Source organism: Harpia harpyja, chromosome 2 (assembly GCF_026419915.1).
Source record: "Harpia harpyja isolate bHarHar1 chromosome 2, bHarHar1 primary haplotype, whole genome shotgun sequence".
Classification (NCBI taxonomy): Eukaryota; Metazoa; Chordata; class Aves; order Accipitriformes; family Accipitridae; genus Harpia; species Harpia harpyja.
Genome location: NC_068941.1, coordinates 90073052 through 90133999, shown reverse-complemented (window position 1 = coordinate 90133999; position 60948 = coordinate 90073052). Strand labels below are relative to the sequence as shown.

General features: G+C 62.7%; 2 protein-coding genes across 2 annotated transcripts; both read left to right on the top strand.

Moving 5' to 3' along the window:
• Positions 1-1908: 1908 nt before the first annotated feature.
• Positions 1909-22507, top strand: SIGLEC1 (sialic acid binding Ig like lectin 1). Its single transcript, XM_052780907.1, is given in 24 exon segments — positions 1909-2001; positions 5071-5230; positions 5825-6181; positions 6266-6559; positions 7011-7274; positions 8071-8325; positions 8887-9186; positions 10002-10256; positions 11033-11335; positions 12033-12287; positions 13341-13640; positions 14389-14564; positions 14566-14644; positions 15304-15606; positions 16239-16387; positions 16389-16494; positions 17711-18016; positions 18328-18579; positions 18969-19268; positions 19440-19694; positions 20128-20424; positions 21318-21417; positions 21521-21593; positions 22005-22507. Coding segments are annotated over 23 exon segments (5175 nt in total). The 5' UTR covers positions 1909-1953; the 3' UTR covers positions 21582-21593; positions 22005-22507.
• Positions 22508-32153: 9646 nt separating this feature from the next.
• Positions 32154-59188, top strand: VAX2 (ventral anterior homeobox 2). The gene is given in 6 exon segments (XM_052780906.1): positions 32154-32436; positions 32646-32936; positions 38377-38564; positions 55416-55478; positions 55480-55578; positions 55580-59188. Coding segments are annotated over 6 exon segments (1053 nt in total). The 5' UTR covers positions 32154-32351; the 3' UTR covers positions 55907-59188.
• Positions 59189-60948: the final 1760 nt, after the last annotated feature.

Here is a 60948-nt window from a genome sequence, read left to right as displayed (position 1 = left end):
GACCCATCGTCTCGGGCACTGGCAAGCCTCGGCGGGGTCCGTCCACCGTGCTTGAGGAGAGATCCCCAGCTCTGCTCGCAAACCCGACCTGACTCCATCTTTCCCGAGACCCCAGGGGAGAAGCCCTCTCCATCCTGGCAGGAGCAGGCTCCGCTCGGGCAGAGCTTGACGTGTTGTGGTGCTGGGCCGGCTTCTCTAGCCCGGACTTTGCACCTTCTGGATCACACTGCTGCCCACCGCAGGGATGCATTTGCACCAGGGCTGCAAAGAGAGTCCCTGGAGAGCAAAGGGTGACATCCAGACCTGGCAGCACCCAAATCTCGAGTGGGGACGGCAGCACCCAGCACCGTGCCATGCAGGAGCGCAACGGAGACGGCGTCTGCTGCCGCAAAAGAGGTGCAGAGGGACCGAAAGGGAAGCGGAGGGTCAGGAAGCTGATGCAGAACAAGGGCTGGAGCTGGGTCAAGCTGCCTCAGGCTTTCCTGCCTCGGAGCCAGATGGCCGCTCTGGGTCTTTGCAGAAGCCCTGGCACCAGCCAGCCTGAGCCCAGATGCCATATGGCCGCGTTTGCCTAAGTCAGGGTTTCTTCACTCGGTGCTGCGTCAGGAAACGCAGCTCAGCTCCTTCCCAAACCGAGCTGGCAACGCGCGGTGCCCCCGCCGCAGGGGGGGGTACGGACTTGGCACACCCTCCCCTTACCGGCGACCCAGCTCCCTGCTCACCGATGGGACCGGTTTTCCGTCGGTGCCTCTTGGCGGCGGCCGGCACAGCCCGAGGGTCTCGCCGGGGCTGCAGGCGGCTGCTGCTCCTGCCCTGCTGGCTCAGCACCCGACCTAGCTGAATCAAGGCTGGCACGGGTACGGAGCGGCTGGGGAGGGGACGGTGGGGTGCTGCGCAGCGGCACGAGGTCCCCGAGGGCAGTTTCCCACGCTCCCCGTCCACTTACACAAGGTCGAGCATTGACCCCGAGCCATCAAATTTGAGTGCCAGCGTTACCCAGGGGACAGACGGGCTCGTGCCGCAGCACCGAGTCCCTTTAGATACAGGCACCTGCGGCAGAGGCTGGATCTGGATCCTGCCCCAAACCAGCCAAAGATCAGCTCAGCCCCTGCCTGAAGGTCACGCTGCAGGGCCAGGCTTGGGGCAGCCACACTGCTGGGATGATTTGCTCCTGGTTGAGTCTCGTGTAGATTCCCCCCAGATTTCCTCCCAAAAACCCAAGCAGATGGTACCCCGGGATCAGCGCAAACCCCTTGGGCTTGACCAGGCGGCCCCAGCAGCCTCTACATCACCCCGTGTCTTGGCACAGCCTTGATGCCAAGCTGGGAACCCCCTTCGGGAGGGCTGGCAGAGTCCTCTCCTCGCTTTGGGCATGCTGCGGTGAAAACCCACAAATTAACAGCGAGAATAAAGTCTCTGGGTGATGGGTTGCCCCAGGGAGGACTTGGGCAGGTGGCACGGCATCGCCGTCACCGCAGGCTTTCCCCGCTGAGGGCTCAGCAGCCCTGGGCAGGGGGATCCCAGCAGGGCCCTAAACCTGGAGACCCTCTGGGCATGCTTGGTGGGTGGGTGGGTGCCCCCGGGGCTGGGGTATCGCCCTGCTCTGGCTCTGACACAGCACAGGGCCAAGGGTGCTCCGAGGGGCTCTGGGGTGCCAGGAGAATGATGCTGCTTGGGCTGCAGCGGGGCAAAGAAAATGCAGCCTCCCAACGTCCTTTATAGCCTGGAGCGCTGGGATGCTGCAAAAACCTCCCGTGGGGACCACCACGGCCCCTGCCCCAAAACAGCCCCGAACCAGTACAAGGCCAGAAATAGCTGACGATGTCAGCCACTTCCCAAAAGCGGAGGCAAGGACAAACCCCTGAATGGGGAAGTGATGCGGTTTTGGGCTCTTCACCCCCTGCACCAGATAAATAGCAGTCCCTGAGCGGCGAGGGGCAAGCACCATCCCCGATGCCACGGCGTGGGAGCCCACACCACCGGTGGCACAGGCACTCCCAGGTAACGCCACTGCTCGCCAGGCAGGTGCCGGGATGGGGACAGCCGGGGCAGAGACTGGCCCTGGGGTTCACCCCGTGGGGCTGGGACGAGGCACCCCGTGGGATGCTGTGCAGGGCTGGTGAGGTGGCACGGCACCTCGCCGTGGGGTGGCTGGCTGCGGCGGCGAAGGCAGCCGGAGGTGAGAGCATCTCTGCCGGGTTAAGCCTTGTGTGTCTTCTGCTGGGGCCGGGAAAGTTGCCCAGATACCTTCAGGTCTCGGGTCCAGGCTTGGGGCTGGGTTTGGAGCCAGGGACCCGCACCCCTCGGAGAGGGCTTGGTGCAAGTCCCCGAGCGGCGGAGATTGGCAAAGCCGCGACGACGGCGGCGGCGAGAGGGTGGTACGGGACTGAGCAGCCTCCCACCCCGTGCAGAGGGTGCCGTGCTGTCCCCGCCTTTGGGACCGGGGCAGGATCAGTGCCGGGCGGCTGCGGAGCAGGTAGCGATGGAGCAGGGCTGGGGTACGGACCTGCCCCCCGCTTCCCTCCCTGCTGCCAGAGCTGCCCTCGCTGGGTCTCGCAGGCAGAGGGATGGGGCAGGCAGCGGGGAGGTGGGCTCCCCCAGCCCCCAGGAGGGGTGTGTTGGGTGGGAGCACTGTGGGGACAGGCGCGGGGATTTCACATCCACCCCTCATCCCGGGGGAATGCTGCCCGACCGCTCCGTGGTCCCCATCTCTGTTGCTCTCTCTGCATTGGGACATGGTGGAGGCTGATGGGACCACAACTAGAAGTTTCCCCTCTTTGTGCTCAGCCCCGGTTGCCGCATTTCTACGCCAACAGGTGATTTTTACTAAAGCTTGAAGAAGTTAGAGATCTCCCTTGCACGTGCTGGCGCGCATGGGAGCCCTCGTGGGGATTTTGCTGGCTGTCTCATGGGCTGGTGGCAGCTCAGGCTGAGAGTGACTGTGGGTGCAGAGGAGACCGTTACAGGGTTCTTCACTGGGAAATCGCCTCTTTCTCCCTATTTTCCAGTGCATGACATCTAAATATTCTTGCCTAGTTGGTATTAGGTGATAATGCAAAACATGTTCTGCTCTGGCGTGTGCAATGTCTCTGGCCCAGACCGCCACTGCGTTGTGCACGTGCACACGCACGCAGAGGCTGTTACAAATTTTTTTATTGAGAAATCTTTACAAATGTTTTAATTTTGTTGAGCTAACGAGCAGCAGGGCCCCACCACAGGCTGCCGTGTTCTCCGGCCGCAGCGCGGGGCGGGTGGGCGGATGGGAGCTGGGGGTCCCCATCCTGCACCAAAGGTCCTCTCGAGGCCGCGCCACCCAGAAACCGAAACTGGGAGAAGCACGGCAGAAGAAACGAAACTTGGCGTCAGCGCAAGCGGGGAGCTGGGGAGTGGACCCCGGCATTGAACCGGCGCTTCCTTCCTCCTTTGCCCCGAGCCCGGCGGCCGCCGCCGATCCCACGGCTATTTCTGGCCCCCGCATGGTCCCCGGCTCCCCCCGGCCCTTGGGCAACCCTCCAGCCCCGTGGTGCCGGGGGGGCCGGGGCGGTGGTACCGGTGCATGGTCACCCAGGGTCCATTTCGTTTGGTCTTGGTGCTTCAGTTTGGCCAGGAAAAATCCCAGGCAAAGCTAAAGCTCTCACGAGTGCTTTGGATTCTAAAATGCCTCCCTAAACCAAATTAGGGGCAAGCAAATTCAAAGCATGTGTTGGAAGAAAAGGTGTTAGCAAAGCAGCAAATCATTGATGGAGGAAAAGGTTGGCTCAGGGAGTAAAACGGTGCCTCGTTCAATATGGAAAGATTGCTAAGTTGTTTGATAAAGATCTAAATTGAAATCAATCAGTTAATTTATTTCCATGACAATGAAAAGAAATTCAGAAAAAAAAATTCTGGTTTATCACAGAATAATTTCTTTAAATTTAAAAACAATTTCATCAGTTTGCTTAGGTCTAGAGCTTCAAAAAGCCATCAAACCTACTAAAAATTGATAAATCCTTAGTTAAAACCGTCCCACCTGAATGTACAACACCAAAAAGCAGAGGCAGACCCTGGGGAGGGCAGCGGCTGCGCCAGGCTCGGAGCCGCGGCCGTGCTCCTCCTCACCGCAGATGGTCTTATTGAAATCAAAACTTCAGAGTCTAAAAATCCGTGTCCTTCGGTCCCACTTCCAGGACCTGATCCTCAGCCCTCTGCAGCCCGCGGTTCGGTTGCGAGCCAGGGAAGCCCCAAACCCGCCAGCAGCTCCCGTGGGACACAGGCACCTTTGTGTCTCTGGTGTTTTGGCAACCGGGATGCTGTGTGCCCAGCGGAGCTGCGATATCGGGATAGCTTTAACATGAGCCCGACTGTGTCCCTCTGTCCTCCGTCCCCACGTTTGTGCCCCCCCCAGATGCTCAGACCCTCCAGAGCTCGCCTGGTGTCTGTGAGCAGGTTGCGGGGATTTCTGCCTTCCCAGGGATTTCCCTGAGAGTGCTTCTTTAGAAGTATCTCACCTCTTAGTTTCAGGTATCTGCTTGCTTTCCTTTGCCCTCATTTTTATTTTCAACCCAGAATCCCATAACTGGCATTTGCATGACCCCATCCCATGCCGTACACACATTTTCCATGTCAGTATTAGTCTTCATTTGCTCCCCGTGTCGCACGGATGCACCGAGCACATGAATAAGCTCGAATGAAGTAAATCCTGTCACCCCACTGCAAAACCCGGACTAGCTCCTTAAACTCCCATGAGAGTTCAGTGGGGCCGGGGCTCCCCCCCACCCCGCACCATCCCTCTCCCACCCCGGCCCGTCGGAGACCGTGCCGCTGCTGCTGGCAGCACCGTGCATCCAGAGCGATGTCGGTGTTGCTGCAAGCAGGATTTATCCTGCGTGGATCAATAACGTGTTTTGCTGGTGGTTAACTGACACGAAGGAGCTGGGATTGAGGTTTTGCCATTCAGTGCAGAAGGAATTGTCTTTGCCCGGCGCCGGGTGGGCTCTGCCAGCCCAGCGTGAGAGCACACGGTGGGAAAATCTGGGCTGCGCTGATGTACAATGCGTTTCAGAGCTTTTGGCCACCTCTTCTTGTTGTCAGGGTCCCCTCTGCCGAACGCAGACCCCGAAGACCGGCCACCTCCCACCCTCGCAGCGTGAACCTGCCCTGCCTCTGCCCCCAGGGACCCCCAGCAGTGCCCGGGGTGCTGCCATGCCCCTGCCCCGGTGGCTCGTCCTCCTGGCCAGCCTCATCCCACCAGGTAAGGTACCACAGAAAGACCTGCTGCCTTCTGCCCCGCCGGCACAGTCCGGTCCCCTGCAGGGGCTGGTTGCCTGGATTTGCACCAGGATGGGTGGGAGTGGGAGCGCTGATGCCCTGGTCCTGCCAGGAACCGTGCGTGATGCCCGAGGGATGGGCAGGACAGGCTCTGGGGACACTGAGGCTGGTCCTGGCTCTCCTGCAGGCCACGGCACAGCAGATGCTCTGGGGAGATTTGCCGGCATGTGCCGCATCGCGCCGTCCTCCCACATGGCAGCTCTGCCCGTGCTCCCGACGGGCAGGCGCGTGGTGCCCGTGGGCAGGGATGCGGCTGGGCGCCGGGATGGGGTGGGCATGGGGTGGCAGGGGGACAGCCAGGGCATGACAGAACGGACAAGGAGCCAGAGAGGGGGTGAGGAAACAAGCCACGACCTCCTGCCTGTTCAGGCAGCTCAGGAGATGTGACGCAGCCCCGGTGGGTCCTAGGAAGGGAGCAGGGGTCTGCGGACCATACGGCTGGGACAGCTCGCAGCAGCCCCCCCGCACGGCTGGCACCCTGACCCCCCCCTTCCCTCTGCCCCCAACTCCGACACAGCCCTCGGCTCGTGGGGGGTCACCTACCCCGAATCCCTGCGGGGCGTCAGGGGGTCCTGCGTGGTGGTTCCCTGCACCCTGAGCTACCCCACCGACGTGGCGGCCAGCGACGGCATCGTGGCCATCTGGTACAAGGATTACGACAACCAGAAGACGGTGGTGTACCACTCGGCAGCGCAGGAGGTGGATGCACGCTTTAAGGGCCGTGCCCAGCTCCTGGGGGACCCCGCCGCTCGCAACTGCACGCTGCTGCTGCGGGGGGTGACGCCGGAGGACGGCGGGCCCTACAGGTTCCGCTTCGAGATCATCAACGGCGACCGGTGGTCGGCGGCGCAGGATGTGATGCTGAGCATTTCGGGTGGGTACGGGGGGGGAGACCCGCCCCCAGCCCCCTGCCCGCCTGCCCCACGCGGACATCCCACCCTCTGCTCTCCATCCCCAGAGCTCGAGCGCCCGAGCACTGCCACCAGCGAAGAGCAAACCGAGGGGCAAACGTCCACCTTGGAGTGTTCCACACCCTACGTCTGCCCGCTGGGCGACGTCGCCCTGCGCTGGGAGGGCTACGACCCCCAGGTCTCGACCGTCTCCAGCCGGGTCCAGCTGGACACCAGTGGGGTCGGCCACCACCTGACCCTCACCACCTCCTTCTCCTGGAAGGACCACTCCAAAAAGCTGCTCTGCGAAGTTTCTTACGGCTCGAGGAAGGCGACCGGGGAGGTCGTCCTCCGGGTGAGACGTACGTGGGGCAGCTCTGCACAGGGGCTGGCTGAGTGGGGTGGGGGGACGGGGGCATCTCTGCCACGGTCAGACCACCCAGGTCCCCCTCCTGCCGTCCATCGTGCCTCCTCCCTTCCCTCCTTCCCAGGGCTCCTTGCAAAAAGCCAGAGCAGAGTTTCCTCCTGCTTCTCCCCCCCTCTCCTGTTCCCCCACTGCTCTCCATGGCCAGAGCCAGCGTTGGTCCCATAAACACTGCTGAAGTGCCAGCTCCAGCTCCCTGGCACGTCGTGGCACCCACCGCTGCGCCCACCCCTCTCCGCTGCTGGTGTGGGAGCTTTGCCCCCCTTCCCAGCTCCCCTTTTCCCCGCACCAGACCCTCACATATAAACAGCAGGATGGGCTACGACAGCATCCCGCGGGTCCTGCCCAGCCTCACCGCTGCCTGCCGTGTCTGTCTGTCCTCCCTGCAGACGCCCCTAAGGACACCCACGTGTCGGTCAGCCCCTCCACGCAGAACATCCGCGTGGGTGACACTGTCTCCCTCACCTGCGAGATGAGCAGCAGCTACCCCCCCATCTCGGCGTACGGCTGGTACAAGGATGGGGTGGCCGTGGGCAGCGAGCAGATGCTGACCCTCCGGGGGGTTCGCCGTGAGGACTACGGGCAGTACCGCTGCGAAGCCAAGAACGCCGTCGGGGCTGGCGTGGCGCCTGCCATTACGCTCTACATCTTCTGTAAGTGCCAGGGGAGCTTGCCCGAGGCTGGGTCATTGCTGGAGGAGGAGCGGGGCCATGGGAGCGGGACGGAGTTTACCCAGTCCAGACTGGGGTGGGCAGGGGCTGGCACTGAGATGGCCAGTACCGGCTGGAGGTCCAGGAGCTGGGAAGCCCGTGGTGGAGGACTGTGATGCCTCCATCGCACCATGCCTGCATCCTTCATCCTTCACGGCGCAGGGCTGTGGCGAACCCCAAAGACAGGGCGGGGAGGCATTTCCAGCCAAGTCCGGGGAGCAGAGCCGGCTGCAAGGCTTCGCTGCCGCTGCGGGGAAGGAGGTTGTCAGAGCTCTCGGGGATTTGGAGCCAGGGTGGTTTGTAGGGAGGGGAAGCCAAGGTCCTCCATCGGATCCTGCGGTAGAGACAAGCCCAAGACCGCCACATCACCCAGGAGCCTGCCCGTGTCAGAATCCCACAGGGAGCATCACTCCCCCCAGCCTGGAGCAGGTGGGGCCGGTCGGGTCCCGCCAGAGCCCCCCGTGCAGACCACGAGAGGCAAAGGACGCTGCTGCACCCGCCATGAATTTTGCCTCTGGGGTTTTGCATTAAAGCCTGGACTTGAACCCAAGCTGGGAAAGTGCCGGTGGCAGGGAGCAAACCCAAACACCTCCCGCCTCCACCGCCATCCCTGGGGGGTAGAGGGGCTCCTGCCTCTCCCTGGACTCTGTTCTGTGCCGCGGGGTCGGGGGGCTCGGCGAGGAGGGGGGCTGCTCTCCTGCCGCCGAGGCCATCCTGAACTTGCTTCCATCTCCATCAGCTGCAGAGATCTCGGTGAGCCCCGCGGCCGAGGTGCAGGAGGGGACGGCCACCACCTTGTCCTGCGACGTCCCCGGCAGGGAGGGCCAGGACCTCAACTACACCTGGTACAAGAATAGTGCCTGGCTCAAGGAGGGCACGGCGCACACCCTGCTCTTCCACCACGTGGCCGCCAGCGACGCCGGCTATTACTCCTGCAAGGTGACCAACGACCGGGGCAGCGACACGTCCCAGGCCATCACCCTGAGCGTGACATGTGAGTACCCACGGCTCCTGCCAGGGGATGGGATGGGGGGGGGGCCCCACCAGACAAGGGTCCCTTTGTGCCAGGGGCTGTGCAAACCCCCTCGAGTCAAAACAAAGTCTCTGCCCCAAATGCCTTGGGTCCAGTTGACAGGTGGGTTTCAGCCCTCCTAGGTAGAAGTTGCTATAAATGCAACAATTTCTGGTCATGAGCCGCATTTGAAGGTACCATTAAGTGGTATTTGCTGCAGCAGGGACCCGTCCGTTCATTGCAGCATCTCCTGCTTCTCCACTAATCTGTTACACACCATAAACCGCTGGGAGGTTACTAACCGAGGAGCCAGCTACGATAATAACAGCTCAGGAGCTTTTGCAAGTCAGGGGAAAAATAAAATAGCCCTGGGTTTGGCTTTGACATTTCTGTGAGTAAATATAACCCACTTACTTAAGGGGGAAAGCAGCTCGGAGGAGCAGCTGTGCGGATCGGGGCTGGACGTGCCCCACGCGCAGCCGTTCAGGTAGCGGCCGCACTGCTGGGACCTCCCGAGCTGCATCATCCTCTCCCCTCCCGCAGACCCCCCCCGGACCCCCACCATCACGCTCTTCCAGGAGACGCAGGGCGGCAGGCTGGCCATCGTCCGCTGCGCCGTGGACAGCCACCCGCCGGCCACCGTGGCCCTTTACCGCGACGGCACCTTGCTGGCGGCCAGCGGGTCGCAGGCGGCCCCGCGCCAGCGGTTCGGCGTCACCGCATCCCGCAACGCCCTGCGGCTGGAGATCCGTGGCGTGGGGCCCCAGGACAGCGGGGAGTACCGCTGCACGGCCAGCAACGCCTACGGCAAAGCCAGCACCGCCAAGGTCTTTGTCGCCCGCGGTGAGTCCCGCCGGTCCTGGTGCGAGGGGGCTGCCAGGCTCCTGGCTCCGGGTCTTGGGTGCCAACAAACTCCCGGGACTGATTCTGGGGGGCTGGTGCTGCAAAATCCGTAGCAAAGTTTGTCCAAAGTGTTTCTTCCCTGTGCCTGCGAGCCCCCAGCGGTGCGTGGCATCTGGGCACACAGCGGGGACCAGCTCCTCCTGCCCCATCCCCTAACCCTCTGCACCCTGAGGGTCCCCCAGCCTTGACGGTTTGGGGTGACAGAGGCAGCAGCCATGGGAAAGGAGGAGAGGAAAGCCCCCCAAAACCATGTCCAAGAGGAGCCTCCCTTAGGATGTCCAAAGAAACCAAAATGGACCTTAAGGTCCAACACCGGAGAAAATAAACTGGAGCAGGGATGCCACAGTGGTTAGCTGGGTCCGTTTCAAGTTGGCCAAGATGCGTCCAGCCCATCCTATCACCCACCAGCGGGCAGAGGGGACCGAACCTGTCCTGGCACCAGTTCACGTGGCTGAACGCGGGTGCTCCGAGAGAGCAGGTGAAGGCTCAGGAAAGGCTCCGTTTGTCTCCGCTGGTGGAAGAGATCCAGGGTGAACGGCTCAGGTGGAGACATCCCTGCATCCCCAGGGATCATCACCCACCAGAGACGCAGCCACCGATGCCACGGGTTCTTGCGAGGGAGGGGGCTGTTTGGGTCCTGCCTTAGAGGGAAACCGAGTGCGGGGCTTTGGCCGGACAGGGCCAGGGGAAGGGTGAAGGTTTGCGGCAGAGGTTTCCCTTCCCTCCTTGACATCCCTCTCCCATCCCTCCTCCAGCTACAGAGGTCCTGATCCAGCCCTCGGCGGAGGTGCGGGAAGGGGCAGACGTAACCCTGACCTGCCTGGGGGCTCGGGGCACGGCGGAGGAGACCCTCTACACCTGGTATAGGAACAGCAAGCGGCTGCGGGAGAGCTCGACCCCGACGCTGCGCTTCCCCTCCGTCCGCGGCGAGGATGCAGGCGCTTTCCAGTGCAGGATCCGCAGCAGCAACGGCAGCGACACGTCGGCGGCTGTCCCGCTCCGTGTGCTCTGTGAGTGCTGCCGGGGGGTGTCCCCCAGCTAATGCCCGGGAAAGCAAGGGGGGTCCTGGGTCTGGGCTGGGTGGTCCTGCTGGGAAGCCCCTCTGCTGTTCCCACCCCGAGGTTTCACTCATCACCGCCGAGCATGGCCAAGGAGCTTGTGAGCAGAAATGGGGGAAAGGCAGAAATTTCCCTTTTGCAGGTAAATCTGTGAATTTAGGGGAGGAGAAATTTGGAGAATCCCAGAATTCCCAAAGAGTTTTAAAATGTCCCATGAAATTAAATTAGATTTCTTAGAACAAGAAATGATCCCTGTGAAAAATATATTCCGGTTGGATTTTGCCTTCCAAATATTTTCTGTGCTGTAAAATAAAAATCTTCCCTGATACCAAACCAGAAAAAAAACAGTTAGGAAGTTTCAGTCCTGACAAAATGGCATTTTTCTGTAGCTGTGGTAGGAAATGTGGATCACAACCAGCCCCCAGATGCCTGAAACACTGGGATCTCTGCAGATCTGCCCCAGGGTGTGGGATAGGGCTGGGCACCTGCACTTGGACCCTGAGCTCAAGGCAGGTGACAACAGAGGTGCCACCAGAGGTGCCTGGGGCATGCAGGTCCCTTGCAGAGAGCCGGTAGATGTGGGACCCTGGGGTCTGGCAGCTGGAGGGTCTTGGGATGCCCAAGAACTGCTCAGGTGGCACTGGAATGCAGCAATCCCTCGGGTTCTTGGGGTTCTGCCAACCTCAGGAATCCATAATATTCTCACCAGAGGTGTTTTAACCCTGCAGTCCCACCAAGGCAACCGGTGATGAGCTCCTTCGTGGACACCCAGGACGGGCACCTGGGCATCATCCAGTGCACCGTTGAGAGTGACCCAGAGGCCAACCTGACCCTATGGAGAGGAGAAGAAGCGATAGCCTGCACGTGGGGCTGCCCCACGACCCCCAACCCCAGGGTCCACGCCACCTTGTCCTACAACAGCCTGAAGGTGGAGATCCAGGAGGTGGTGATGGAGGATGAGGGGACCTACGTGTGCTGGGCTGGGAACCCGCAGGGCAACGCCAGCGCGGCCGTGGACTTCAGGGCTGAGAGTGAGTGTGATGGAGGGGCGATGGGCAGGATAGAGCCGGGTGCCACACGTCCCCGCAGCCTCTGGGAAAATGCTGGGAGAGGGGAGGGTGGGAAGGGAATGCCAGGGAAGGAGACAAGCTCAGGAGATCAAGGGTGATGGTGGCAGAAGGACAGAACGAGCAGAAATAGGCCACATGCCCATGAAATCCGGGGTATCAAACAGCATCTGTCTTGAAAGAGCTGCCGTGCACAAGTCATCTGGTGCTAGGGTGGAGCGTGAGCGGGGTTAAAGTGGGGTCTGCTACAGGAGGGGGCTGTGCCAGCCCCTCCAGCCTCTCCTGGTGGGTTTGGAGGGCTCCCCTATGGCCACAGCGAGGGCTCCAGCTCCTGGCAGGGATTCACTGCTGACCTCTGACTACGTGTGACCAGGGATGCTGAGCAAAACGCTGCTGAGGGAGTTCCCACGAACCCCCTCCTGCCAGTACATCCTCCCTGGGCTGGTAAGGCAGGGTGCTGCTCCAGCTCAGAGCCGTCCCCATCACAGCGTTGCAGGATTAGCCGGCATTTGCCTTCTCCTGGAATAGCCGCAAAGTCACTTGCTAGCTGGCCGGCCTCGGAGGGGGTTGTTCCCCCTAACGCTGCCGAGGTGGGTGCTTGCTGTCCTGGCTGAGTTCACGCTGGAGCCTATTTGCCTCCTGCCTCTGCCCCTGCCCGCAGCTGCCAGCATCGCCGTGGCTCCGTCCTCCCACGTGCTGGAAGGCCACGCCGCCAACCTGACCTGCCGGCTGAGCAGCGACTCCCCGGCTCTGCCCAACTTCACCTGGTACCGAAACGGGCAGTGGCTCGCCGAGGGCTCGGCCGCCTCCCTGGTGTTTCGGCAAGTGGCCAGCACGGACGCGGGTCTCTACCGCTGCAGAGCCACCACCGACGGCAGCAGCCGGAGCTCCCCCGCCGTCTCCCTGGATGTGCTGTGTATGTACGGGCTGCTGGGGATGCTCCGTTTATTGGGATATTGGATTTGTAGCTTATGTCTATGCAAGCGTGCCCAGCTCTGCTCACACACGCGTGGCTGTGCCCGGGGCCTGGGCAGAGCTGATGTGGGTGCACGTGTGGATCTTTGAGTACATATGTATAGAATCGTAGAATCATAGAATCATTTCGGTTGGAAAAGACCTTCAAGATCATCGAGTCCAACCATTAACCATGCCCCCTAAACCATGTCTTGGAGTACCCCATCCACTCGCTTTTTGAATACCTCCAGGGATGGTGACTCAACCACTTCCCTGGGCAGCCCATTCCAATGTTTGACAACCCTCTCAGTAAAAAAATTTTTCCTGGGGCTTCCTCCCATGGGCGTCCGTCCCTCCGTGCCACCGTCTGCAGCGTCTTTGCTTTCCTACTGAGCAAGCATGCACTTAATGTGTGCACGGGCATGTGATCCTGCGGGTGTAAAGCTCGTATACATTTGAGGGCCACTGCGTGGTATAGCACACCCCAAAAAGGGTGGCTGCTGTGGGTGGGGATGGTGTGGTCACCCTGGGGATGGTGTGGTCCCCACGGGTCCAGCAGAGACCTTCCCTTCCCTTCCCTTCCCTTCCCTTCCCTTCCCTTCCCTTCCCTTCCCTTCCCTTCCCTTCCCTTCCCTTCCCTTCCCTTCCCTTCCCTTCCCTTCCCTTCCCTTCCCTTCCCTTCCCTTCCCTTCCCTTCCCTTCCCTTCCCTTCCCTTCCCTTCCCTTCCCTTCCCTTCCCTTCCCTTCCCTTCCCTTCCCTTCCCTTCCCTTCCCTTCCCTTCCCTTCCCTTCCCTTCCCTTCCCTTCCCTTCCCTTCCCTTCCCTTCCCTTCCCTTCCCTTCCCTTCCCTTCCCTTCCCTTCCCTTCCCTTCCCTTCCCTTCCCTTCCCTTCCCTTCCCTTCCCTGATGCAGCTTTTCCCTCTCTTTCTGGGAGACCCCGGGAAGCTGCCACTTTCCAGGAGATCTCATGTCGGGGAGCGATAGCTGCTCAACCGCCCTTCTCTGCCCCGCACAGACCCCCCACGGGACCCCCACCTGACGGCATTCCTGGAGACGGAGAGAGGCCGCCTGGCCATCTTCCAGTGCTCGGTGGCGAGCAACCCTCCCGCCCGGCTGGCCCTCCACCGGGGCGAGGAGCTGGTGGCCACCAGCGACGCGGGGACCGGCCCCAGCCCGCGGGTCAGCGCCACGGCAGCCCCCAACTCCCTCAGGGTGGAGGTCCGGGAGGTGACGCCGGCGGACGAAGGCGGCTACCGCTGCACCGCCACCAACGCGCACGGCACCGCGGCCCGCCGCCTGTATTTCCGCGTGCAGAGTGAGTACCGCGCGCCGGCCGGCTGACGCCGCGCGGCATCGTGCTTAGACCCGCACCAGCGGGTGGGATGGTCCATACAGGGGTCCCTGTGCAGGGGCTTGGGTGTGATGAGCTGGGACCCGGTGGTCTGCACCGGGGGGGTTTCTGGCTGTGGGTGGGCATCAGTGCCTAACCAGCACCCTCAGTGCCTAACCAGCACCCAGACCCTCTCGCCTCCGCACCCGTACCCAGTTACCCGGCGGGTTGGCAGGAATCCTGGGCTGAATTCATTTCTTGGGTTGGGATCTGGTCCTTAGACTGATCGATCCAAATGTGTCTCTGTGGAGGTGTCCACAGGGGAGCCGGTGTCTGCGCTCCCACCCACTGCCGCTGGATCCCATCCAGGCTCCGGCTGCTGCTCCGGAGGCACTGGCTCACCCCCCCCCCGCCCCGCACCAAGCACCTGTATTCAAACACCTCAGCCCTGGGCACCACAACTGATGGAGTCCAGGGGGGTCAGCTAATGGGGACAGGGAGCAATGTGTTTTCTTAAAAATAAATGTCCAGTGCCAGCCCCAGGGCTGCAAGGGTCCGTGGCCTCCCCAGTCAGAACAAGAGCACCAAAACTTGCAGCGCTATGCCGCACGCTATGGAAGTGATGAGGGTTTTGTTTCCGTCCTGTGCCGTGTCGGGGTTGCTCAGGGACCGGCGGTGCCAAGCTCTGCTGCGATGCCCTCTGAGCTGGCATCGTCATCTCTCCATGCTCCAGCTGCCCGAGTCCTCGTCTTGCCGTCTGCGGAGGTGCGGGAAGGAGATGACGTCTCCCTGACGTGCCAAGTGGCAGGAGAGCCGCAGGGTGACACGGTCTACGCCTGGTACAAGAACAGCAAATGGCTCCAGGAGAGCCCCGAAAACCTCCTCACACTGCCCCGCATTGCCAGTACCCGCCGCCGGCTCCTACCACTGCCGAGCCCGCAGCCCCTCGGGGACCAGCATCTCCCCGGCTGTCACCCTGCATGTCTCCTGTGAGTGGGACCCTCCTGGGAATCAAGGCGGGGGCGAGCAGGGTGCTGGGGATGGGATGGTGCTGGGGTTGGGATGGTGCCGGGGATGGTGCTGGGGATGAGATGCTGAGCAAGGCCACTTGGCCACGCAGGGCTATGGCTGGCACACGGCAGGCACCTTGCGTGGCCCTCGCCGCTGGCACTGTCCCCAAACGCTGCGTGTCCCCTTGTAAGCAGAACTTTCCGATGAGAAGCGGTGTGGCCACCCCATGTCTCACCTGCCTGGCGTGTGGCATAAAAAGGGGAAAAAGCAATAAGAAATATTTGGGTTCTGTTGAAACAACATGTTTCAATCGACCTGAAATTACCCACATTTTTCAAGACTTCAATTTAGGAGAAATCTCTTTCCGGAACGGAGGGAAAAATCATGGAGAGGAAAAGTCTGGCTTAAGCTTTCCTGCAAGCGTGGGCTGCTGCTGCCGCCCCGGCGCTGGCTGAGAGGTGCCAGGAGCCACTGCAAACACCTCGGGGTGTCCGAGGAGCCTGGGGACGGCGATGCCACCCAGGACTGGGGCAGGGGGATGGGACCCCTCCCCGGCTGGAGCTGGGGCCAGGCATCCCGACCTCGGGGGGCTGACTGAGGGTTTGCTCACCCTCCGTGTAACGTCTGTCCTGGGCAGATCCTCCGCGGGAGCCGGTGCTGACGTCCTTCCTGGAGACCCCCGAGGGGCAGCGGGGTGTCCTGCAGTGCACGGTGGACAGCAGCCCGCAGGCAGAGCTGGCTCTCTTCAAGGACCAGGCGCTGGTGGCCTCCACGGCGGTGCCGCAGCCCGCCGCCCTGCCACGGCTCAGCGTCGCCTTGGCCTTCAACACGCTGCGGGTCAGCATCCTCCCCGTGCTGCTGGAGGACGAGGGGGAGTACGTGTGCTCCGCCAGCAACGCCTACGGCAACGCCAGCACCGCGGTGAACTTCACGGCAGGCAGTGAGTGCGGGGCTGGGGTTGCCTCTGGGGACGGGCAGGATGTGGGCAAGGGGATGGGGATGGGATGGAGCCACCGAAACTGGCTGCGCTGAAACTGGGGAGCGATGGAGACGGTGGGTTATGGTGAAGAGGTGAAGGCAGGCGCTGCTGGAGGACGCTCGTGGGGAAGGGAGGGCAGAGAGGAGCTGGAATAGGACAGACATCGCAGAAACAGAGAGGAAAAGGAGGAAGATGCGTGTTTATGGGGACGGAGGGCTACGCCAGAGGTGTTCCCGGAGAGCTGCGTGTATCCCCCCGCACACAGTGAAGGAACTGCAGCTCCTCTGGGAGGTGATGCAAAGGGCTGGCTCTGCCGTATCCATCCATGACGCCGTCCCGGCTGTGCTCGCAGAGCCAGCGTCACCCCGGGCTGTCCTACGGCCGCCGCAGGGGTGGGGAGGGTTGGGAAGCAGGGAGGGGGCTGCAGCGTCTTCATCGCCTCTTGTCTGGAATGACGGGAAAAGAGCCCCAGACAAAAATCCCGGATGGGACCAGCTCTCCCACCAAGCAGCCCACCGCCCTCCTGCCCAGCCGCCCCTCCATCAGCCCCCAGCCCACCCCGAGCATCACCTCCCTCCCCTCTCCCACCGCAGCTGCCAGGGTCTGGATCTCCCCCTCCCCGGACATCCAAGAAGGCAACGCCGTCAACCTGACCTGTGCGGTCGAAAGCGGCGGCGGGGAAGCGCTGAGCTACACCTGGTACAAGAACAAGGTTTGGTTCAGCAGCGGCTCGGCCCCGGGTCCTCGCCTTCCCCAGCGTGGCTGCCACCGACGCCGCCTCCTACCACTGCGCGGTGCGGACCCCGGCACGGACCCGCAGCTCTGCCCCCACCACCCTCAACGTCCTCTGTGAGTCCCCGTGGGCAGGGGGCTTCATATTGGGGGGGGGATGTCCCTGGCACCCACCCGGGACGGGGACCTGGCCGCGCTGCATGGTGGTCCCTTGGGGTGTCACTTGTCCCTTGGTTGGTCCCCTCGGCTGGGAACCCTCCTGGGGGCATGGTCTGGAGGGGGTGGGTGGTAGCAAGGCCTGGCTTAGTTTTGGGGGGCTCAGTAAAATTTAGCCTTTGTCCCAGGTGATAACTAAGCCAAGCTTTATACCCCAGTCCTATGTTAGACCGCCGGCAAGCAGACCTGGCCAACCAGCCCCATGTCATCTGCAGAAGATTTCGGTGAAGCTTCTCCAAGAGCCCCCTTTGTACCAAACTGAGACAAAACAATCTTTGGCTTTCAGGAAACACTGCAGGATTTTTTTTTTTTTCCTGATTTGGAAAATGAAAACCAGACTTTGTTTAAAAAAAGACATGCAAAAAAAAAAAAGTGTAGTTGCAAGTCAGAATGTAAGGGTTTTTTCCTTTTTATTAGAAAAAGACAGCTTTAACCTATAAATCTGCTGTGAGGAGTGAGTGTGGAGGAGCACTTCTGGAAATGTCCTCCAGAGCGCCTGACACCCCGGCAACAAATCCGTTGCTTCTCTTCCTCCTCCTGATTTTGGATGGCGAATGCTAGATGGATGCTACTAAAACTGTCTTGGCACTATGGGCCCGAGCTGCACCCACAGTCGTGCTGCCTTTGCACAAGCCTTGCTGTTGGATTTGCCATGCACTGATGTGCAAAGGGTATTTTTTTATTGAGGCTGGATTGTGAGCGGAACACCGAGCCGGGCCAGGCCAAGTGCCACGCCACGTGCAGTGCCACGTGCTGTGCCACGTGCTGTGCCACGCTCCCGCACCCAGCCGGCGTGGCTGGAGCTTCAGGTTAGAAATGAGCTCAGCAAATGTCCCTGTGCCATGTTTTGAGTGTCGGTTCGGTTCAAGGGGACCGTGGATGCTGAGGAAAGAGGCAGCAGGTCCTGAGCAGGTCCTGCATTGCAGGCAGCTGCCTGAACGGGTTCTGTATTGCAGGCAGCGGTGTCTGGCAGCAGAGCATCACCCCCCCAGCTCACAGCCCAGACCGTGAGAGCAGCCGGCCCCGCCTGAGCAGCGCAGGCCGGGGATGCTCCGACTTGCTGAGACGCTGCTTATCCTACAGTTCGCCTCACCCCCCCCGCCTTTCCTTCCCGCAGACCCCCCCAGGAACCTGCAGATGAAGGCCTTCGTGGAGAGCGGCGAGGGGATGGCAGTCATCCTCCTCTGTGCCGTGGAGAGCAATCCCCTGTCCGAGATCACCCTGCTCAAGGGGGGGCAGCCGGTGGCCTCCAGCCCCCCCGCGGGAGGTGACCACCCTGGGCAGAGCGGCCACATCTCTCCGGCTCCCAACGCGCTGAGGCTGGAGCTCCGGGAGGCCTCCGAGGAGGATGAGGGCGAGTACGAGTGCCGAGCACGCAGCCCCCTCGGCAGCGCCCGCGCGTCCCTGCCCCTCCGTGTGCAGGGTGAGTCCGGCTTTGCTGCGGGTGGGGGGACAAGGGGCTGGGGACCCCCGAGCGGGCTGGTGTGGGCATCGAGGGGTATGGACCAAATAAGTGTTGCTGTTGGGCAGCAGAGCATCGGGGTGGGATCGGGAACGGTGTGGGGCCGATGGAAGGGCGAGGAGGTGCTGCTGCCCACTCGGGTGGGCACCCACCCCACGCGCGCGCCCCGCCAAAGGGGGAACGGCGGCTTCGGAGCCGGGAAAGGCTTTTCCCAGCCGCAGCCGAGGAGGGCAAACCTCGTGCCGGTGAGGGCCAGCGGTCTCTCTCCCCAGCCGTCAGGGTGGTGGTGAGACCCTCCGCCGAGGTACCCGAGGGGACCGACGTGACGCTGACCTGCCGGGACGTGGGTGCCCACCCGGGGACCCTCTACACCTGGTACAAGAACGGGCGGTGGCTGGCGGAGGGGCTCGACGCCTCGCTCGTCCTCCCCGCTGCCCGGCACACGGATGCGGGTGCCTACGCCTGCCAGGTGGGGAAGGGGCTTCGCGGCCGCCGGGCCCCCCCCGCCGCCCTGCGGGTGCTCTGTGAGTGAGGGGCGGCTGCATGGGGGGGGTGAGGGGGGTGTCACGGGGAGTGGGACACACACACACCGGGTCCTGCCGGCAAAGGGGACCCAGGGCAGCCCGGCGGGGATGTCGCTGTCGCCGCGGCGCGGTTGGGAGGACGGTCTATGTCGCCACCTGGTGACATCCCGCGACAGGCCGGCGACAGTCCGCGGCCCCCTGGTCCGGGGTGGGGGGGGGGTCCCAAGCGCTCCCGGGCCTCGCATCGCGCCCCTTCTCCCCCCCCCCCGCCTTCAGCCAGCAGCAAACCCGTCACCCCCCCAAACCCCACTGGTGGCTGGTCCCCTGCCACCAGAGCTGGGGGGGGGGGGGGGGCTAGGACACACACCCCACTGTCCCTGTCCTTGCAGATGCACCCCAGGAGCCATCCTTCATCTCCTTGGTGGAGCCCCGGGGGGGGCGGCAGGCCGTCCTGCTCTGCACCGTCGACAGCTTCCCACCCTCCGGCATCGCCCTGCGCCGGGGTCCCGGCCTCGCACCCCTGGTCTCCACGTGGGGCCCGGCCGAGCCACGCTTCACCGTCCAGGTGGCCCCCAACTCCCTGCGGGTGGAGATGGGGGGGCTGGAGCTGCGGGACACGGGGCTCTACATCTGCTCGGCCAACAACAGCTACGGCACCGCGTCCTCGTCCCTGCATCTGGACGTGGGAGGTGAGGGGGGGCCCCGAGCCATGGCGAGCACCGTGTCGGGGTCCCGGTGGGTCCTCCTGTGGGACCGTGGCTCTCAGGAGCCTTTTGGGGGGGTGGTTGGGTTGGTGTTGTCCTGTGAATACCCAAGTCCTGGGCTCCCCCCGACTTCCCAGCCTCCCTCCTCTTCCTCAGGCGTCACAGTCACGGTTGAGCCCTCGCCAGAAGTCCCCGAAGGTACCACAGCCACCATGACCTGCTCGGGCGTCCCTTGGGTGGGCGAAGAGGCCAACTACACCTGGTACAAGAACAGCCGGTGGCTGCGGGAGGGACCGGCCGGCTCCCTCGTCCTCACCCACGTCTCCAGCACCGACACCGGCTCCTACCGCTGCCGGGCGAGCGGGACACGGGGCAGTGCCACCTCGGTCCCGCTCAGCCTCAGCGTGCTCTGTGAGTGTCCCCCGACCCCACGGTGACAGGCCACCGGGCAGGATGGGGCACAGAGCCCCCAAAATGCTGGGTGCACCCAGCCCAGCATCACATGCATCCCATCCGCGCCGTCCTGCTGCGGCGAGGGGGCCTTCCTCCTCTTCTTCCTCCTCTCCCTGCCCTGCTCCTCTCCCTTCAGACCCAGGGAAGAGGACATCAGGGTTTTGTCTAGCAGCGGCTGCCGATGCTCTGAGCCGGGGGGGACTCTCCAGCTGGGGCAGGGGGAAGCGAAGGGCTGGGGAAGGGTGTGAAATGGCTAACCTCGGGCTGGGTGGGCTGGAGCTGATCCAGCCCGGAGGAGGGATGCGTTAAGCAGCCCTTGGTGAGCGCCCAGATCAGCGTGGGAGGCGGTCCCACGCCATGGCCCACCGCCAGCCCTGTCTCCCCCACGCAGACCCCCCCCGGGACGTCTCCGTCAGCACCTTCCTGGAGAACCACAACGGGCGAGTGGGCATCGTACTGTGCACGGCCGACAGCCACCCGGCTTCCACCATCACCCTGTACCGCCGCGGCCAGCTCCTGGCCTCCAGCCTGGCCCCAGCCACCAAGCCGGGGGTCCACACGTCCCCCTCCCACAACACCCTCCGTGTGGAGCTCGGGGCCGTGGGGCCGGAGGACTCGGGGGAGTACACCTGCGTGGCCGGCAACCCCATGGGCAACGCCACGGCCGGTGCCTACTTCAACGTGCACAGTGAGTGGGGCTGCCCCCCCCCCCCGGGGGTGCTGTGCTGGGGGTGGTGGGGCTTGGTGGGGAACGGGGAATTGTGCCAGAAAGATGATTTCAGAGCGGTGGGGATGACCGGCAGAAGTGGGTTGAATCGGCCATGGGTCTTTAGGTGGATGGGAAAAGAGGGAGGGTTTTATTGCAAGAATTGGGTATTTCCTTTCAAGGAGTTTTTCTCCCAAAGCATCCCAGCTTGCTTTTTATGAAAGGGCTAAAAAAGCCCATGGACACAGAAAATTGAGTTGGATGCTGCAGAATGATCAAAAAAGTGAGGAGGAACTGGCTTGGCTTCAACAAATGGCAAAACAGGATGATGATGCTTGTCGCTGTGCCGGGTGACTCCCCGTGCGCCCTGCCAGCTCCCTGCCTGTCCCCAGGCGCTGGCAGGGGACAGGACACCATCCAGCACGGGGTGACACACAGAAACGTGCCAGCCTGCCCGACCCCTTAGTGCAGGGGACGGTGACATGGGCAGGGGCAGCCAGGAGCAGCAAGAGTCCCCGCGGGGTCGAACCTGGTGCTGTGCCACCCTGTGACCCCCCCCATGGTGTGTCCTCAACCCACCGACTGGCTGTCCCCAACCCCGGGGACATGGCACTGGTGCTGAAGGGTGTCCCTCGCCTGCAGCCGGCTGTCACAGCTGCCTCCCAAGGGTCCCCTTCACCCCTCACAGGGCACCCCTGGGGGGGGGTCCCACGTACACTGACCCCACACCAGGGCCATACTGCAGCTACAGCCATGGGGAAAAGGGCTGGGGGAGGCCACCCCCCCTGTCAGGGCTCCCTGAGCCCCCTCCGGTCTTGCCGAGCCGGCAGCCCCGATGCCAGCGGGGATCTGCCCTGGCTCCCCTCTGCCCACAGCTCTCACCCACCTCCTGGCCTTCACCGTCCTGGCCGGACTGCTCATAGCCGTGATCTGTGTGGCCGCCCTGGCCCTCCTGGCTGTGAAGCTGTGGCCCAGGTAATGTCCCTGGCTGGGATGGGAAGGGGGGGGGACGGGGACCCCGGGCTGAGCCAGCCCATGGCGGGGAGCCGGGGTGGCAGCTCCCTCTCCTCCCTTCCAGGATGAGGACGTTTTGGGGCTGGTCCAGTGCTGAGGACACTTTTGAGCTGAGGAGCAAATAGGAACAGGCACAGGTAGGGACCGTGGTGGGGCCAGCTTTGAGGACCGCCCCCCCACCCTGAGCTCCCAGGGGATCCCTGCAGTGGGGGGGGGTCCATGGGGTGTGCTGTGATAGAGAGCATCCCAGTGCTGCCCCAGCATGGGGCTGAGGGATGCTGGTCCAGACTCATGCACCATCCAGGATCTGGCCCAGCCAGGCTGGTACGTGCTGCCACCGCAGCCTCGGCTGGCATTGCTGGCACCGGGGAAAGGACAGGAGGGGCAGAGCCTCATGAGGACCAGAATTCCCCCTTGCAAGCTCATCCCAGAGGGGCTTCACAGCCCACAAGGGTGCTGACCCCTCTGGGCGATGCTCTGGGTGCTCCCCTCGCCCCGCAGGCTCCACCGTGGGCAGGGTTTCCCCAACCAGCCCCAACCTTTTCCAGATGGATGGAGCTTCCTAAGCCGGTGGCTCTTTGGCCCAGGAGCAACTGTAGCAGGTCGTGCTGGAAGCGCACAGCCCTGGCCTGGCTGGATCCAGGCAGCCACCACCCTGGGGATAACCTGGTCCCGTCTCCATCCCCTCCCAGCCCCCTCTGCCCCTCTCCTGTCCCGCCGTGCCCCTCGTCCCTCCCCGCCGTGGATGTTGTTCTCACGCCGGGCACGGTTTGTGCTCGCCACCGCGCGTGGTGTGCCGTGTGTGCCAGGCACCGGCAAGCTGTGACGGCTCAGAGCTGCTCTCCAGCAGTGAAACCCCAGGAGAAAAAAAAAATAAATAAATCTCCTGGTGACGGTGCAAGCCTGGGGGCAGCCTCTCCATCGCCACCGTCCTCCTGTCCCCCCCCACCAAAGCCACCGTCCCAGGGTCCCGCCTGCTGCGGTGCTACGCAGCCCCCGAGTGCCGGGGTCTCCCCGTATGCTATTCCTCTGTCTGGAAATAAAATCTGGAGCAACGCACAGCCGGTGTCTGTTGGGATGAGCTGGGAAGGGTTTTATTGCCCTGCTTTGGGAAGGGTGGAGAGCCGGGAGGAACCAGGCAGGCGTGGGGCTGGGCAGGACTGGTTCACCTGGGGACTCCCCCGTGTTGGCGTGTGATTCCTTCCCCGCTCTCTCCTCCACGTTATCCCCCCAAGCCGGTCTGTGGCCGCTGCGGAGCAACAGCTCGGTCTGCAGACGGGGTTGCGGGGCAGGTGGGAGATCGGGGATGTGATGCTCGGAGACAGCCCAGGGTCACAGCACCCCATTTTCCTGGCATCTGCCTTGTCAGCCCGTTGGACAGGAGGGCAGAGGTGTCCCCAGGCCAAACATGTCCCCTCGGTGCCCGGGAAGAGGCAGGGGATGCGGAGGAGCCCTGTCCTGTCAGCTCCGTGCTGCTGGAGGGGAGCTGGGGGCCACGGGGGGGGCTTTGCTTGCAGAAGTGGCAGCCCCCAGCGAGGAAGGTGGCTGCTGGGCCGTGTCCCCTCTCGGCCCGCTGCCGTTAGATGTCACTCTGCGGCCACCTCGCCGCCGGACAGGGGCTCGGCCACGGGTGTGCAGCCGGACAGTGCTTCGGAGCATGGAGCTGGAGCTTCCCAGGCACGGATCGGGGGCGATGCTCCACTCACATGGGTGCTTAATCCCCCCTTATCCCCCTGTTCTGCTGCTCCGGTTCAAGCACCGAAGCAGCGTGCTGCCGTTCCTGTGGGCTGTGGGAGAGACAGCCAGCACCCACGCCAGCCAGCCTTCCCCCCCACCCTTCCAGCTCCCTGTGCTCAAACGTACTGAGCTACCAGCCTTATTTCCAGCTAAGGTCCCTCTCGCTCAGCTCTCAGGATCGCACAGTCCTTCATCCTCGGGTGCATCCTCCCAGTGCTGTGGATCCAGTGCCGTGGCTCACCAGCGGTGCAGCCTCTTCCCTTGCGTAAGCAGGGCCAGCCAGGCAGGACAGTCCTCCTTTCCTGCACTGGGAGATGGACACACCAGTTTCCAGGGACAGTGGGGTAGCCCCACAGAGTGACCCCCGGGTACACTCCCCTGAGCACCCTGCAGGGCCCTGTGCTCTCCGGGCGAGGGGCTGGCTTTGCTCCTACGGACTCAGCTTGTGTCTGTGAGCGCTCTGGGGACGGGGATGGGATGGGAAGGGACGGGATGGGATGGATGGGAGCGGCGCTGAGCCCACGGGTGGTGGGCAGGGTGGCAGGCAGGCATCCCCCTCCCCAGCCCATCGCAGCAGCTGCTGCCTCCTTGCTGAGATCCCTCCGAGCATCTGGTGGCAGCGAGGTTAAACCTCCGTCAGCTACTAAACTGCAGGCCCAGACAGACGAGTTCGGATGGAGCTGGGGTGACCTGGGCAGGTCCATCCCTCCGGCTGGAAATCACCTTTTCAAGGTACCTCCGTGGCAGAGCCCTCCGACCCCACCGCTGCCGAACCCACCTCCTCCACCACCACCTGCGCCCACGCTGCTCGCCGCCTCCCGACCGAGCCCCCGGGCTTCGCAAAGGGTCCCCGTGCGCATCTATTCCCTCCCTCCCGCATCTCCTCAGCCTGAAGTTAATTAATTCTTGCCCAAACCCCCCGGGGCGGCCGGGCAGCTCCAGCTGGCCCCTCCTGCCCGCTGTGCCCAGCCGCTTGCTGGGAGGGCCAAGGCAGATGTTGCCGGCTGGCACGCACACGTTGGGCCCCGTGAGCTGCTGCCGGCCGGCCCGCCGTGCCAGATGCCGGCTCTTCCCAGCAGCGCAACTGGTGCAGCCTGGTGCTGTGGGTGCAGAGGAGAGGGTGTGGGGAATGTCCCACCAGTTTGAGGACGTACATCCAACCTGGAGCAAGGGACAAGCACCAGGCAGCACCAAGGGAGAGCCAAGGGATTGCTCCTGTAATGCTAAATCTCTGCAAACCACCTGCCCTGACCCACGCGAAGGGGTTCGGAGATGTGGGAAGCAGCAGGGCTTGGGAGAGGACCGGGGTGCGCGTCCGGCTTAATCCAGCCCCACAGCTGCAGGAATGCCCCTGCGTCGCGGGTGGGGAGCCAGCGATTACCTCCGGGCCCTCTGAGCTCCTTCTCCTCCTTTCCTTCTGGAGCGACACACGTTAAGCCAAATCCTCCCGTCACATGGTTTAAAGGCAGAGCAAGGGAATAAGGGCAGGTCAGAAGGTGAACTGGAGGCCACGGATTTGCCATCGGGCAGAGGACCTTGCAGAAATGTGCTAGGCATTTCTCCTTGGATAAATTAGTGCGCGCTTTGATTTGCTGTTTGCAGTAATCCTGGGGACGGCTGAAATGCACCCGGCGCTGGCGGGGAGGGTGATCTCGGGGCACACGCAGGGCTGGGCTCGCTGCCCTCGCTTTGTGCTAGCAGAGCTGTCCACAAGCGTGAGCCCGGCCGGCCTCAGCACGTCAGCGATGCTGATGGCTCTTGCGATGATTATTGCTGGCCTGCCGGGCTCAAAGGCCCCATTTGGTCGGGAAACGAGCCCACCCGCTCCGTGTGAGCAGTGGCATGATGTCCCTGTGCAGATGTGACCATCACCCCTGCCCTGGACCCCGGTGCCTGCCAGCGGGATCGGCTCTGAACAACGCCAGCCCGGTGGGTCGGTCCCGGTGGAATGAGGGGGTGCCACCGCTATGCCGCAACGAGAGATGTGGGGCAACACCATGCTGCCCACCTTCTTGTGCCTCTGTACTTCCCAGGGTTTACCCCTAAACCCAAACCGTTGGCAGCCAAATCTCCCAACTCCTAGTGGACATCCTCCCCAGCCTGCCCCGAGGGTGTCCCCAGCCAGGGCCACCTCTCCTCCATCCCAGCGCTGGTGCTTCTCACGTCCTCCCTCCCCGAGGTTTAGCGCTCTCCGTAACACCTGCTAATTCCATCCTGCTTCTTCACCGTCATCAATTATCTGGAGGTCGCCGCTAGCTGCGGGCTGGTGGTGGCAAGGTTTGGTGGCTACGGTGGGACACCACACGGGGCTGCCATTTGGGCCCAAGTCAGCAGGGATGGACACGGACAGGGGTGGCTGCGTGACCGGACACCCCCCTCCCCCTTATCCTTGTGTCACACATGCTGCCCGGTTCCCCACACGTGGCTGCACCTCGTGGCTGTGGTCATGCCAGGGCTGGGCTGGGACCCATGGGGTGGAGGGGATGGGGGTCACTGGCCCCAGCCTCGCTGAGCCCCACAGACCCTCTGCAGTCCCCTTAACCCACACCAAACACCCACGTGCCGTGGGAACCAGAAGGAAGGGCTGATCTCTGCCCTCCTGTGGCTGTGAGGGTCGGCTGTGTCCTGCCCAGCCCCCCAGGACCACCTTCCCTTCTTCTCTGCCTGGGGTCTCATCACTCCATAAAGCCACAGGAGTCTGGGGGTGTCTGTCCCACGGAGGCCACCAGAGCATACCCAGCCCCAGCGCAGAGCCCCAGCGCTGACAGCAGCGGAGGTTTATCGGGGTCCCTTGGGGCACCCCTTGCCTTTTGGGATCATCATCTCAGCTGGGGCCACTGCAGGAACCCGCACCCCCAGGAGCACCCCGGGGCTCCACGGACGAGGCGTGACAAGGCCCCCAACTATGTTAATTTAAAGCTTATTAAGTGGAATTGCCTGTGTGTGGTGGCGATGGGTGCCTGGGGGATGAAACATGATTTGGAGCCAATTCCCCCCTCCTGGGAAGCAATTGGCCCAGGGGGGACACAGTGGCTGCGGGCCCCCAGGTGGGTGTCCTGGGGGACTCTGGGGGTCTAGGGGAAGGAGGTTTCCAGCAGAGCAGGAACTGGGGAAACTGGAAAGGTCAAGGTTATCAGAAGATGGTAGCAGGTCCCCGGGGCTGTGATCACACCCTCCTCCATGCACCTGGTGGCACGCGGTGTGCCGACAGCGTCGACACCTTGTCACCCGCGTGTCCCATCAGCCCCGCTCGCCCTTGCTGTGTGCCTGCCTCGGCCGGGCAGGCGAGACCCGCAGGCTGGGAGCAGCCGGAGGGCAGGGAGTGATGTGCAGGGCTTCAGGCAAACCAGAAACCACAGCCTGCGAAGGCTGAGCAACATCTCATGGTGCAGAATAACCTGCGACTGTGCTTCGGAGCAGCCGAGCCCCGAGATCTGTTGGCCCTCTTCCTCCTCCCCTTCCCTTTTGAGAGCCATCCTGGTGCCCGGGTGGCTCTTCACAGCTTGTGGCTCCGTGTCCCTTGTTGGTCTGGGCTCTGCTGTGGACGTTTCCAGTGAAGACACTGGTCTGTGGACACCTGTGTGCCTCCAGCCTTCGCGGAGGGGATGGCACTGGCTGTGCCAGGGTCCCCAGCAGTGGGACGCAGCTGGAGCTGGGGGCGGCTGCAGCCATGCCACCTTTCCCACGGGTCCTGTGCACACCTGGAGAGGGTAAACTGAGGCACCGATAACACAGCCTCTGCCTGTGATGGAGCTGGGGGTGCTGGGGGACGCAGCCAAGGCATCGCACCCCCCTCCCCCAAGCCCTGCTCTGGGGGGTCCACCCTGCCCCGTGGGGACCTGGGGGGGGTGGTGGTGTGGGTGCTAGCACTATTTCTTTCACTCCCCACCTGTGCCTCATGTCTGAGCTCTTCACTTGCCCCCCTCCCCAGTAATTAATTTTTTTAATTATCCAGAGCTGGAGCTTGGCACAGTGCTTGGGGCTGGGACCGGGGCAGCACTGGGCTGGGGGGCTTTCCGGGGCCAGGCCTCTGCCGGGACCACCGTGCCACCGTGCCAAAAGCGGGACTGCCCGGAGCAGGGATGCCGGGAGCAGGGAACCTGGGGCAGAGATCCCAGGAACAGGGTCCCCTGGAGCTGGGATCCCTGAAGTGGGCACCCCAGAAGCCGGGATCACAGAGATGAGGTGGGAGACGGGATCCCAGAAAGTGGCATGCTGGCAGAGAGGATCCCAGGAGCGGGGTCCCAGAAGCGGGGAAGGGTCTGGGGTCCCCGGACCCCACCGTTCCCCCTGTGGATGTGGCCCTGCCGCTGCAGACTCGTTTGGGCTGGGGAGCCCCGGGGGAGGAGGTGCTGACGGCCGGGCCGGGGGACCGGACGGGGTCCCCCCCGTTCCCGGCGGGCTCGGTCACTGGGGCCGTGTCGGAGCAGCCGTGCCGGGGGGGCTGCGGTACGGACCTGCCCTAATTTCGTTTGATTTCGTTTGATTTCTTTTTATCCGAGTGGGCGCGGTGGGGCCGGGCGGGCCGAGCCGGGGGGAGCGCATCCACCCGCGGGGGAGCCCGGCGGGGCGTGGGGGTGACCGCTGCCCGCGGAGGGGTGTCTCCCACCCGCGGAAGGGTGTCCCCCGCCCGCCCGGTCCCGGGGCCACCCTGGACTCCCCGGGACAGCCGGCTCCGCTAACGAAATCAGCGCTGCCGGGGGCCCGGGAGGGGGGAGCACGTCGGTGCTGGGCACCCCCGGGAGGGCCCCGGGACGAGGGGGTGCCCCCGGGACCCCCAACGCTCCTCCGCCATCCTCCGCCCTCGGCCGGTTCCCCGGAGCCCCGGGGCGGGCGCAGCCGCCGAGGCCGCCCGGTCCCCGCTTGTCCCGGCGAGCAGCCGCGGGGCCCGGCCGGGCCCGGCGGGGGGGGGGGGGGGGAATCCCGGGGGGGTCCCCGGGGCAGCGACCCACCCCCGGCCGTGGCAAAACACGGCGCTGCGGAGGGGTGCACCCTGAGGTGCAGCCCCGCGGGGACCCTGCGGGCTGTGCACCCCGGCAGGGCACCCTGCACGCCTATGCCTTCATCTGCTGACGGTGACGCTGTGCCCATGCACACCCACCCGTGTCCGTGCATCGTTAACATGTGCCCGTGCACACCCACCCGTGTCCGTGCACACCCACCCGTGTCCGTGCATCGTTACCATGTGCCCGTGCACACCCACCCGTGTCCGCGCACGGTTACGCTGTGTCCATGCACACCCACCCGTGTCTGTGCACGGTTACAATGAGCCCGTGCACACCCACCCGTGTCTGCGCACCATTACGGCGTGTCCGTGCACACTCACACCGGGTCCGTGCACACCTACGCTGTCCCCGCACAGTTACATGATATCCACGCCCATTTCTCCCCTGTTCACCCGTGGCTCCCCCATGTCCGTGCACAGTTCCCTCGTGTCCGTGCACAGTTACCCATGTCCCTGCACACTCCCCCCGTGTTTTCACATGGCTCCCCGTGCCCGTGCACACTCCTCCCGTGTCCGTGCACACTTGCCAGTGTCCCCGCACACTCCCCCCCGTGTCCCCGCACGCCTACCGATGTCCCCGCACACTTACTCGTGTCCCTGCACACTCCCCCCGTGTCCGTGCACACTCCCCCCGTGTCCGTGCACACTTACCCGTGTCCCCGCCCCCCCCCCCCGTATTTCCCTCCCCCGCCCCTCACCTCAGCCGGGGCCCACGGGCCTGCAGGCGGCCGGCGTGGGCCCGGAGAAACGCGGCCGCACGGAGCCGAGCCCAGCCCAGCTAAGCCGAGCTGAATCCTGCCGACCCGGGGGGGGGTCGGTGGTCGCGGGGGGGCACCCAGCCAGCCCCCCGTTACCTTCATCTCCAGCGAGCCGGGGGTGCCGGGGGGCTCCGGGTGGCCCATCGGGCCCCTTCGCCAGGGTAGAAAACGGCAAAATGAAGGAATATTTGGGGGGGGATATATAAAAGGGGGGGGAGCGGCTCGGAGGGGGCTCGGCGGCGGTGGCAGCGGGCGAGCGGCGGTGTCGGGAGCCAGCGAGGGGCCGCTGAAAACGGGGCTGATGCGGGCGAGCGCGGCCCCCCCCACCCCGGGCCGGGCTTCCCCGGGTGGGTCCTGCTCCGCACGGCCCCAAGAGAGAGGGAAAAAATAGCAAAAATACCAATAATAATAGTAATAACAACAACAACAATAATAGCGACATAATAAGGAAAAGCAGCATAATTTTTTTTATTGCTGCTGTTATTATTATTTATTAGGATAAGGCAGGTCAGGCAGAGGCTGCCGTGGCTCCGCTCCACCCTGCGCAGCCCGCGGAGGAGCGCGGATCCTTCCTCTGCTCCCCCCGCAAGCTCAGATCCACCCGGCGTAAACCTCGGATCGTTGTTACTAATGCTAACCGTAGCGCTAAGGAGAAAAACGGGAAGAGAGGTGGATAATAAAGAGAAAAATGGGACTAGAGATGTATAATAAAGAGAAAAATGGGAATAGGGATCTATAATAAAGAGAAAAATGGGAATAAGGAGCCGGGGAGGGGGCGGCGGGGTCTGGGGGCTGACCGGGCTGCGGGGCCGCTCCTCGCCCGGTTGTACCGGGGCCCGGGTCGCCGCCCGGAGCCGGTGCTCGGCGGACGGGGGGGGGTTATTTCGTTACAGCAGCTCCCGGGCGGCGGCTGCCCTCCGCCTTCCCGGCTGGAGACCGGCCCGGAGCCCTTCCACCGGCCATCGCCTCCGCAGGGAGGGAGGGAGGAAGGCGGGTTTGGGTCGGGATTGTTTTTCTCGGTGTTCGTTATGATTTTTTGGTTTTGTTTTTGCCAATGTCACGACTTAAACCGGGTCCGGTGGCGGGGGAGAACGGAGACGGGCTGCTCGGCCCCGGCCCGGCCTTACCGCAGCTCCCGGAGCGGGGAACCGGTTACCGTCGCCGGCTCCTACCCCGAACCGGCGGCTCCATCCCGCCGCCGGGCCCCGCTCGTCCCTCCGGGCCCCCCCCAAAGCCGAGGGTGCGGGCCGGGAGGCACCGGCCCTCCGCCGAGCCGGCTCGGCCCTTGCTCCGCGTCCCGGCTCCCCGCTCTCGCCCTGCTCTGCCTTTTTCGTTTGCTTTATTTTCTTTTTTTCCTCTATTTTCCTCTTTTCTTTTATTTTCCCTTTTCTTTTATCTTTTTCTTTTCTTTTTTCCTCTTCTTTTATTTTTTCCTTTTATTTTTCCCTTTCCTTTTCTTTTTTCCTTTCCTCTTCTTTTTTCCTTTTCTTTTTTCATTTTCTTTCTTCCTTTTCTTTTCTTCCTCTTCTTTTTTACTCTTCATTTTCCCCTTTTCTTTTTTTCCTTTTCTCTTATTGTCTTGTTTTGTTGGGTTTTTTTCCTTAATCTATTTTTATTTGCTCCGCGCTCTTTCGGTTAATTCAGGGACGGGCACAGGCTGCCGCAGACACCGACACTCGGGGCCCACCCCAGCCGAAGGACAAATTTGGAGGCCTTGAACTCCTCGTCCCAGAGCCGGGCGTCTCCTGCCTCGGCCGCTTTCTCTCTCCCTCCGGGGAACCGGGCCGGACCGAGACCCCTCCGGGACAGCATCAGGCCGCGGGAGCGGCCGAGCCCGGGTGGGTGTCGGGGGGTTTGGAGCCCCGGTGTGTCCCGGTCGCTGGGGATCGAGCTCTCGGGGATGCTGGGCTCTCGGCAATTGGATTAACAGTTAATTTATTTATTTTTAATCCACCGTCATTCCAACCGCTTCGATTTGAGGGGATTCAGGGCGAGAGGAAGAGGGGTGCCGCCGCCCCCGCCCGCTCCCCCCAGCTGAAGCATCGCCGCTGCTTCTCCGCCGGGTTTTGCCCCGTTGTAGAGAGCGGCGGAACGGAGCCCACCGTGGAGTGAGGGGAGGGGGGGGGGGCTGCCCGGGACCCCCGGCCTGGGAGGCCGCCCGTCCGCCCCGGCTGGGCACGGGGAGCCCCTCGCCTCGGTACCGGAGCCGGTGCCGGCCCGGAGGGGGGCCGCGGCTGCCGGGAGCGACTGTGCCGGAGCGGGGGTGGGGGGGTTTCGGGGCTCCCCCTCTGCCCGATCCTGGGGAGACGGTGCGGTAACTCCGGTAGCACCGGAGACCCTCGGACTACCGGGCTGCGGGGCAACGTGGGGGAGAGGGGCCGGAGCCCCCCCGCCCGGTCCGGAGGGGTGCGGGGAGGCGGGGGGGGGGGGGAAGCAGAGCCGGGCGGCGACCGGGGCCGTGTTATTTCTTTATTCGTTTCCATCTCGGCTGGCCCTTCTCCGCCGAGGCGGGGGTCCCCGCGGGTGAAGCCCCCCGAGGAGAGGGCACCCCCGCCGCGGGAGCGGGAACAGCCTCCCCCCCCCCATGCCCTGCCCGCACTCCCGAGGCCGGGCAGCCGCCGCCGAGGGATTCTTTGTTTACCAATCGGTATCACGGACCGGGAGAGCAGGAAATTGCGTCTCTACCGGGCCGTTAATTTAAAAATCCCTCTTTTCCTCACCACCACCCCCCCCCCTCCACCTTCCCGACCCGCTCCCCGCCGCCAAGGGGGCTGCGATCGCCGGCTCCCGGTCACCGGCTCCCGGCCCCGCCGGCGGCCGGTGGATGCGCAGAGGAGCGCGGCGGCGCGGGGGAGGGCCGGGCCGCAGGAATACGGGCCCCCGGCTTCTTCCCCGGTCCCACCCCCGGCCGCTTCCTCCGCAGCTCCCTCCCCTGGCCTCCCCTTCCCCTCCGCCCTCCTCCCCCCCCCGCCAAAAAAAATCATCATACTCACCCACCCACCCCCCTTATTCCCGTATTGATTTCCCCGCACGCGAATCCCAGCGCAGCGCGGCGAGCCCGGGCACCGGCCGTTCCTTCGCCCGTTCTTCCCGACCGGGACCGGGACTGCGACCGGGACCGGCTCTCCATGGAAGGGCAGGGGCTGCGGCCGGAGCGCCTGAAGTTTGCCCGGAGCGAGGTGCTGCGGGAGGTGGAGCTCGGGGGGGGGGAGCTACGGGGGGGGCCTCAGTCGCCTGTCAAAGTTTTTAACTCTTTTTTTACCCACCCCCCCCGCACCCTCTCGGGACGCCCCGATGGGTGCCGCCGCCACCCCACATCCCGCCCCCCCCCGGCACCACCCCCGGTCGGTGGAGCGGAGAAAGGGTGGGTGGATGGGGGGGGGGGTGCGCTTTAAATGCCAGCCCCCCGGGTGGGAGAGGGCCGGCTCCGCCGCGGAGAGGCGGGAGAACGACGGCCCCCGGCGGTCTCCGGCCATGGGGGTGAGCTGGGGCGCGGTGCCCCCGGCTCTGCCAGGGCGCTGAGCCCCCCGGGGGGGTGGGGTGGGGGGGCCGGGGAGGGGCGGGGGTCTGGGGAAGGTGGGGGGGGCTCCCCTCCTCCCCCCGCCTAGTCTTGCCTCCTCTCTCCCTCTCTCTGTCTCTCTCTCTCTCTCTCTCCCTCCCGATGTTTGATCCCGCCGCGGCGCCCGCAGGGATGAGCGATGGAGGGGCCGAGCCTGGCAGGAGCCCCGTGCTGCTGGCCGAGCCCGGGGCCACCGGGAGGGCCCGGGAGAAGGCGCCGACCCGGGCGGAGCTGGAGAGCGCTCTGCGCGGCGGCGGCGGCGGAGGAGGAGGAGGCGGTGGCGGTGGAGGCGGCGGTGGCTTCAAGGACATCCCGGGAACGTCGGCGGTCAGCCCCGGTTCCTCCAAGGAGTGCGCCCCGGACAGCGAGAGCCCGTCGGGAACCGGCGAGGCGGACTACTGCCGCCGCATCCTGGTGCGAGGTACGGGCAGGGTCCTCGGGCCCCGGCCCCCCCCCGCCTTCTCCGTTTCCCCCACCGCGGGGGGCACTTGGTCCCCGCCGGCCGGGTCCCCGCTCCTCGCCCCGGGACCGGGTGGCAGCGGGATGGGGCATTGCTCCCCCCAATCGCCCTCCCGCCGCCGCCCCGGCACCGCTCCCAGCGCATCCCCGGGCGCTCCCGGGCTGCGGGCTCCGGCCTCCCGGTCTCCCGGTCCCCCTACTCCCCGCTCCGCCACCGCGGTTTTCCCCGGTTCCGCTCCGTGCGGCGGGGACCGGGCCCGGTTGCCCCCAGCCCGCTGAGCCGTGCGGTTCCCGGGAGCGGGGCCGGGCTGGCCGTGCGTGCCCGCCTCGGTTTGCGGCCGAAGGGCCGGGCTCGGCCGGGAGCAGCGGGCGGAGCGGGGGGTCCCGGGGAGCAACCGCGGGGTCACGGAACGATACCACCCCCCGCCCCCCGTCCTCCCCCGGGCCGGCCGAGCCCCGCCGGGGGGACGCGCAGGCGGCGGGAGAGGGGGGAAAGCATCAGCTTTGCTTTTAAAGCGTTGTCGCAGGAGAAAAGCGTCATGGAGCGGCGGCGAGTTAGGGGCTATTTGGTTGTGGTTTGGTGTTGTTTGGTTTTTTTTTTTTTCCTTCTTTATAATATCACTCGCTCGGCCGGGGCTGGGGGGGGGGGGGGGGGGAACGCGGCGGGCCCGGCCCGGGGAACGGCGGGACCCGGAGCCTCGGGATGCAATCGCGTTCAGCCCATCGCGGGCCCCGGGGCTCGCTGGGACCAGCGTGTGTTTTATGGCAAACCCCGAAAAGTTCGGGGGGGGGGGGGGAATCTCGGCGGGGATGCGGCAGGCGGGGAGGTCCCGAGCGCTCCCCGGGTCGGGGCTCCGGGGGCAGCAGCGCGGCTCCATCCCGGGGCCGCGCCTGGGGATGCTCAGCCAGTGTCCCCCCCCCCGCCCCGTCCGCCAAACCGGAGCCCGGAGAAGCTCCGCGGCCGCCCGGCCTCAAGCCCCGCGTTCGGGCAGGGCAGGGCGGTGGGGACCGGAGCCTCGGCCCCGGCTCGGCCGTGTCCTCCCTCCCCGCTGCCCCGGGGGCGGCGGGGCCCGATCCCGGTCCCTGCTCGTTCGCCGTGAGCTGGGCCTGGCACCGTTCGAGCTCGGCTCGGGCATCCCGGCTCGCCCGGAGGCTGCGGAGCGATTGCCGGCCGGGTTGCAAAGATGCCCCCCGCCGCCCACCCAAGCCTCTTTCCCGGCTGTCGCGATAGGCGCCTGTCGCCGACAGCCCAACCGTCGCAGCCCGAACCTTTCCCCGGGCACCTCGGCGGGGGAACGGGCAGCGCTCGGCAGCGGTACCCCCGGGATTGCCCCCGGGTCCTCCTCGGTGGTCGCCGAGGCCGCAGCCCCCGCCGGGGTCAGGCCGGGGTCAGGCCTCTCCTCCACCCGGCCTCGGTCTTACCGGGGCCGCCCCGACGGGCCCGGGGCTGGGAGCGGGACTGGGGAGGGGGGGGGGTTGACGGTCCCCAACCCCGGGCCAGGGTCCCCGCTTCTGCCGGCCCCGGGGACCCTCGCCCGGCGGCGGCCGGTCTCACCATCTTGCCGCAGCCGCCACGGTGCGGACAAAATGGTGGCGGGGAGAAACGGAGGAAATAAACGGGAACGGAACCGAAATAGAGCGGGTGGGGGGGACACGGGGAGATACGGGGGGTGGGGGGGAGAGCCGGTCTGCAGGGCCACGGGCCCGCCGGGCTCCCAGCCCTCCCCCGGCCGAGGGCCCGCTCCCGGGGAAGGGGCCGGTGCCAACCAAGCCTCCAGGTTGGTTTCCCTGCAAAGTGGTGGTGGTGGGGTTTAAATTTTAATTTTTCTTAATGAATATATTGTTACCTATTTGTAACCCCCCACACCCCCCCAGGCGCGGGGTGAACCGGCAGCCGGTGCCGCAGGGACCGCTCTCCCCCATCCCCATGCCTGTCCCGGGGGACGGGGCTCTTCCCCCCCGGTCCCGGGGCTGCCTTCAGCTCCGGCCCATTCCCGGGGCTCGCCCGCGGTGCCTTTGGTGGGAACGGGGCTCTCGGGGGGGTGGAGGAGCCTCCCCCCGTCGGCGGGAGCCGGTTGGGAAGCGGCGGGGGTCCTCCGTGCCCTGGGACCGCCGGGAGCGGAGCGGAGGAGAGGGTTGCCCGGTCCGGGGCTCTCCCGGGGGCTCGGCCGGGCTCAGTCCGCTCACCGGTACGGTACCGGGGACCGCTGGTGCGGGACGGAGCCTCCAGCCGCAGCGACGGGGCGCGGGGAAGGGGGGGCTTTGCCCACGGAGGCGGCCCTGCGCGCCCGCCCATCCCCGTCTCGTCGAGGCGGCAGGGCTGGCGGGTGCCGTTGGACGCGGGCACGGCCGGGGGGTGCGGGCCGGCAGCGGGTCGGTCCTTAGCGGGGATTAACGGGACAAGGACTCGCCGGAGAAGCCGGGCCGCTCGGGAGCTGGTCCCGCTGGCAGCTTGGGGGCTGCAGCCCCGGGGGCGGCTGGAAGGGGGGGGGGGGGCAGATCCCGGGGTGCTCACCCCCCTTCCTCCCGGGGGCTGCCCCAGCGCTGTGCCCGGGGGAACGCAGATGGATGCGGGGAGCTCTGGGGGGGGACCCTGGTGCTGTTTGGGGTGCACCGAGAAGGGCTGTGGGCTCCTGTGCCCCCCCCAAGTGTGCCCCGAGGTGTGTGTGCCACCATGGCCACACCAGCCCCTGGCACGGAGAGGGGTGGGTGTACGTGTTCGGGGCTGGACGAGCGGGTGTGCGCCCCAGAAATGTCCTGGCAGCCGTGTGGGTGCAGAAACCCCCGTGTACACGGTGTGCACGGTGTGTCCCTGTGCAGGGAAGAGGTGTCCTTCATGCACACGGGTGTGCACGGTGTGTCCGTGGGTGTACGGGGGTATCTGTGTCTGCCTGACTCTGCTGCATGTGTTGGTGTGCAGGATGCGTCCCTCCTGGCCTGCGGTGCTGCACTGCAGGGCTGTAAAATCACTGTTTACAAGCTCAGGGGGTCGGTGCCCCAAAGCTGCTGCCCGCTCGCCTTCCCTCCTGCTCCCCGACCGTGTCTGCCTGTCCTTGCCTCGTCATATTTAGCTGCTAAGGCAGAGGAGAGATTGATCCCCATGGCACCAGAACTCTTTCGGGGGGATTTCAGTCCCAGACCTTGTACTGGCTGTGCTGCCATCAGGTGTAGCCCGGTCCCCAAGAATGGAACTTGTCACCACAGCCCTGCCAGAGAGGCCGGGGGCTGCTGGAAAACCCCGGGAAGCCACGGCAGGACCTGGAGGGTGTTGGGGGTCTGGGATCCAGCGGCTGATGGGGGAAGGCTCTCAGGAGGGGGTTCCTCAGGCAGGATGGTTTTGTGCCCTTCCTGGCGTGGGGGGATGGCTGTGGTCCCCCCAAAACCTGCACGGATGGGCAGCAGGGAAGGTCTGCGGTGTGTAATAGGGCTGCTGTGCCATGGGGGGGGCGAGGGGCTAGGGAGAGGGGCTTTGCCTCTCCCCTGCCGAGCTGGCACCACGGGCTGTGCCCCCTTCCCTTCCCTCCGGCGCTGTGCCCAGCTCACTCCCCCCACCCCGTGCCCCAGCTGCCGGGGGGAAATAACAATAAATAATACCCATAATAATGCCGGCAGCGCCGTACAGAGCAGCGAGGGCGGAGGGGCAGATACTCGCAGCTGCGGCTGGAAAGCATGAGCGTCTCTGTTAGCTGCTCCTTGCTGGCAGCCCCGGCTGTTGTTGTGTCGGGGGACCGCAGCGTGGACGCGGGAGTGTGGACGTGGTCCGGGCATCATCCCTGCAAATGCTCTTTCCTTCACAAAATGGTTCCCAGGCTGGCATCCCGATCCCACCAGAGATACCTCCAATCCACTTACAACCCCTTTCCTTTCTGACAGCCCACCCGTGGAGTTTGGGGGTGTGGATCAGAGCCCATGCTCATGGTCCCACCGGACCCCCTCCCACCCTGGCCCTCCCCAAGCCCTCTGCGGCCCCGGTGCCTCCTGCAGTGCCGTGCTCCAGCCTGGAGCAGGCTGGCTGTGCCGGGACGGCACCTCTGCCGTCACACGTACCACAACGTAGCGGTGGGGAACCAGCTTTGGGATTGGAGTCCCTTTCCCGAGTCTGTGCTCACTCCCCACTCCTGCCGTCCCCATGCCAACTCCATCACCCCTTCCCAGGCTGCTCCGCACCATTTTCCCCCTTCCTGCCCCACCGATTTTATAATCCTTTCATGCCTGAGTCAGCCAGAAAGAAAGCAATTTACCTGCAGCCAGGGCTGCTGGGGACCTTGGGTCCCTCCGGCCTCAGGGCTGCTTGCCCGGTGTGGCTTTTGTGGCTGGTTTTTAACCTGCAAGAAAGCCACTGCGCAGAAACAGGGAGCTCTGCAGCCAGGGCTTACCCAGACCGGGCTCTCCACTGGTGTTACTGGTGCTTAAGGAAAGCCAGCACCGGGGGACAAGGAGCACGAGGGGTTTGGGGTCTGGCAGGAACCCAGTGGGAAATTTCCAAGGCTCATTTTTTAATACCTGGTGCACCCCGGGCACACAGAGCCCATCGGGCACATCCCAGCCCATGGAGCTGGGACAGGCTTCCTGGCACCTCGGGGCTCCGTGGATTTTTCTGGGAGAGCTCATCCTTTGTCGGTGGAAAGTAAAGCCGTGACTCCTTTGGAAGGGCTGCAAATGGCATCCCACGGCATGGAAGGGGCTGTGCGGGGCTAATGCGGGAGTTGAACCTTCTGGCTTTTGTTTCCCGATATCAGGCTGTGGGCAGGCAGTGATAGCCCCGGCCTCGTAAAATCTGCTGCCATGAGCAGCTCGGGGCATGCGGCACTTCCAAAACTTGTCCTTTAATAGAGAATTGCCCCAAAGTAGGAGCTGCTGCTTTTCAAGAGAATATTCCTTCAGTGAGAATAATTCTGGAAAAAAGAGAATTGTCATAGAGATAAAATTTTTCCAGTATTCCCAAGGAAGGACAGGAATAAAAAACCAAAATATATTTTTAATTAAATAATCTTTAATTTGAACTCTTTCTTGGCATAGAACTGTTTTCTGTTCTGGCTTTCAGAAACTATGATTTCTGTGATTAAATGCTCTGTTTTCCTTAAAGACTTTTTGGTTTCTATTTATCACTTAAAAAAAAAATAATTTAGGAAGACTTTGTTACTGTTCCCTGGAGGTTTATACATTTGCAGCATTTGGGGCCAGAGGGGACAACCAAACTATGGGATGTCGCCTCTTTTAGCCACAGCTTGGGGGATTTTCACAGTTCCTCTTGCAGCGAGCCCTGTCGCTCGACGGTGCAACCGGTGTTTAATTCAGCTTTCGCCCCCCCAGTAAGGTCTATTTGGAACCAGTTTCCCCAGTCCCTTTCCTCCCCAGCCCAGCTTTTTTCCTGACTGCCCTTCTCCCCGCTTCCCTCCCAGATGCCAAAGGGACGATCCGGGAGATCGTGCTTCCCAAGGGCCTGGACCTGGACCGGCCCAAGCGGACACGGACATCCTTCACGGCGGAGCAGCTCTATCGCCTGGAGCTGGAGTTCCAGCGCTGCCAGTACGTGGTGGGCAGGGAGAGGACGGAGCTAGCCCGGCAGCTCAACCTCTCCGAGACCCAGGTAAGGGTCGTGGTGGCTTCTCCGTGGCGGGGACATCCCCGTGGCATGGCCACACGGGGACAGGCGTGCCGGCCGCCGGCGTGGCGAGGGCGGTGGGGGGAGGCAGAGCGGGCAGAAAGTGGGGTTGGGGTGGGCGAGAGCTCTCCTGGGGGAAAGCCGGGGCTCAGCCGAGCCCACGGTCCCAAACCCGGGCGGAGGGGCTCGGCGCTCGCCGGGACGGAGGGGTGCTGGCCGGTGTTTCGGTCGGGAGCCGGGGCTGAGCGCGGCCGGGGGGCAAGCGTGCGTGGTGCTGCGGGCAATGGCTCTCCTCCACCCCTTCCTCTTGAGCCAGAGGAGCGGTCAGTTTAGGGTTGGGGGGGGGCGAGGGGCAGCCCTGAGCGGGGTCCGCAGGGACCCCCCCGGCCGCCACGCTGCTCCCCCGTGGGCAGCGTCCCCCGGCTCCCCCGGGAGGGTCCGGCTAAGCGGGGAAGAGAAAAGAGCAGGAGGGTGTCAGCGGGGACCCGAGGTCCTTACGGCAGCACCCGCAGTGTAGGATGGGTAAGTGGGGTCGGGCGTCATCGTGGGTGCTGTCGGGATCAGGCGTTTGGCTGTGTATGAGCTGGACGGATCCTGCACGGATCCTGCACCCCGCCGTTCCCCCCTGCCTCTGCAGCCTCCGTGGCTTCGCTCCCCTGCTCCCAGTGGGGTGGGGATACCACTGGGGACTCTCCCTGCAGACTGGGGGACCCCTGGGCTGCAGCATGGCCTGGGCATTTCTTCTCCATCACCGCGTGGGATGGATTTTCCTGGATTTCTCCATCACCCCTGCGTGGAGCTTCACCGGCGGGGAGGGATTTTTCCGGTTCTCCTCTGCCGAGGTTTGCCCGGTGCGGAGAGAGCTGGGCGGCACGGCACAGCCTGGGCGAACAGAGGTGGGAGAGGTTGCATGTTACTGGGAAGTTGGTGTTGATGTCTGCTAAGCAAAAAGTGCATCTGCCGGGGTTGCGATGGTTTCGGCTTAAAAATTTATACAGAAATAGTAATAATAATAAAATTAATGAAGAACGCAGTGCAAAGCAGCACAGCTGGGACCTAGAGAAATGACTCCGCCAGCCCACTCTTCCCCTTCTCTGGCCAGTAAAAGGCGCATTTGGAGACAGCTATGTGGCTTCGTTGCTTCAGATAGGAAATAATTTCAGTTTTTCCAAACCTCTTATGGAACGAACCTGTCCCAGCTGTCAGCAGCCAAGCCCCTGGCTCCAAGCTCCCCTTGCATGCCGAGGGGGCCTGATTCTGGGGAGACCCTGTTGCTCAGTGGTGCTTTGGCACTCGCTCTGCGGCCACTGCACGGTCCTGCAAGGGGGAGCAGAGCACAAAAAATAGTCATTTTGTCTCTTTTGGTGGCAGAGCAGGGGTTTTTTTAGTAAGAAGCATGTCTTGGGGTACGTGCAAGGAGGTGCTGGCAGCTGGCACGGCTGTGCCGTGGTTAGGACCAAAGCACCCCGGTGAACTGGGTGCTGCATGGGGGTCCGTCTTCCCGGGGTCTCAGCCAAAGCCCTGGTCCCAGTGTCACCTCCACAGAGCTGGGAGGGACACGGGTGGGCTTGGCCGTGCCGTGCTGGAGGAAGAGCTTCGGCTCCCCGGCAGGCGCGGGAATGGACGGGCAGCCGGTGCGTCCGGCGGTGGCACGGGGCAGAGGGCTGTGCCGAGCGGGGTGCTGGCTGCCGTAGCCCGGGGCCGGGAGGGCGCAGCCTCTCCGTAGGGACTAATGTTCGCTTATTTACTGCTTGTTTGGTGCCTCATTGCTGCCTTCATCACTCGGTGAGAAAATTCACACCCTGTAGGCCATGGCTGTCTCTTTTCCTCTTCTTTTCTCCTTCCTGCATCCTTTTTTTCCCATCTCTCTCCTTCATCTCTGTCTTTTTTAATCCCTTTCTGTGCTTTTCACAGCATTTCCTTCCCTGCAGCAAACTCCCAGTTGTACCTTCCCGGCTTCCCCCCCACCGCCCGTCCCTCCCCAGCCACCACCGTGCCCGGGGATGGCAGTGCTAGGCTCGGTGCCCGGCTTCCTCCTCTCATTAGCGGGGTGCAGGTCCCCTTGGGTCAGGGTTTCAGGCTCTCTGCACTCTCAGGCATCACCCCCCGCGCTGGTCCCTTGCCGTTCACGGCTGGGAGGTTTCCTCGGTCGTTGCAAGAGCTGGGTGACCGCAGGGTTTTACAAGACCCCTTTGATGTGGAGGGTATTGCATGGCTCCTTGCAGCATGCTGGTCCGACCTGGATGTGGCCTGGAGACTGGATTGCAACCACCAGCCACTCCTGTCCCACCAGGCTCCTCTGTGTCCATCAGCTCAGGCAGGGACAAATCCAACATTTGCAACAATCAGAGCATTTTGGGTACTTTTGGGTGTTTTTCCCCGCAGCATTATCCAGGAGCAGCTCCCGGGACTTAGGGCAGTTCATGGTCGAATTGCTCCATCTAATGTTTTGTTGGTGGATTCCCAACCAGCAGCATCTTGTGGGTCTTTCTTGGTTGACATTTGTGTTGTGTTGGTGGCTGGGACAGCAGAATGGATCCTTTCCATCCCTTCACTGGATTATATCTCGGTTTCAAGATTAGGAAGCCTTGCCCCGCCAGCTGCTCCCAACTTTGCTCTCTGCCGGGACCCCTGGACGCGATGGGAACCCACCACAGGAGGGGAGAGCAAAGCGGGGGCACGAAGGAAGGGGCCACCGAGGAAGGGTTTTTTTGTGCCTGTAAATGTTCAGGGGGGGAAGAATGATTCATCTCCGCTCCTCTGCGAGAAGAGAGTGGTGCAAACAGCGTGATGAGATAGGAAGAGACACGATGTCATCACAGCTGGAGAGCTGCAGCCAAGCGTCCCCGTAAGTGGGTCCGCTGATCAGGCTGCGCCCCTGAGAAATCCTGCCGGAGCAAAAAAAGCCTCTTTTAGGCTCTTATGTTACTTTCCCAGCATCTGATCCTGGTTTTTGGCAGTCTTGGAGGCAGGAGGCTATTGCTGCTTCTTGCAGGGAAGCCAGAATGGCCCACCTCCATGATGGGGAGTAGAGATCTTGCTTTCTTGCCTCTGGCCCCTGCCCCAAGGAGGGGGGATCACCCAGGATAAATGGGGGATTGCCCAGGGGAGAGGGGGGCTCACCCAGGCTCAGGCAGGGAGAAGCAGGACAGCCCTGGCCCGGAGCAGCAGCTGAAGAAGCCGCTGCCCATCGGCAGCCACTGTGGATGAGCATGTCCTCCCCTTGGTGGTCACAGAGCCGCCCGCCAGCATCCCGCCGTGCTCCCGGTCACCTTGCCATCCCTCCGGAGTGAGCCCCGCACCTCGTCCCCGTGCCTGCTCACCCAGACCTGCTGCACTGAAAGGACACGGGGGGAATTTCGGAGCCACCCATGCTCAGGCGAGGATGAGGAGGGTGCTTCCACCTGCCCCGGCTCTCTCCAGCCCGGGGAATTCGCCTCCTCCCTCCAGGGAGCCATGTGCCTGCTCTGCCTCGCCAGGAGCTGCTTGGGCTCCAGCCCGATGCCATTTCTGCTTTTTTCTAATTAATCCATGGACACGGTTAGTGTTAAATGACTTTAATTAGCCTGTAGAATATTTTCATTAACATGTCAAGCAGCAGCCTGGAGATGTGGATGCGCCGGCTGCTGCATCCCAGGTGAGCTCTCACGTCCCCGGCGCGGAGAGCTGCGGAGGGGCTGCCCAAGCCCACCCCGGCACAACCCATCCAGAATCCGGCCCCGTGCTCCGAGCAGAGAGTAGCCCGTATCCATGCATCCGGCTTTCTCCAGGCAACGCATCCCAAGGCATTAGGGGAAAAGTGCCCCTTCTTAGTGTCATTAAGGGATAGAAAATGCAAGGCAGAGAGGAGGCTGCGAGGCAGAAGGACCCCGGGGGGACGGCGGAGGGAGGATAATTCCCACAAATCCCCCGGCAGGAGGACAGGCGGGATGGGCTGGCCGAGGGGATTTGCCTGGGCCAGGAGGCTTTGCTTTCTGGGTCAGGAGTTCAATGCCAGGCTCAGGTTCAAGTGACCTGGGGTATTTGCCAGCTCTTCCTGCCCTCATTAGACCAAGGATGGAGAAGGGACACTCATGTCGAACAAGGGCCCCTTTTGAGGGCTGGGCTGGTTGTATCAGATGTTCTCCAAGCAGCACCCAGCTCCGAGCCCTGTCCCTCTGCCGAGAGGTAGCTCACCCCTTCCCAAAGGACAGGACCGTTCTCCTGTCCTCAGGAGCGCTGCTGGCGGCTCTTGGACCCACGCACCTCCTGGAAGATACTGGTGAGCTTTTGGGCTCCTCAGCTCCTGTGCAGCATCTGAAGACCCTTTGTAGAGGGATGGTGGGGCACAGAGTGAAGAGAGGTCTTAGCATCACAATTCTTGCCTGCCTGGCTCCTGGGAAGTCCGTGGGACCCCACGGATCCCCTGGTGTTCCTCCCACTGCGATGGGCTCCATCACAGCTGGTCTGGCAGAACTTCCTTGGGACAAACTCCTGGGCCATCCTTGGCAGAGGCTGGGCTCCTACAGCTCCGTCACTGCAGGGGGACCAATACCCCCGAGCATCCTGCGCAGCACGGGGAAGGTACTCGCAGCACAGAGTTTTCAGGACTGTGATCCCCCCAACATGGAGCAAAACATACATGAGAAAGCAGCTGAGCCAGAGAAGGGGTGGGAAGGTCTATTTATAGCCCAGCAATTAAGTTGATGCCGTTAAAAATTAATCACACCTGAAGTCATTAACAACTATCAGTCCCTGCAGCGAGAGAACAATGAAACAATGGTTGGTGCCAGCACAAGTTGTCCTCTCACGGGGAGAACCGCAGGAAAGCTGTGGTCTGGAGGAGGTGAGAGTCACCCAAAGCTTGGCGATGGGAGCTGTGGGCTGGGGCTTCCACAAGGCACAAGAGGCAGGTAGGACCGTAACGCTGGTCTGCTTGCTGCAAAGCAGTGCACTCCTCGTCCTCGGAGTCTCTGCAGTCCTCAGGGTACGGGCTGAGGTTTCAAAGCTTTGTTGGAAATCCCTTTTCTAGACTGTGCAGGAAATATAGGTGTCATAGCCCAGTATATTCTTTCCTGAGGAGGCATCCATCCATCCCTCCATCCCTCCATCCACCCATCCCTCCATCCACCCATCCATCCTTCCCTCCACCCATCCACCCACCCATCCATCATGCTCTGCTGTGCATAGGAAAATAGTCTCTAACATCTTCTGTGGTTCGTGTTGCTTCCACCCAGCTGCTTCCGTAGCATCGCTGTTTCGTGCCGTGGGTGCTTACACTGACCGTTCTCCCATGGGTAATTGCCCAACAGGGAATGTTTTCTCCCCTCGGCTTGGGGAAGCTGGCATTGTGCTGCGGGTCGGGGTGCCCCATCCTAATGCAGCCTGGTTTGAGGGGTGCTGCTCACACCCCACCCCACCAGTGCTGTTCCCAGCTGGGTGCTCCTGTCTGTCCCCCTGAGCCACTTCTGATGGAGCTTTTTCTGGATGGGTTGAACTTACCAACCCAGCAGAAGGGTGCCCTGTTTGCCTGGAGCAGTTCTCTGCCAGACTGGGTCTGACCCACCTCCTCGAGGGACCTGGGGTGCTGCAGGACTGGCCAGGGGGACATGGGGACACTGGGATGGGGAGGCAGGTAGCTGGGGAAAGCATCACGTCCAACCGCGGTAGCCTGCAGCTGGCTCCTGCTGCTAAAACCTTGGGTACCGAGTCTGTTCCGAAGCGAGTGGGTGGCAATGGGGGGATGTCAGCCTGAGTGATCCCATATTTAATGACTCCCAGGTCGGATCCAGATGCTGAAGGTGTCCGTCTCCCGCTGGCCTGGAAGGGAGGGGGATCCTGGGTCGCGTTGCAGGAGGTGGCCACTGGAGATGCCCAGCATCTGGGCATCTCCAATAGCTTCTGGGTCCCCTTCCCACATGCCAGCCCGTGTCAGAACATGCTTGGGGAGTAAACCTGCTCACATGGACAAGCTAATCCCGTCCCCTCCCCGTGGCGGGGGCACGTGGTGGGGTTTACCCTGCAGCTGCGGGGCCCTGGGCTGGTGGCAATAAATCTGTGGTATAACCAGGTACCATGTAGCGGCAGGACCAGGCTGGCACAGCCCGGCCACTGCCTCCGCCTGCCCAGCCCCAGCCCCTCAGGTTCCTCCAAAATTCACCTTTTTGGCATTTTAGTTCCCAAAGCACGTCAGGGAGCTGGGGAAGAGGGTTTGGGCGATGAGCACTGGCTTCTTGGTGGGGGATTGGAAAACATTTCTAAAGAGAGGAAAGGAGCAGCTCTCCTCAGAGGGGAACAAGGGGACCGTCTGGAAATAGGGCTCTTCTACAGGACTGCTGCTCCTGTGATGAATTAGATAACCCAAAATATCTGGGTACCTCCCCAAGCTCAGCTGGCACTAGGCAAAATAGCTAGTGTAAATAAATGTGAGATAATTAACTGAGATTTTTATCATTAAGCATTTTCAATCAAAAATGCCTGCACAGTGAAAAACAATTTCAGAATTTGTGATTGCAAATTTCAGTTCTAAATGTTGCAAGACGGCTGGGTGTTTCCAGAGAGATCTCCAAGGCTTCCTCAGCATACTCCCTAAGGAAAATTGTTTCCTAAAAAATGACAGTTTCCAGTGGACATCAGTTTTGGTGACAGTTTTGGATCCAGCTCCGATGCTGGGGCAGGAACCCCAAACGCAATGGCCTGAACCCCAGCCACTGCCCGGGGTCCCACCACCCACCCGCACCCTCTGGTTGGGTGTTCCCACCCCCCAGCTATATATTGTTTTCCACTGGGAGAAAACCATACCGGTTTGCTCTGTGCGTGGAAAACGGGAAGAAACACCACATCTGCGTGGATACTTTCCGCTGGATCCTGGTGTTGTGGGAGGCGATGTGACTGTGGGGACAACCCTGCTGTCCCACCTGCCCCCCCCCCCCCCCCGCCACCGAAACTGGGTGCCAGTGGCCAAAAGGCCAAGGAGGGACTCTGCCGTGGGTGACACCACCCCGCACACTTCCACCGCAGCCTGTCCTGGGCAAATCCCGCTGGGTATCGGACCCCCGGGGCCGGGGCTGTGTGGAGAATGTCCCTGCTGGGGAGGGATGGCCGGTGCTGGGTGGTGTCTCCCATCCGTCCCAGGCTGCACTTTCCGAAACCCCAATAAATGGGGGAAATCCTCCGCCAGCCTTCGCCGGCACCTCTGAGGAGACGGGGGGTTGTCTCTACCTGATATCGGTGTGTTGGAGGATGCTCCCTCTGGGAGACCTCGCTTTGGGGTCACCAGGCTGGATGGTGGAGGACACTTCTCCCCACCAGACCTGCCTGCAGAGCCCAGCCCCGTCTCTCCCTGCTCCGTGCGGAAGGACCCGGGAGGTTCCCCTTCTGTGAAGCAGAAAATATCCTGAATTTCAAAGCAAAAGCAGGTGAAGGGGATGCTTCTGGCTGGAGTTTTGGATCAGCAGTGAGGCAACAGGCTGCTCTGGGGACAGGCACCTGGCCGAGGGCTCAGTCAGGGATGGTTCCCACCTCGGCTGTCCCCAGCACGCTGCCTGGCCGCAGGCTGGAGCTCGGTGTGGCTGGAAGCATGGCCCCAACCATGTCTGTCCTGGGCTGTGGCACAGGATTTGGGGTGGGTGGCCCAGCTGGAGCGACCCCAGGTGCTGCCGGGGCACAGAAGGGTTGGAGGAGAAGCCGAGGGATGAGTCCATCCCTGCTCAGCGCCGGCTCCCTGTTCCCATCGTGGCCGGGGAGAGGCAGACGGGTCACGCAGCCGCCGTGCCGTTATGAAACCTCTGGCCGAGGCAGCTTTGGGCAGCGAGCCCGCTGGCTTATGCAATGCTGGGGGCCCGAGCCTGTGCCGAGCATCCGCCTGCCCTGGCCTCGATGGCTTCGTGAGCCCACGGCCCCACTCGGGATGGAGGGAGGAGGAGGAGGAGGAGGAGGAGGAGGAAGGGTGGCCGGGGTGCTGTGGGGAGACGGTGGTGCAGCACGCTGGGTTCCACCTTCTCCCCGTGCCGCGGCGGGCATCAGCTGATGGCAGCGGGGAGCTAATCCCGGTGAGGAAAATGGCCTCATCCGGCAGCTATGAATAGTCCCGGATGGCCGGCGTGCCGGAGGTGCGCACGGCGTGGGACGCGTGACGGCGCTGGAGTCAGCCCTGGGGCAGGGCTACCAAATAATAAACACCCTTAAAAAACAATAGCATATCCCCCAGCCCTGCCTGTGCGGGTGTTGGGGTCGGGGTGATGCCCATGGGTGTCCCACGGGAACACGGGCACCGTCCCGGCCAGCCACCAAGCACGGAGAGGCCGAAGGGCTCGGGCGTTTTGGGGGGCAGTGGGGGACGCTGGCGTGCAAGAGCGTGTGAGCAGGGTTTAATGAGCAGGTATGATGCGCCCGCTGCCTGGGACCGGGGTGGGCAGGGGGACGGGGGCTTTGGGTTCCCATCGGCAAACCGTGATCGCCGAGGAGCGACGTCCCGCCGCTGCTCAGCCACGAGCCGGCAAAACGCATCGGTTAGGTGCCAGATGATATAAAAAACTAAGACGTAGAGAGGAGAGGGCACTGCTCGCTCCCTGTGGCCGTATCCTGCTCTGCAGGGAGGGGAGCGCTTTGGGCAGCGTATTGGGATGGATGAGCGGAGCAGGAACAGTGCGAGGCAGTTACTGGACCGAAACCCTCGGCCAGATCCCCGGATCACTGAGCGCCGTGGGGCGATGGGCTTCCCCACCCTGCACCTTTCCATCCCCAGAGTGCACGGGGAGCTCGGCCTGCCGGCGGGGGGGTCTCCATCGGGATTAACCGCTTGGAAATAATTTGTTTTGTAGCTCGGAGGTGTTAGATGGAGGGCAGGGATCAGAGCAGCATCCCAGCTCCCAGCGTCTTCAGGGCAGGCTCAGCCACCGGAGAAGGGGCTGGGGGCGGCGAAGCCCAGGCTCAGGCGCTCCCCAAGTTTGCGGCAGAGACCACCGGGCACCAAACCCCTCGTGTGCTCGATCCCGGTGCCGCCGCGCTGCCGATAGCCGTGGAAAGCCACGCTCGTGGCACACACACAGCCCCACGGCTGCTCGTGACCCTGCCGGGGCCGTGAGCGGAGCCGCCTGCTCCCGCTGTGCCACGGCACGGGTGCCGCGTGCCGCCGGCCGCACCGCGCCTGGAGCTGGGAGCCTGCCCGGAGCCGATGCCACGGGCTGCGGCCGCTGCTCCGGTGGGTGGGAAGATGCCGTGACCCCGCTGCCTGGGTTTATTCCCTTCCCCGGAGCCCTGCCTGCACTGCTGGATTCCCTGCCTGACCAGGGAACCGGGATGCTGGGCAAGACCCTCTCCAGCAGCTCGGGCACCTGCAGGGAGACGTGACCCCGCGCAGATGCTCCAGTTTTGGGGGGGGGGGCCGTGGGTGTCTGTGCGCGCGTACGGGCACTCCGGTGCGTGCACACACGTGGTGGGGCACGTGCGAGCACACGCGTGTGAGCGGCAGCGTGCGCGGAGCGGGGCGTGCGCCGGCACGCGGCGTGCGGCGTTCGCAATCGTGGCGATGGTGGAGACCCCTCGGCGCGGGACGGGGCGCGCTGGCGGAGGTCTCGAGCGGAGGGAGAGGGGGGGCTCAGCCGTCTGCGCGTCCATCCTGCTGCTTGGCGGGCAGACAGACGGACAGACGGTGCCTTTGCCGAACAGCCCCGCAGCGGCGCCCCGAGAAGTTCAGATGCTCGGTGACATTTTGAATCGCTCTCCCTTCGCGAGGGGAGCAGGTGACACCGAAGCTCTCCTGCTTTCCTCCCAGGCGGGGAGCAGCGATGTTGCTCCACGGCGCGTGGGGAAGGACGGGGAGAGGCTGGGCCGTGGGGTGGAGGTTCCAGTGGGCTCCTGGAGCCAGTTCCTGGAGGATGAATCCTTCCTCAGGGGAGGGAAACCGCAGGCAGAGAAAACCCCAGTGGGTGGAGAAATCTGTGGGTACGTCTCTGTGACCCTCAGCAGGTCATTCAGTTGCATAGCAGGCACTAGGGGGGTGTGTGCATTTAAAATAAAATAAAACAATACAAAATAAAATAAAATTTTAAAAATAAAAAGAATAGAATAGAACAAAATAGAATAGAATAGAACAAAATAGAATAGAATAGAATAAAATAAAATACACCAGAATAAAATAGAATAAAATAAAATAAAAATAAAATAAAATAACATAAAATAAACCCCTAGCTGCCCGAGTCAGACAGACCTGGGACCTAGAGGCAGCACGGCCTGGGGGGGATGCGGGGACATCCAGCTGGGATCTCCGAGGACTCCACTTCCCACTCCCAGGCACGTGTTTTCCAAGCCGGCTCCACTTCCCACTCCCAGGCGTGCATTTTCCAAGCCGGCCGGTGGCCCTGTGGACACTCTCACTGCAGTAAAAGCTGCTTGGGAGCGGAGGGAATTGCAATATTGCTTTCCCGGCGGCAATCAGCGCTGTTTCTGCACTTTCCTTGCTCTTCTCCTTGGAAGGCTCGCTCCGTGTTTGGGCAGCATTAGCTTTGGTGCTGCTCTTATGTGAACAGCGGGGGAACGGGCCAGGGGAAAGCTTTTTTTGGAAAGAAGGAAAAATATAAATATTTATATAATAATATAGAATAAGTATTTTATATATATATATATATAAAAATATATAAAAATATTTTCAGCCTTTACATCCATGCTCCAGAGCTGCTGCACCATGCTGCCAGCTCCGCTGAGACCCTTCTCCCGGCAGTTTGGGATTTGTTTGTTGTGGTTTCTTTTTGCCTTACTCCCAGTAAATGGGAATGTGATGGGAGTCACGTAGCCTGTGATGGATGAACTTACAACCCGAGGTCCTTGGGGGGGTTGAGTTGAGCCCTCTCCTGTGCCGCTGGGTGACAGCAGGACTCGCGAGGAGAGGGGGAGAGGGGGACGGGGCGAGAGGCTCCGTGGTGCCATGGGGAGGGCTACCAGCTGGTTTTCACACCACGCACTAGGAAGCACCTCCTGAAATGATCAGGCAGCAGGTTTCAACCTTCCAAATTGCTTTTCCACCCAATATGCAGTCGAGGTCTCATACTCTTAGTCATTGCTAGTCGGACACCACGTCCAGCCTCTCCACCAGCAAGGGGAGGATTGACCTTGCTCCCAGCAATAGGTATCTTCAGCTTCTGATGCGGTGAAAAGAGTGGGTGGAAAGAAAATCTTGCGTGGGGGACAGGAAAAGGGGATCTGGGACCCGCAGCTATGGGTGGGTCAGTGAGATGGTGGTGGTGTTTTATTGTACGCTGAGGACTGTTGTAATGAGTCCTGAAGGCGTCGGGTGACTCTGTCAGTCTGGGACAGACTGGACAGATCTGGGGTTATCTCCTTCCCTTTCTGCTGGTTTTTATTGCAGTTCATGCTCCGGTAGCACCTATAGGTCCTAGAGGAGGTGGGGACCCTCTGTGCTCCGGTGGGAGCTATTCTGGCGGATAGACTGAGATCTCTGCCCTGAACTTTTTATGGAAACATCGAGCCCAGGACAGAGCAGATTTTCCTGCTTGATTTTCATGCTGCAGGACCTGGAGAAGTCACGCGCTTCCAAGCTCTAATGGACTCGAAAGGCAGATGGTCCTTTCCGATCGGCTCGTAGGACTTTCCTCCTCATTCTAGTTGATCCAGGGCATCTTTCTTAGGAAAATTTCCCGCGCTAACCAGACGGCTCAGTGCGATGGTGAGCACAGTCCTGCCCCAGGAACGGTGGTGCTCCACAGGCAGTTCTTCGCATGGTCCACCCACGGTGTCTCTGCCATTCGAGTCTGCCTTGCTTCAGGCCAGCGATCACATCCTACCTCTGCCCACTCTGACAAGAAGTCCACTGCTCTTACCAGTCTCTCTCCTGCTGCAGAGACTGAGCAAAGCAGAATTTCCAGATCCAGAAACACGAGGGGTTTCATCCTGAGATCCCTCCAGCCACTCACTCACCCTATGGAAAGGTGGACAGTAGATCTGGCCACAGTAATTGATTGGATATCCAGTGCCAGGACTCCTTCTCCAAACACTCATGTAGATTTATAAATCTGCAGGTCGTGCTTATCCTCATACCTTCAGCATCATGCTTTTTCTTGCATGCCACGTCTCCTAGGGCTTTCAGAGTCATCTCCTCTATACGGCTTGCCTCCTCGCCGTCCTCTGAGAGTCACCTTCCTTTTCTGGTGAACGCGTGACCTCTCACGTCCTGCTCTTCGGTCACATCCAAGTGCATCTTGTTGTCTATTTGTCTGCATCCAGGCTTGACCTGACTGGCCTGTCACATGTGGTCCTGGATCCCACAGCCCCAGGCAGGGGACTTGCAGCCACCGGGAGCTGTGGGCTCTTCCTGGGACTCCTCCGGAGCAGGAGAAGGCTTCTCCCCCACTGCCCATGCCCTCCCCAGCCAGCTGTCCTGGCTGTCCCCCAGAATGACCCATCGAGGAACTGGCCTTTCTCTCCATTCCTAGGGAAAGGGTGTCCTTGGTCTCACTTTCTTCTTCCCCGCCAGTCTGGCAGGAGAGCTGGAGGTGGCTGGTTTCCTCCGACAGCCCTTCAGTTATCCACCGTAGCTCACCGGGTTGGTAACTGAGAAACAAAACATCGCGTGCAGGGCTATGTTATCTCCTCCAGAGATGCTGGAGATGTGGTGCCTACCAGGGACGTGCCGGCACCATCCTCCCTGCCCTTCCTCCAGGCCAGGCTGGGGAGGGTGTCATCACCACGTCGCAGGCACGCACCAGTTCACCCAGTAACTTGGATGAGGAAGAAAGCTGCTTTTTTAGAGAAGGAAATGAAGCAGACCTTGGCAAAGCACTCGCTATGGTGGCTGATGGGGAGTTGTGAATGAAACCGGAGCAAAAGATGAGTGGAGAACTTGCAGTGTGGAAGAGAAACTGTAATGGGAGACGGTGGAGGACATGGCTGAAAGACGAAGGATCGAGGCTGGAGGGAAATTACTCATGGACTTGTCAAGGACTGCATCTGGCTGAACTTATTTACATCTCCAGTGATAGGAACTCGGGGCTTGATCATAATGGAGGATGAAAAGGACATGGATCTACTAATTAACGAGAAGCCATATATGAACTTCAGCCATGAAGGCAAATGTGATCCTGCTCGTCTGATATGTCACCAGTGCAGATGGGGAAGAGCTCACGTCAGTCTACGAGGCATGAGGAAACCGTATTCAGCATAGCACGTTCAGCTTGGGTCAGGGTGTTCGAGGGTGATGGGGGCAGAGAGGAACCGCAGAGGTGGGTCGAGGACGGGAGAACCTCCTGCAAGGGGACGAGACGTAGAATGAGGGCAGGGAGGGCTACAGAAGGCTTCTCTCTGTACCTATAAATGGAGGTGCAGTCATCACCAAGGGCATCAGCCAGCCCTAGCGAAGGAGTGAGAGCAGAGGATATCCAGGCTGGGAGTGAGGAGGTGCTGGGACTGTCTCCCAGCAGCAGCACTGGGAAAGAGGAACCCAATGGGTCCTCTTCCCCTGAGGACCATATTGCCACCCTTCCCCAGCTGAACCCCATGTCTGGACTTTTGAGACGGTTGTCACCTCCACCCTTTCTCCTTCCTGTCCTTTAGTGTTTCCCCTTATGTCCCCATAAGTGGTGTGGAACTGGGTTTTGGCACCAGAAATTCACGCACATCAATATCCACTTCAATTTATAGCGATCTATTTATTGGACTTGCCCATCTCTATTGCTATTAATTGTTGGTATTCAGCATCATACCCAAACAGATGACTGCTGCCCCTGGAAAGTTCCTCCCCAGCTGACCAAGAAGAGCTCCCAGGAGAAGCAGCAGCACAGACCCAGCACAGAACAAAAGCCAAAACATCTGGGAAAAATGAGCTCCCATGGGAAGCCGGAGGTGGAGGAGGAATCAAACAGACCTCTGGAGACCCTGACAAGGGCCCTTAGCTTTTAATGAGCTCTGTTTCTTCTTCACAACCTGCAGAAGACAACCAGAATGTAAGAGCTGGCCTTAGGGGACACCAGGGCTGAGGAGCATGTCTCTACTGGTGGCTGGTGGTGGATGAGTAGAGAAAACAATATTCAGGGTGTAAAGTGGTCCTGTCCTTGCCACGTCTTTCCAGCCGCTGGCGTCTTAGGGAGCGCTCACCATGAGGAGGTACCCAGATCTTCATGTTAAATCTTGATGGATCTCTTCTCCTGCAATTTTTCCGATTCCCTTCTTCAGCCCACTTGCACTTTGGCTTCCAGGACCCCCTGTGGCAGGGACTAACACACTCTGTACTGCACAGAGGGGCTCTGCCTCCTCTCTCGCTCAGGTTTCCAGCCACTACCTGGTGACCACACCTGATGCCTTCGAGTCCTTGTGTTAGGAAAAACCCTGACTCCCCGTGGCCGGTCCCCTTGCCTGTATCACTTGCGATGCTGCAGAGTGAGAGCCCGCTGCGCCTGCCTCTTTCCTTGGGGCTCCATCCTTCCTTCTGCAGGATGCTCTGATGTCTCTGCTTGCCCTTCCCTGATGTGCGGTAACGGGGCTGTGCCTCTGCTCAGGTAGCTTGCTCCGAAGTCAGGAACAGTGGTAACCGATCGACTGACACCCTGCCCTGGCTAGTGCTGATGAGCATGATGTCAGACGAGATATAAGGAAGAAATTTTTTAAGATGTGGGTGGTGAAACACTGGACCAGGTTGCCCAGCGAGGTGGTAGATGCCCCATCCCTGGAAACATTCAAGGTCAGGTTGGACGGGGCTCTGAGCAACCTGATCTAGTTGAAAATGTCCCTGCTCATTGCAGGGGGATTGGACTAGGTGACCTTTAAAGGTCCCTTGTAACCCAAACTATGCTATGAGTCTATGATTCTGTGTCCTGCAGCCTTCTCCTGCCGTGTTAGAAGCTGTGATTCAGAGTGCTTTGCAATGCAGAAAGCTTTGCAGGGGCTGTCTGTGCCTCAGTTTCCCTTTGCACTGAAACGTGTGTGCAGCTGGAGAGGGTCTCAGATCCATCAGCATCCTCGAGGGTTTTTCTGAGCTCTTGCTCTTCCAGAGTTGTCTGGCTGGGGGATGCTTTGAGCGGAGGGCGCTGGGGCTGTGCGTTTCTGTATGGCCTTACACCGGACCTTCGTTAAGACGTCAGTAACGACAAGGGATTGCGGGGCCGTGTGAGTCCCGTTCGGCCCCGCTGCCTGCGCTTTGGGGCTCTGTGCTCCCCAGAATTTGGCAGAAAAGCTGGTGGGCTGTTAATTCTGTGTCAGGACGCTGTGTCCCGGGACACGGGGCCGTGGGAGCACACAGCCCAAACCCATCCCGCTTGCCGGCATGGAGGGATCGATGGGGACGGCGGGGAGGGGACGTCAGCCCTGGGGATCCGGCTGGGCTGTGACATGAGCCCAGTGGTCCCGGTGGCAATGAGGGATCCAGGGTCCCTGTGCGAAGCCGAGGTGTGCACGGGCAGGGAACGGGCAGAGAGCTTTCACGTGGGACCCTGCGGGTAAGGGGAGGTAGGACGTGGGCTGGCAGTGGCCCGTGGTGCCAGGAGGTTTCGGCTGTGGGATATTAGCTCAGCCCCATGGTCCTGGTGTCCCCCCCATCGCCTGGGGACACCTCCCTCCGCTCCCCCCTGAGCATCCCCAGCCTCCGGCCGGCTTCGCCGAGACATCGGCTCCACTGTTCTGTCCCCGGAAAGGGGCCGGGGGGCTGAGACCTCCTCTACCCCCACGCTCCATTAGCTCTGTACTGTGGGTCTATTGTGCCGGGGGACGCGCGAGGGCCGTGTCAGTGAGCGACTGTCCTGCCCCAATGAGTTTCCGATGACTCGGATGAGTTCGAGACCCGCTGGCCCCGCAGCAGACGGGGACGAAGCCTGTGCCGATGGGCTGGGGTTTACTCCCGGGGTCCCAGCCAGCGCACCGACTCGTCCGCTCCCCGTCCGCCACGCTCTAATCCGAGTGTCTTCCCATCCGTCTCCTTCCCTCACCTCCATCTCCGTCCGTCTGTCTGTCCCTCACGCCTCTCTCTCTCTCTCTCTCTGCCTCTCCTACCCCCTCTGCTCTGCCAGGGAGGGACAGAAGCGGGGGGCTGCCCTCCCAAGGGAGAGGTTAGGGGGTGCGGGGGCAGCCGCAGGGGGACGGGAGCTGCGGGCTGGGGACCGGGTCCACGTCCCACTGGGGGAGTCAGGTGCCGTTTTGGGGCAGGGGGGTCCCACGGGGCCTCAGCCCGGACTCGCTCCTTGCTTTGGCCAGGGGCAGGTTGGGATGGGGATGTCCCCAGCTGGGTTCGGGCACAGAAACGGGTCTGTGCCCAGAGATCCAGGGCCACCAGAAGCCATCCTGTCCCCTAACGTGTTCCCCTCCACTGTAGCAAGGCCAGGGACCCTCCACCCTGCCCCGTGGGGACACAAACTTGGGTTTGACGACCATCACGGAGGAGAATCCAGCACGTCCCATAGCTCAGCATCCCCGGGAGACCCAGCACAGGGCAGAGCCAGGCAGCGGTGGGGTGGCTCAGCCCCAGGCTCCCATCCGTGGGCTCCCATCCGTGGGCTCCCATCCCTGGGCTCCCATCCCTGGGCTCCCATCCTTGGGCTCCCATCCTTGGGTTCCCATGCCCAGGCTCCCGTTCTCAGGATCCTGTCCCACTCCCTTCTGGCACCTGCAGGAATTTGCCATTTCCGTGGAAGCGGCAGGCGGGAGCGACTTTTCCACAGTCCCTGTGGCAGGGAATGGATCTCGCTTGGGCATTTATTTTAATACGTCTCTCTCTCTCTCTCTCTCTCTCTCTCTCTCTTATCTCTCACTCTTTCCTGGTTCTCACCTCTCTTTCCCTGGCCCCCCCGTGCTCTCTTTCCGTCCGTGCCTTTCTGTCCCCCCTGCCCCGTCCCCCCCCCCCCCACTCCCCCCCCTCAGGTCAAGGTCTGGTTCCAGAACCGACGCACCAAGCAGAAGAAGGACCAGAGCAGGGACTCTGAGAAAACGCTCCACCGCCACCTCCGAGTCCTTCGCCACCTGCAACATCCTCCGGCTGCTGGAGCAAGGCCGGCTCCTCTCCGTCCCGGCCCCCCCCAGCCTCCCTCTCTCCCACCTCCAACCCCATCGGCAGTCCTACGGGCAACGGATCCGGCTTGGCCACCCCGGGAACCACCTCTCCGGGGCTCGGCGGTGGGAGCAGCCCCCCGGGGCCAGGAGCCTTCAGCCTACAGGTCCCTTCTCTCGCCTCTTCCTCCTCCTCCTCCTCCTCGCCCAGGCTGCCGGCCGCCCCGCTGTGTTTTGGGGGGCCGCTCCTGGGCAGCCTGCATGACCTCCCGGGCGCTTATGGACTGGGCACTTCTGCTTTTGAGCCTTACACACGGCTGGAAAGGAAAGACAATTCTATACCCAGCAAGAAGCCAAGCCCTTAAATCAAAATGAGTGTCAAAAGGTCTCCCCCTCCGCCATCCCCCGCGCCCCACGCACCCCGCGCCCCACACCGGGGTTTCATTTGGCAGATGGGATGTGGAAGACTGTTTACCGCCCGTCCGGGGGTGCGTGCGAGTGTGCGCACACGCGTGTGAGTGTGCACGCCTGGCCCCCGCCCCAGACACACCAATACAGCCGTGGATGACACCCTGCAACTCTTCGCCCCAGGGCTGATGCTGAACCCGGTCATGCCAAGGTGGGGGGGGGTCCCTGGGTGTCCCGTGTCACCGGTGCTGTCCCGTCCTTCGCCGACACCGCTGGATCTGCCAGGGCCACGTTCCCCCCCTCCAGGTATCGCCCGTTCGGGGTCTGGAAGACGATGCTGTGGTCTGTGCTGCGCGGGCTGGGAGAGGAGCAGCTCCGGGGGGGGATGTCGGGGGGTTGCTGATGGCCCGTGGTCTTTCAGTGCCTCTTACGGGTGGGAGCGCAGAGCCCCGGTCCCTCTGGACTGTCACCCCGGGGTCCGTGGTGTTGGGGTCACTGCCGAAGCCCCGGGGAGCGGGAGGGCACCCCGAAAGGGAGAGCGCAGGGCAGTGCCGGGCTCCGTCTCTGCCCGGCCGTGGTGTCCTTGGGCGAGCCTTGGGCCTCAGTTTCCCCACCTGCAAAGGGTTTTGTGTTCTGGCTGAGGTTGTCTGGGAGCATCCCGGTGGCTCTGGTGGTCCCGGTCCCCTCTTCCAGCAGGGAGCACTGCCCCCCATGGGATGCTTGGCCCCCCAGCCCAGGGCCAGGGCAGGTGGGGAGCTCTGTGGGGGACCGATGGTGCCGGCGATGTCCCCAGCCCCCCGGACCAGTGGTCCCTGCCCTCAGGAGCCAGCGGCCGCCCCTGACTCATGAGACATCCCCAGGCTCCTCTGCGCCTGCTCGTGCAGAGCCAAACCACCATCCCAGACCCTGTTTTGGTGCTGTCCCACCCCGGCAAACCCCCCGGGATGCTGGAGGAGCCTCCGACCTCCCTGAGGGGGCTGTGGTGAGCTAGGGCCAGGCCACCATCCTGCCCCCAACAAGGAAAGCCCACCGAGGGGCACGCGGACACGTGGGCACTTGTGATGCTGGGATCTGCCCCCCTGGGTTGGGTCGGGCCACGGGGGGGTCTTTGCCATCAGCGGGAGCCCGAAGTACCCCCAGCCCCATCCTGGGGTGCTGGGTGCTCAGTGCTGGCACTGCAGTGAGCCCCATCCTGAGCACTGGCCCAGCAGCAGCCCCCCCCTTGCTCCCATCACCCAGCAGAACCAGGGTCCAGCCCTGAGAGGTGCTGAGCACCCACTGCCTGCGAAGGCAGTGCCCTGCCCTGACCCTCGGGCAGCCTCAGCTGCTCTTCCCACCTCGGCACCCGGATCCCAGAGGGTGACGATGGCTTCCCGCGGAGCAGGATTTGGCCTCAGGTGTGCGGTGCCAGGACCGTTCTCGGGCAGGGCATGGCTTGGGGATGTTGTGGTGGGAACGAGCTCCGGAGGGTTAATGGTGGGCTTGGAGCTCCACCAGTGGCAAAAACGAGACGGGAATTGCATGAGGTGGCCCTTGGGGAAAGGGGCAGCGTGGCCCCCCTGGCATGGGCTGAGGGAGGTCTACGCTGGGCAGAATCTGGCCCTTCTGTGGTGTGAGCATTGCCGTGGCAGGATGCTCTGCGGTGGCATCACCGTGGCAGGACACCCTGCAGGGACCCCGCTGTGGCAGGAGCAGGATGATGCCCTGAGCCCCGTCCCAGCACCCAGGAGCTGCCATGGGGCTCATCCCCCCACCCTGCACACCCCCAAACCAAGGGGCTCCTGCGTCCTCCTGCTGCGGTTTAATGTATAATGATTATCGCCACTGAGCTACCCCCCCCAGCCTGGCCCGGGCTGAGCATCGCTGCGTGGGCTGCAGCCCCCCCCGCCCAGGCTGCTGCTCTGTAGGGACCGGTCCCTAAGGGGGACACAGCCGCTAGCCCACGTGTTCCCAGGATTTTGCAGGGAAATATTTAAAATAAATGATTTTATGAAAAGGTTTTGGTGATTTTTATTTTCCTTTAAATCAAGCGTTTCTATAAAATAGTATTTATTGTTCACCTCACGTCTGGAGCACTTTATGGGAGTGAGCCCGTAGGTCTCGCGCTGCTCTGTGGAGCTCAGGAGAGGTTGGCACCCCCCGGCCGCAGGTGGGGAAACTGAGGCAGGGTTTGCCCGGGGATGCAGAAAGCACGGACAGGGTTTGGTTCACAGTGACGAGCTCCCCTCTCCCGCCCGGCTCAGACCACAGCTCGCTGCCAACACCTCCGTACCTCTCCCTAAATGTGGTATTTGCCGGATCCTCCTGGTGCCCTGGGGTGCTCAAACCCCGACAGCCCGATGCCGTGTTTGACTGAGGTTTTGGATTTTGACAGGACAACGACCTTCTCCCTTCCCCTCATCACTTAATTTATATTTATATCGCTGTTCTTCATCCTTCCCCGGTCTGCAAATGTGATATTTAAAGACAGCGAGCCGAGGCAGGCAGAGCCGGCAGCGGGGAAGCCGTGCCCGCCTGGCTACGCCGAGATGGGGCAATCCTGCCTGAAACCCTCCCCCGGGACTTGTTTTGCTTTGGTTTTCCCTCTTCTCCCTGGGAGCAGCTGAATTTCCCCAGGTTATCGGACCCCGGTTCCTCCCACCCTGGGCTCACTGGGAGGAAACTTGGTCCGGTTTGATGGAGAAGCGACCCCCTCGCACCTTCACGGGTGGAGGAGGTTTTGGGGCATTTCAGAGAAAGCAAGGTCCAGTTTTATTTTCAAAGTAGCCCCCCCAAAACCTGGGAGTTTTGGGGGGGGTCCCCGGTGTGTTTGCCCAGCTCGGGGCATCCTTGTGTGTCTCCTGCATCGTCCTCCCGCTGCTCAGCGGGCAGAGGGAGAAGTGGAAAGCGAGGCAGGGAGGCCACGGGCTGCCCTGCAGCGAAACGGCAAGCTCTTTCCGCAGATTTAAACCCAAATGCTGCTTTCACACAGGCCCCCAAATCTGATCCAAAGCTGCTGCTTCTCCAAAGTCTCTGCTCCCAAAGCAAACAGCCCCAGCGAAGCTGTCCCGGGGGTGAGGGGGGTTAGGAAGGTCCCGCGGGGAAACCGGCTGGCCCCCAGCCTGCCCCGCTCCGCTCGCCTCCGGCGATTGGGAAAAAAAAAAAAAGTTAAAAAAAAAAAAAAAGTACTGGATGTAAAACTTTAACGAATAATGTGGTTTCTTATGGTTTCTAATGGTTAATAAAAGTCACGTCCTGCCTCCTGCCTCCTCCTCCTCCTCCATCACCTTCCGGAACTTTGGCTGAGCCGCTCTCCCCCCACCGCTCTCCCAGTACCAGCAGCCTTTACTGGGGTGGCTTTACGGGGGGGGGTTTATTTTGAAGCCCACCGTTGCCTGCTCCCCCCGTGCATCCCCAGAGCCCCCCCCCCCCCCGAGCACGCACACTCCGAGATAGCTCCGTACCCCCCCCCCCAGCAGACACAGGGCTGCCCTGGCCACAGACCCCCAGCCCTACGACCACCCATCACACCCCCCATGAGACCCCCCCCCGCCCCGACCCTGCCCTGCTTCTGCACGGAGCTGGGGGGGGGGGGAACCACCTCGCAGCCAACACGGAGCCGCTGCCGGCGCTGCGGGACGGGCGGCCCCGACGGGCCGGGACCGGCTGGGACCGGGGCCGGGGGGGGGGGCGGTGGGTGTTTGGTACAAAACCCCGGGGGCCCTGCCCCGGTCCCAGCCCCGGCCATGGCCGCTACCAGGGTGCAGGCAGCGGCCCGGAGCAAGCCCTGGCTCTCAGCCGTGACTACAGCAGCAGCCCCAGGCTGAGTAAGTGGGGGGGGGGTATTGGGGGGGGGGGGGGCACCCCGGGGTGGCAGTGGGGCAGGCAGGGATGCAGGGTCTGGTGGTCCACCACCCGTCCGTGCCCCCCCCCCTCGCCCTTCTTTGCAGGCAGAGGGTTCTGCCTTCACTGCCGAGACCCTCGGGGGGAGCGCAGGGGCTGGGGTCTCTCCGGGGAGGGCCCTGGTGAATGGTGGGGGTGCTGGGGGTCTGTCACCCCCCCTTCTGTCACAGCTGCAGGGGCTGTGGAAGGTGTCAGGGTCCCCGTCCCCCACCCCAAGGGCTGTGGGGTGGGTGCTGGGGCTGTGGCCGGTCTCGCAGCGGTGCTCCTGGAGCCCCTCCTGACCCACCGCAGGGTTTGGGGGGGGGGGCAAATCGGGTCAATAACAGCCCCTTGAGATGGGGGAGGGAGGGACCACCCATCCCCATTGCTGTTCCGAGTCCTCGCCGGGTGTCCGCCGCCCCAGCGTGACCCTCTCCCCAGCCCCAAAATGGGGCAGTGCTCCTGTATGCGGGTGGGGGCCCAGCCAGGGTGTCCCCGGGGTCAGCCACGCATATGGGGGGGCTGGGGGTGCAGCCCAGGCGCGCAGCCATGCTCCCAGCTCCGTGCCCCGTGTCCCCGAGGAACGGGGACTCGGGACTTGCCGGGAAGGTGTTTGCCAAATGCGGTATTTCTCATGGCTTCTCCGGGCACGCTCGTGCGCCGGAGCCTACGAGGACGGCCGCGTCCGTCGAGGGGACGTCTGTTTGTCCGTACCGTGTGCTGCGCCGTGCGGGTCTCCCACGGGTGCCGGCAGCTCTGTCCTTCCCTGTGCACCCTGCTCGCAGCAGCCCGTGGGATCTGCGGGCAGCACCGGGCTGTTGGCTCGACGCTGGCACCCCCGCATCCCACCCTGACCTTGGGGAGCCAGGCATCAGCACCAGCCCCGCATCTACGGGTGGGCTGTGACCCCCCCCCCCACCAGCACCCCGGCCCCCAGCACGGCAGGCTCGGAGGCGTCAAGGACGTTTGCCGTCACCTTTGTGCCTTCGCTCCCCGGTCAGGATGGCTGGAGGGAGCTTTGCTGTCACCTTCCTCGCCCCGAACCGGGTGGCTCCGGGCTGGCACAGTCCCGGCTGCACCCTCCCGGCACGGCTGAGCGCAGCCGGCTCTGCCCGGCCGCCTGCCTGTGTTTGCTGTC